The 71,564-nt window shown below is 43.6% G+C and overlaps 7 protein-coding genes across 7 annotated transcripts; 1 reads left to right on the top strand and 6 right to left on the bottom strand.

The window, feature by feature from the left end:
• Window positions 1-13,343: 13,343 nt before the first annotated feature.
• LOC134328241 (histone H3.v1-like) lies at window positions 13,344-14,804 on the bottom strand. The gene is made up of 4 exons (XM_063009324.1): window positions 14,669-14,804; window positions 14,342-14,563; window positions 13,505-14,235; window positions 13,344-13,432 (listed from the first exon to the last, which is right to left on the bottom strand). Exons 1-3 carry the CDS (start codon window positions 14,777-14,779, stop codon window positions 13,555-13,557), a joined length of 1,014 nt encoding a protein of 337 aa, XP_062865394.1. The 5' UTR covers window positions 14,780-14,804; the 3' UTR covers window positions 13,344-13,432; window positions 13,505-13,554.
• Window positions 14,805-25,603: 10,799 nt separating this feature from the next.
• LOC134328253 (histone H4) lies at window positions 25,604-25,918 on the top strand. Its single transcript, XM_063009339.1, has one exon. It carries the CDS (start codon window positions 25,607-25,609, stop codon window positions 25,916-25,918), a length of 312 nt encoding a protein of 103 aa, XP_062865409.1. The 5' UTR covers window positions 25,604-25,606.
• A 15,850-nt stretch (window positions 25,919-41,768) lies between these two features.
• LOC134328339 (histone H2B-like) lies at window positions 41,769-42,495 on the bottom strand. The gene is made up of 2 exons (XM_063009445.1): window positions 42,482-42,495; window positions 41,769-42,197 (listed from the first exon to the last, which is right to left on the bottom strand). The coding sequence occupies exons 1-2, from the start codon at window positions 42,493-42,495 to the stop codon at window positions 41,822-41,824; spliced, it is 390 nt and encodes a 129-aa protein (XP_062865515.1). The 3' UTR covers window positions 41,769-41,821.
• A 766-nt stretch (window positions 42,496-43,261) lies between these two features.
• LOC134328255 (histone H4-like) lies at window positions 43,262-43,558 on the bottom strand (the record flags this gene model as incomplete). Its single annotated transcript, XM_063009341.1, has 1 exon — window positions 43,262-43,558. A coding segment is annotated over one exon (297 nt), but the record flags the coding sequence as incomplete, so codon positions are not given.
• A 6,394-nt stretch (window positions 43,559-49,952) lies between these two features.
• Window positions 49,953-52,569, bottom strand: LOC134328248 (histone H3-like). Its single transcript, XM_063009334.1, has 2 exons — window positions 52,386-52,569; window positions 49,953-50,179 (listed from the first exon to the last, which is right to left on the bottom strand). The coding sequence occupies exons 1-2, from the start codon at window positions 52,567-52,569 to the stop codon at window positions 49,953-49,955; spliced, it is 411 nt and encodes a 136-aa protein (XP_062865404.1).
• A 689-nt stretch (window positions 52,570-53,258) lies between these two features.
• LOC134328250 (histone H2A-like) lies at window positions 53,259-53,671 on the bottom strand. Its single transcript, XM_063009335.1, has one exon. The coding sequence runs from the start codon at window positions 53,643-53,645 to the stop codon at window positions 53,259-53,261; it is 387 nt and encodes a 128-aa protein (XP_062865405.1). The 5' UTR covers window positions 53,646-53,671.
• A 558-nt stretch (window positions 53,672-54,229) lies between these two features.
• Window positions 54,230-63,517, bottom strand: LOC134328338 (histone H1-like). The gene is made up of 2 exons (XM_063009444.1): window positions 63,423-63,517; window positions 54,230-54,812 (listed from the first exon to the last, which is right to left on the bottom strand). Exons 1-2 carry the CDS (start codon window positions 63,515-63,517, stop codon window positions 54,230-54,232), a joined length of 678 nt encoding a protein of 225 aa, XP_062865514.1.
• Between the last annotated feature and the right edge of the window lie 8,047 nt (window positions 63,518-71,564).

The following is a 71,564-nucleotide window of genomic DNA, read 5'->3' as shown; positions in this document are numbered from 1 at the left end:
TCATTTAGGAAGATCATGACAAATTTCAAACTAAATGAAGCATAGGATGCACGTAATGTTTTTGTGATATAACAACATGTTTTCCATTAATAGGTAAAATATGACATTTTTAAAGAAAATTGTTAGAATAAATATAATTATTATCATTGGACATGGAATGTACCCCAAATTATAGAAAGACCCATGGACTGATTATTATTTGTATGTAAACATTTTTGAATAAACGTGCTCAACCAGGATAAAGAATATAAAAAGTGCTTAAGAGTTGCTGCAGAATTTGCTGCAGCAGATGTTGTGCTTAAAGAATACAGAAAAAAAGAGTACAGTTTTTTTCTCTCTTATCAACTATTTCTACTGCTTCTTTTTTAACTGTGGATGCTCGTTCACTCACAGCTGTTGAACTCATTTTGCCGCTAATATCCACTCATTTTGCCGCTAATATCCGTGCCTGTGGCGTATGTCATCACGCACTAACGTAATATACAGTGGGGCCAAAAAGTATTTAGTCAGCCACTGATTGTGCAGGTTCTCCTACTTAGAAAAATGAGAGAGGTCTGTAATTTTCATCATAGGTACACTTCAACTATGAGAGACAAAATGAGAAAAAAAAATCCAGGAAATCACATTGTAGGATTTTTAAAGAATTTATTTGTAAATTATGGTGGAAAATAAGTATTTGGTCAATAACAAAAGTTCAACTCAATACTTTGTAACATAACCTTTGTTGGCAATGACAGAGGTGAAACGTTTCCTGTAAGTCTTCACCAGGTTTGCACACACTGTAGCTGGTATTTTGGCCCATTCCTCCATGCAGATCTCCTCTAGAGCAGTGATGTTTTGGGGCTGTCGCTGGGCAACATGGACTCCACAAATTTTGTATGGGGTTGAGGTCTGGAGATTGGCTAGGCCACTCCAGGACCTTAAAATGCTTTTTACGGAGCCACTCCTTCGTTGCCCGAGCGGTGTGTTTGGGATCATTGTCATGCTGGAAGACCCAGCCACGTTCCATCTTCAATGCTCTCACTGATGAGGTTTTGGCTTAAAATCTCACGATACATGGCCCCGTACATTATTCTCTTAACACGGATCAGTCGTCCTGTCCCATTTGCAGAAAAACAGCCCCAAAGCATGATGTTTCCACCCCCATGCTTCACAGTAGGTATGGTGTTCTTGGGTTTTTCTTCTTCTTCCAAACACGACGAGTTGAGTTTTTACCAAAAAGTTCCATTTTGGTTTCATCTGACCACATGATATTCTCCCAATCCTCTTCTGGATCATCCATATGCTCTCTGGCAAACATCAGACGGGCCTGGACATGTACTGGCTTAAGCAGGGGGACACGCCTGGCACTGCAGGATTTGAGTCCCTCTTGGCATAGTGTGTATACTGATGGTAGCCTTTGTTACTTTGGTCCCAGCTCTCTGCAGGTCATTCATCAGGTCCCTCCGTGTAGTTCTGGGATTTTTGCTCACCATTCTCATGATCATTTTGACCCCACGGAATGAGATCTTGACCCCAAGGGAGATTATCAATGGTCTTGTATGTTTTCTATTTTCTTACAATTGTTCCCACAGTTGATTTATTCACACCAACCTGCTTGCCTATTGTAGATTTACTCCTCCCAGCCTGGTGCAGGTCTACAATTTCCTTCCTGGTGTCCTTCGACAGCTCTTTGGTCTTGGCCATGGTTGAGTTTGGAGTCTGACTGTTTGAGGCTGTGGACAGGTGTCTTTTATACAGATAACGAGGTCAAATAGGTGCCATTAATACCGGTAACGAGTGGAGGACAGAAGAGCTTCTTAAAGAAGAAGTTACAGGTCTGTGAGAGCCAGAAATCTTGTTTGTTTGTTATTGACCAAATACTTATTTTCCACCATAATTTATGAATAAATTCTTTAAAAATTCTACAATGTAATTTCCTGGATTTTTTTTTCTCATTTTGTCTCTCAGTTGGTGTACCTATGATGAAAATTACAGACCTCCCTCATCTTTCTAAATAGGAGAACTTGCACAATCAGTGGCTGACTAAATACTTTTTGACCCCACTGTATATCGATCGAATTTGTTTAAAAATCATATCACCGTTATTGAAACATTTTCTATCGCGATATATATCGATATCGAATTATTGTCCAGCACTAAAGATAATAATAGTTTACAGTTATAAAGGAAAATAATTTAGAAATAAACTAATTGAAATATTACATTATATACTGTGTTTATTGATTATGCACTAAAATAGTAATCATTGTGTTCTCTTTATTAGAACTGTTAGTCCCTGTATATCAGAAAAAACTCAAATCAAACTTGACAGAGAAATGTAAAAGAATCAGTGAAGGAATCTCCCAGCATGGAAGCTCAGCACTTCTGAATGAGATCTACACAGTGCTCTACATCACAGAGGGTTGGAGTGGACTCGTCAGTAATGAACATGAGGTCAAACAGATTGAAACGGCATCCAGGAGACCAGCAGTACAGGAGATTCCCAAATGCAGCGACCCCTTTAAAGACACGTCCATCAGAACTGTGCTGACTAAAGGAATCGCTGGAATTGGAAAAACAGTCTCAGTGCAGAAGTTAATTCTGGACTGGGCTGAAGGAAAGGCAAATCAGGACGTCATCTTCATATTTCCACTTCCTTTTAGAGAGCTGAACTTGATGAAGAAGGAAAATCTCAGTCTGATGGAACTTCATCAGTTTTTCCCAGAAGTGAAAGGTCTGCCATCATTAGATTGTGATGCTTATAAAGTTTAGTTCATCTTTGATGGTCTGGATGAGTGTCGACTTCCTCTAGATTTTCAAAATAATGAGCGATTGTGTAACATAACAAAGTCAGTAAAAATGGATGTGCTGCTGACAAACCTCATCAAGGGGAACCTGCTTCCCTCTGCTCACCTCTGGATCACCACTCGACCAAGAGCAGCCAATCAGATCCCTCCTGAGTGTGTAGACCAGGTAAACAGAGGTACGAGGGTTTAGTGACCCTCAGAAAGAGGAGTACTTCAGGAAGAGGATCAGTGATGAGAACCTGGCTAGTAAAATCATCACTCACATAAAGTCATCAAGAAGCCTCTACATCATGTCACATTCCAGTCTTCTGCTGGATCTCAGCCTCTGTTCTAGAGAGAATTCTGGATGGAGCAGAGGGGAAAGAGTTCCCCAAAACTCTGACTCAAATGTTCACTTACTTTCTGATCTTTCAGATAAAACAAAAGTATCATGGGAAATCTGAGCCCGATCCACACCAGACCAGTGAGACGATACTGGCACTGGGAAAACTGGCCTTCCAACAGCTGGAGAAAGGAAACCTGATCTTCTATGAGGAAGACCTGACAGAGTGTGGCATCAATGTCAAAAACACGTTAGTGTACTTGGGGGTGTGTACTCAAATTTTTAGAAAGGAGTTGGGGCTGCACCTGGGTCAGGTCTTCAGCTTTGTGCACCTGAGCGTTCAGGAGTTTCTGGCTGCTTTATATGTATTTCTCATCTTCATCAACAAAAACATGCCTGACTTTCTGAAGAATGCAGTGGACAAGGCCTTACAGAGTGAGAATGGACACCTGGATCTTTTCCTCCTCTTCCTACTGGGTCTCTCACTGGAGTCCAATCAGACTCTCTTACGAAGCCTACTGCCACAAACAGGAAGTAGCTCCTGAAGATCCTGCCAGCGGTGAAAGAATCAAATGTACGAAACTGAGAAGGTGCAAAACTACAGTGTTGCAGAGTATAAAATCTGATGTGAAATCATCAACCACAGAGCTCCAAAAATATTAGGACTAAATTATTAATGCAAGTTTAGTAATAAAGAGAGAAATACATTAATAATAAACAATCTTTTTAAATAGACATTCATGTTAGCATGAACAGGATGCTCAGGTAGTGCAGAGGTAAAGTACATTAAACCACACTTGCTGAGATCTTAGGATGTTAGCATGGAGAGAATTGATCTGACTGATGTGTATTCATGTTTTCAGGAGAATTAATTTTACTCTGATGAAAACACTAATAATTATTAGATAGTTTTGCTGTATGACAGTATCATGAATCAGACGTGAATAAACAGCTCAGTTTACATAAACATGATGTGTAAATTACATGTTTAGACTCGTGCACTAGTTTTATACAGAATGTAGAACTTCAGCTGAAAGCAGAAGTATTTGTCCCTCTAACCCTAACCCTAATGGGCCCCCCAGATTGCCGAAGTGTCATGGGTGCCGCGCACGAGATCCCCAAAGCGTCACCACTCCCTAAATGTCCCTTTCCCGACTTTGGCCCCCGGGGCCCCGCCGCTCACCCCCGACGGTCGGGGAGGCTCCGAACTCGGCCCTTCGACCCCCGGGGACTGCCCTAGCTGACGTGGCAGGTCGACACGGGGTTCCCAGAACCTGGACCTGTCCCTTCATGCTCCGTGACTCTGAAACCCAGGAGACGGTCCGTGGGCCTCACACACCCTCTGGAGATGTGCATACCTCGAAATTTACATGAGTAAGTGCTGAGTTGATGTGAGTGCTTGGAATAGACAAAAAAAGAAAGGGGGAAAAAACACAGAGACCCTAGGCGGAAGTGGCGTACCACCATCGCATAAGAAAAACCCTAGCAATACCATTCCTAATCTGATGGGACCCCATATTTACATTCACTTACACAAAGTGCCCACATCTACATCTGCCCCCATTGTACATGTGTTCTTAGGCATATGGGTATCTTCACCAGCTGATCTGTTTTTTTTAGGTCCTAGATTTTGTGGACCATCCCTAACCCTGGATGGTTCCAAGTTCCCCTATCCCCTATCGTCGGGGCTGGACGGCTGTGGGAAGGGACCCTATCGCGGAAATGTCACGAGATGACAGAGACGCGATCTTGGGTCGGGAGGGCTTCTCAGACTGTCCGTCTGGCTAAGTGTGCATGACGTGCAAGGTGGTGTGACACAGACTCACTCACTCACTCACTCACTCCCTTCCTTCTTTTGCCAACTGGACTTGCTTACTTACTCACTGAGTTCACTTCATCGAAGGAAAGGTGTACCGAAAGAGACACGAGACACGAGTTCGTCGGGAACACGTAAAAAACTTTTATTCACAACTATATACAGACAAACTGTGCACAAACTGTGTTCAGGCAAACCACACACACACAAACACACACACACAAACACACACACACACACACACACAACCTCCATGCAGGCTGACTAAATGTAAACTATATACAGTATAACCACATAAGAACTACACATAGGACAAAGACCGACCCCCAAAAACCCGGTACGTAAACACTTAAGGCGGACACCGGCAGACGGCACCGGCTAGCCCTAGAAAGTCATGCTGGGTTCCAGCACCTGCTCCTCCTCCAACTCCTCCTCCTCCTCGTGGTCCTCCTTCTCCTCCTCCTCCTCCTCCTGCACCGTGGCCTGTGACGTCGGCCCTATTGGTAGTAAAGAGAACCGATGGACTTGGACCATTGGCTTCTGTGATAGATTCAAAGCCCGCATGACTAGCTGGCTGACCCTGATGGGGGACCCACGTAGTCGTGTTCCGGGGACGGACCCCCTCCCAGGACGTGGTACACCTGCAAGGCCACAGAAACCAAAGCAAAAGAACATAGGTGAGACGAGGTGCGTGTGCCTCGGGCCAAGAGAGTCAGAGTCCGTCCTCTGTCTGTCTATCTGTCTGTCTGTCTCGGGGACGGACTCTCTCGGCCGAAGGCACGGACACGATGATCCTAACCCGAGGTGATGTCTTACCGATTGCGTGGCGGGTACGGCGGGGACGCGGGGTTCCTCTGTGTCAGAAGACGAGGAGGATTCCACGTGCACCCTCGTCTTTCTCTTACATTTTCTCCCGACCACGGGACTGTCGCCCTCGACGTCCGGACGCATGCACTCGGGTGCGGACGTGGCGGATCGCGGCGAGGCTCCTGCGGCACTTGAAGTGAACGCCGGGTGGCGTCCTAGGGTCCGTTCCAAATCCGGCGGTGCGGCTGCAGTGTGCCCGAGCGCCCTCCTCATCCTCCTCACCCTCCTCCTTCTCCGACGACGAGAAGGACGCTGACTCCTGCATCGCCTGCAGTTCCACGTCCTCCTCCTCCTCCTGCTGCTGCTCCTCCTTCGACGAGGAGGACGCTGACTCCTGCATCTCCTGCAGTTCCAGCTCCTCCTGCTGCTGCTGCTCCTCCTCCCCCTCCTCCTCCTGCTCCATCATCCGCCGCAAGTCAGTGGCCTCCTGTACCGTGTTCAGAGGTATGTTGAATTTTGAGGCCACGTCCTCCGAGTGGCACATGGCCCTGTGGACGGCATGCCTGACATGGGGGCTCAGGTTCTTGGTCTGAGGGGACACGAGACAGACGTGTTAGACGCGAGGACGGACGGACGTGCTAGCTAACCCTGACCGACTCGAGAGACGCCGAGGGCCGGACCTTACTCATGTGGTGTACTGTGGACGTCCGGAGATTCCGGAACGTGTATCGCCCTCCGAACCCCATGCGGGTCCACTTCCTCTGGAAATACTGGAGGAGCTTTTCGCACCTTCCGCCCGAGGAGGAGAAAAAAAAAGTAGGGTGACCCGCTACCCTGGAACCGAGGTCTCACTGCCAGCAGGTCCTCGAACCAGCGCAGCTCAGACAGCGTCAGGCTGAGCTGCGCGTGCCCATAGGTGAACGCAGACTTGTGTTCCTGCACCTAGGAGGACAGACGGACGTACAGAAGAGAGAAGAGACGGGTGTCAGCGTGAGCCCGGAGCTCACCCTACTTCTTTTTTGGCGCGGAGACCCCGGAGGCGCGCTCGCTCACTCACGTCTATGGTGACGTGCTCGCCCTCCGTCTGCGCGTCCAACACCTCGGAGACCATGGAGACGAAGTAGCCTGACATCAGGCCGAAGACTTTCCGAAGTTCGTCACGGGAGCCGTCCTTTAGAGACTCTGCGGGAAAAGAAAGAAAAGAGAACAGAGGGTGTCACGGCACGTACCGTACGACAGGGGGGTGTCACCTGGGCGCGATTACCCCCCGGCGACGGTCTAGGGCACGGAACTCACCGATCTTGGCGTCCAACAGCAGACGAACCTCCCGGCGGAAGTTGGTCTGGTCGGCCTTGGACACCAACGTATCTGTGGGCGAAGAGAGCAGTGAGGCGATCAGAGTGGGCACGCCGAGACACTCTGGCCTAACCCCTGACCCTAGATACTCACTGCACGCTGCCTTGCGGACCAGCTGGCGGTGGCAGGTGACGTCTCGCTGGATGTCGCGCAGCCTGCTCGTCACCTCCGCGTTCAGCCACCGGAAGTCTAGGCCGTTCAGCATGGTCGTTCTCCGTGGGACGTAGCTCAGGTATGCAAAGAATTTTTTCAGGCTCATCAGGTTCGATCTCACGGTGGTCGGCTTCAGCTTTTGCTGAAACAGCACCGTGACCCACCTGAAAGACGACAAGGAGAGCACGAGAAAGACACACGCACGCACACACACACACATGCGCGCTGGGGTCAGTTACGGAACGCGGGATGGACGGGACGAGCGTGACGAGTGTGGACTACTCACTCCCTCAATGCGCTTCGCTCCTTCAAAAATTTAAAATCTCCCTTGAGGAGTCGCCCCTCCCCGGCGAAGACCAGGAAGCGCCGGACGTGGCTGACCATGCCCTTCGCGTTCTCCATCCTCTTGGAGGTGGGGTTGGTCCCGGAGCAGGAGCCCAGGAACTCCTCCAGGACCTCTGTCGAGGCGATGGTAATGAAGAGAGAGAGAGAGATATGAGCCGACGCCATGCGCGTACGGGTAGGTCTGTCCGTGCGCGACGGGGCGACAGAGTACTCACCGTACATGGGGGAGTCCTTAGAGCTGAAGCTCTCCTTCCTACTGAATTTCTTCCTGACGCCTTTGCCGTGGCTCGTGCTGAGTAGCCTGTTGGCACGTGCCAGCTCGGCGCGCATCACCTGGCAGTCCTGCCTTGTGCACTCGCGCTGAGGCACCGACCAGAGGTTGGACTCAAACTCCTGCAACCTCCTGGCCCGAGCCACGCAGCGGGGGACGGTGCACTCTGGCCCCTCGTCGCCGGTGGACGGCTCTGCCCGGTCCGGACCCCGGCTTGGACCCGCCTCCGTGTCGGCGGGGGGCGCCGCCACCGGTACGTAACCCAGGCCCTCGTGACCGATGTCCAGGGTGCTCACCATAGGCACCGCTGGACGGCTCACACGGAGCTCGGCGAGCTTCAGCAGCACCAGCTTGAACTTGGCCTGGTTGACATAGTAGTCCAACTCGGAGAGCTGAAAGAAAGACAGAGAGACGGCACGTGAAGACGCTCCGGACCTCTCGCGAAGGACTCGCGTCGTCCGCGGGGAGAGTGCGTGGTTCGAGAGATCGTAAATGAGCAGAACTTACCTCCAGGTCCCCGTGAACCGAGGCGTTATGCCTGTCCAGAAAATTAACCACTGAGCTATCACTGGCCCTATAGAGAGAGAGAGAGAGACACACACATATTTCCACTCCCCTCTCCAAAAACAGTTCGGGAACTACTCAGGAATGTTCAAACAGACTCTTGGTGCTCTTGAAAATACACACGAGTGTCACTGATCCATTGACAGTCAGTGGTTGCTTCTCGCACAGCGAAGGACGTTTTTCAATTTTTCAATCGTTTCTAGACTCGCCATTCCGAACACAAGTCCATTCCTCGATGGACTATAGTCTATTGTGAACTCTGTGAAATGTTTAATTTGGGATATTTATTACATTGCACTTTCCCTATTGGGTTACGAACACATTCAGATTACGCGGGACCGAAGGTGATTGCGATGTTAACGCCAAAGTTGAAAAAACACTGTGCCCAGGCCTACGGTGTTTGTTTTAGGTGTTCGCATGTGCAAACAAACCTAAAAACTTATAAACACCAAATGAAATGACAAAACAACTAACTCATTCTTTCTTTCATAGCGATTCTATTCAAAATTCGTTTCGGGCACTACTCGCTCGTTAGGGCAGCGTGCTCGGGTTTTTAACATTTGCAACGGTGTGTGTGTGTGTGTGTATATTCTTGTTTTGCAACTGGAAATTGATATTAGACATACCTAGACACAACTTCACTTTGTACAGCAGCAGATCGCGTGATGATACTGAGAGTACATGTGCTCACCTATACACCTCCCCTCGGCTGAGCCAATGAACGAACTTGCTGTCAAGTCTCGTTTGGGGAGGAGAGCACATGAACGAGACTGTGAATTCGCTTTCAATAATACGTAGGTTCACTTGCAAACCAGTGTGCGCGATAACGGGGTGTCCGTTTGCTCCTACACGTACTACACACATCCCTGAATTGTTCTGCACCCAGACCCCCTGTCCAGCCGCTTCGCTGACCAGCCGCTTCGCTAACCTCGCTTTTTGCAGCGAGGTGTGTTCGGCACTTCGGGGCTCGCGCGCTCGAGTGTTCACTGTCGAACGGGGTGTCCGTTTTCACTTTTGCATGCGCTCCTACACGTACTACACACATCCCTGAATTGTTCTGCACCCAGACCCCCTGTCCAGCCGCTTCGCTGACCTCGCCTTTTGCAGCGAGGTGTGTTCGGCACTTCGGGGCTCGCGTGCGCGAGTGTTCACAGTCGAACGGGGTGTCCGTTTTCGCTTTGCATGCGCTCCTACACGTACTACACACATCCCTGAATTTTTCTGCACCCTGACCCCCTGTCCAGCAGCTTCGCTGACCTCGCACTCGGGGCTCGCGGGCGCTGCATGCGCGCTCGGGTGTGTAAAGTCGAACGGGGTGTCCATTTTCGCTTGGCATGCGCTCCTACACCAAGTACACACATCCCTGAATTATTCCGGCTGTGCTTCTGGCTTCGGTGCTCGTACCCAGGTGTGTTCGGCACTTCTTGGGCTGACTCGCGCGCGCTCGAGTCAAAGTACAAGTCTCTTATCAGAAATTGAATAGGACACGAGCAAACAGGCACGTGCACAGACATTTTTGGGGGCAGGTGTTCAAGCCAAAAAAGGCACCCATCGTGGTAACTGGTGGCGTGAGGCACGAGGGCGGTGTCGGGTGGTCGACGGGTCGAGTTCGGGGCTGGAAAGGGAAGGATTACCAAACTGTTTGTAGATTACCAAACTGTGATCCCAGCTTCCCATGTCGCTCCGAGCCCCAACAGAGCAAAGATAGAGTGCTGTGTTGGCCCTGGGCCAACCCTACATCACCAACAGGGCACGTGGATGTGTTATTTCTCACAGAAAAGTCAAGGGAGGCCAGTCGGACACCGAACCCTAAACACCACCCTCTGGGGTGCCCTGGGGCACCAGGGAGATGCCAGGTTGGCATAGAGTCCATTCTGGAGCTCTGGAGGGTTGTGATTACCAAAGTGGCATCAGATTACAAAAGCGTCCTCTGCTGACCCCGAGTGCTCAAGGGTTAGTTTTTGCATATTACCAAAGTGGCATCATAGTACCAAAGTTGCGTCTGGGGTCAGCCCGAATGCGGCCCAGGACACCGTGTAGGGTGGTGCGAGGTCCTGTCGAATTTTAGGGGGTTAGTGTTTGTCTATTACCAAAGTGGCATCATGGTACCAGAGTGGCATCAGCGGACCCCAAGTGCATGTCCTCTAGGGTCGGACCAGGGCTGTCTCTCACGGAAAGGTCCCCCGAACCCTAGACCGCCCTCCGGGGGTGGCCTGGGCGGTGTCAGTTTGGAGGAGAAGTGGACTTTGGAAAGCTGGGTTAGGGAATATGATGACCGAGTTGTCATCCGGATTACCAAGCCATCCTCCCACACCGTATGGTCGCAGGTTCCCGGCTTGAGAGAATTTTGGGAATGGCCGAGGTTTCCCGAGATACCCCACGTCGGCCTAGGACCCTGACCCAGAGGTTTCCGAGTACGACCGAGAGTCGGGGTCAGGTGGGCCTCGGGGATAGGTCAGGGATGAAGGTGGAGGTCAGCTGAGGGGTCAGGTTAGGGCTGGGACACCTAGGTTGGGGGGTTAGGCTGCGGGGGTAGAGGTCAGGTAAGGGCTCATGGCTGGGTAAGGGCTCATGGCTGGGTCAGGACTAAAGGTGAAGGCAAGTTTGGCCAACTTTTTGCCAAAGTGGCATTACATGCGACTCGCTTACCTGTGACTCACCCGAACCGTGGTGGAGATGGGTCTCGTCCGAGACTCTGGGCCAGGGGTCCTGACCTGACACAGAAAGACAGGGTGACACGACACACGCCACGTCGTTCGGGCACGGGCGGAACGGTGGTGCAAAGACAATAAGTAAGTAAGTAAGAAAGAAACAGAGAGACACGTCTTTCACAAACAATCGAACTTTAATAACACGAACACGTGACACTCTGCGTAAAATGATGAACTACTCACAACAAAATTAGGACAGACATGGACAAACATCGTGAACGACACCAGAACAACTGTTAAAAGCTGACCCTACATGACATCGAACGGGTCCCTGGCTAACCCTAACAAAAACATAACAACTCCAAACATTCCACCCCTAGAAGGTGGCGCTGGGCTCGAACGACACCTCCTCCGTCTATCTTAATCGTCAGCGGGCTCAGGGCGACCACAGTACATGTGGTACGGCGATCCTAAAGTACCAAGGACTGTGTATTCCTGTTGGGAAACAAAAAAGACACAGACAGTCAGGCGATGCCGACGTGGGACTCGGAAGTCACGCGACACGATCCGCGCGATCGTCTCACCTGTAGAGGAGTGCCCCGGGAGGGCGCAGTCGTCCCAGAGGGTTCGTTGGAACTCGAGTCTTGGGGCTCTATTATCCTGACCCGCTTTCGTGTAACCCTCCGCGACTCTTCCGGAGGGGACGCTTCCTCCGTTCGTGCACCGGGGTCCTCTCCGAAAGAGTCGGTGTCACTGGTCTCTGACAGTCCCAAGTCCTTACGTAGGCTGCGGCGGGGGGCGGGGCGGCGGCGGATGGCGGGGCTGTTCGTGCCGGGGGGGTCTTTGCTGCAGTGGGGGCGTACCTGCGGCGACTCCTCACCCTCCTGCAACCTACGCACTTGTGCGGCCTCCTGCACCGTATTCAGCGGGAGATAGAACTTCGAGGCCACCGCCTCAGAATGGCACATGGCCCTGTGAACCGCAAGTCTCTTTGTGGGGCTCAGGTTCTACGTCTGAGGACAGACAGACAGACAGACAGACAGACAGATTAATAGAAATGAAACTCTATGACGTGTTCACACACGTACGCTTTGCGACACCTAGACGACCGTGTACTCACGTGGTGCACCATAGAAGTGCGTAGGTTGCGGAAGGTGTAGACGCCGCCGAACCCCATCCGCGTCCACTCCGTCTGGAAAAATGCCAGGAGCTTTTCGCACCTCCCACCCGAGGCGGTGAAGAACAGATATGGGGAGTGGGACCCCGGGAACATGTGTCGCACCGCAATGAGCTCCTCCAGCCACCCCAGCTCCTCTTTGGTCAGGCTGAGCTGTGCGTGTCCATAAGTCGAGGCGGACTTGTGGTCTTGGACCTGTGGAATCGATCACAAAGTAGGAAGAAGATTGGGCGAGACTGACCGTGACACTCCACGGAAATGGCCGGTCGGCACCACGAGTAACCTGATGTGACACTCACGTTGATCGTCACCCGTTCGCCGTCCTCTTCGGCTTCCAAGACCTCATCGACTTTCATGTTCATCACGCCGGCCCGATGACCGGACATGGAAATGAAGTACCCCGCCAAAAGTCCGAACGCCTGATGCAGGTTCTAGATGGAACCGTCCTTCAGGGATCCTGCGGGAAAAACAAAAAGGAGACAGAGAGACTGGGATAGGTTTCGTTCTCGTCTCACGCTGGCGAGGTCGGACGAGACGGACAGAAATGATCTGCTGCACCTTCCCCCGGAAGGAGCGCTGATCCGCCTTCGAGACGATGTGCTCTGTGGGGAGAGAAAAGCAAGGGACCATTACGGGTAAGGCCGCGGTCTCCAAGGCAAAGAGACGTGAGCTCTAGGGCGTGGACACTCACTGGAGGCCTCCTTCCGCACCGCATGTCACATCGCGCTGGATGTCGCGTAAGCGACGCGCGACCTTCGCCCGGAGCCAGATAAAGTCCACCCCGTTGAGCTTGGTGGTGTTGCGTGGTACATACGATAGGAAGTCAAAAAACTTCTTGAGACTCATTAAATTGGTGGTGGAATTCATCTTGTCTTCAAACAAGACCCGGATCCAACTGACAGACAGACAGACAGACAGACACACACACACGAGAGCACAGGCGTGGGTCAGCGAGGGTCGCGCACGGAAACAGACGGACCGGAGCGATGACGTGTATGATACTCACTTTCTGATGTTCGCGTGTTCCCTGAGGAACACAAAGTTTCCTTTTAGCAGGCCGCCCTCGCCGGCGTGAATGAGGAACCTGTGTATGTGGCTCACGCACCCCTTGGCATTCTCCATCTTCTTCTTTGAGGGGTCCGTTCCGCATATAGAATCCAGGAACTCCTGGAGCAAGTTCTCTGTGAAGGAATCGAGAATGAGAACGACGCCTCGCGTATCACGGAAAAGCGTCGTGGTCGTAGTGCACTCACCGTAGACGGGAGGGTCTGTCTTTGAGAAGTTATCCCGCCGCGAGAACTTCTTACGCAACATAACCTTCGGGCTGTGGGAGACGAGCCTCTGCAGGCGGGCCAGCTCCAAAAGGGTGTCCTGGCAGTCGGACCGGGGGCACGCGCCCTGAGGAACCAGGTTCAGGCGTTCCTCCAGCTCCCTCAACCGGAGCGTGGCGGGGCAGGCGGGGTTCCTCGGCGTCCGAAGACGAGGAGGACTCCACGTAGACCCTGGTCTTTCTCGAGCACTTCCTCCCGGGCATCGGACTGTCGGGCTGAGGCTCCGGGGGCCTGGGCTTGTGGACGGGCGCCTGGGATCGCGCCTTGGATCGCGGCACTCTCTCGAGCTTGAGGAACTTCATCAGGAGGCTCCGCTGGCACTTTGAGTGAACGCCGGGTGGCGTCCTAGGGTCCACTCCGAATCCGGTGGTCCGGCTGCAGTGGGCCCGAGCACACTCGTCATCCTCCTCCTCCGACGCTAACCCCTGCATCTCCTGCAGTTCCACCTCCTCCTCATCCTGCTGCTGCTTCCGCCGCTGCTCCTCCTTCTCCTCCTGCTGCTGCTCCTCCTCATCCTCCTGCTCCATCAGCCGCTGCACGTTAGCGGCCTCCTGGACCGTGTTCAGAGGAACGTAGAACTTGGAAGCTACGTCCTCTGAATGGCACGTGGCCTGGTGGACGGCACGCCTGACGTGGGGGCTCAGGTTCTTGATCTGAGGGGACACAAGACAGACGTGTCAGATGCGAGGACGGACGTGCTCATGTACCGACGCGAGAGACGCGAACGTGCGGAGAGGCCGACGGCCGGACCGTACTCACGTGGTGAACCGTCGACGTCCGGAGATTCCGGAACGTGTAGCTCCCTCCGAACCCCATGCGAGTCCACTCGCTCTTGAAGTAGTGAAGGAGCTTCTTACACCGTCCGCCCGAGGAGGAGAAGAAGAAGTAGGGTGACCCGCTACCCTGGAACCTCTGCCTCACTGCCAGCAGGCCCTCGAACCAGCGCAGCTCAGACAACGTGAGGCACTTGTGCTCCTGCACCTAGGAGGACGGACAGACGAGAGAAGAGACAGGTGTCAGCGGGCGACCCCGGAGCCCGAACCTCACCCTTTGTCGCGGAGACCCCGACGCGGGAGACACACTCACGTCTATGGTGACGTGCTCGCCTTCCGTCTGTGCGTCCAAAACCTCCGACACCTTTAGGTTCTTTAACACCCTGGCCCGATGTCCGGACATGGATATAAAATATCCTGACATCAGGCCGGAGACTTTACGAAGCTCGGTCCAGGAGCCCTCCTTCAGAGACTCTGCGGAAAAAAAGAAAAGAGAACAGAGGGTCTCACGGGACGTACCGTACGACAGTGGTGTCACCTACCGGTAGGGCGCAACGACCCCGACGGTCGAGGGGACGGAACTCACTGATCTTGGCGGGCAACAGCTGACGCACCTCCCAGCGGAAGCTCGTTTGATTGGACTTGGACATCAGTGTCTCTGTGGGGAAAGAGAGGAGCGAGGCGATCAGTGTCGGCACGCCCTGGCGAGAGATACTCACTGGACGCGGCCTTGCGGACCAGCTGACGGTGGCAGGTGACGTCACGCTGTATATCACGCAGCCTGTTCGTCACCTCCGCGTTCAGCCACATGAAGTCCAGGCCGTTCAGCCTGGTCGTGCTCCGGGGGACGTAATTTAGGTGTTTAAAGAATTTCTTGAGGCTCATGAGGTTGGACCTCACTATTGTCAGCTTCAGCTTCTGCTGATATAACACCGTGACCCATCTGAAAGACAAGAAGGAGAGCACAAGAAAGACACACACACACGGTGGTGGACAGTGGCCTGGCTTACCGTCCGCTGGACAGCTGCAGAAGCAGCATCTTCTCAGTCGGATTGGCCACCAGGTGCAATTTCCGCAGGTGCTGCAGTAAATTGGAGTATGTACATGGGGCATTTTTGACTCCTGGGCGGCATCTGGAAGTGACGGGAGAGACTAAACACCACTAAACGACATCGATTTCAAGAAGTCGTCTAATACCTACACTCACGGGACTCTGCCACCGAGGAGCCCGTGCCCAGACGCGCCATCTGACCGAAGCGTTTGACCCTGGACCCAAAAGAAAAAAAATCTGGCAGTGTCAAGGGGAACGGATCGCCGAAATGACACCACGTAGTCGGCGGATCGTCCTAAGACCCGACTCTGCGACACAGAGTCATCTGGTAAAGTAGAAGGACTGACATATCAAACAGTTTTTCTGGGAAGCCCAACGTGTACCCCCCCACCGGCAAAGTCCGCGGAGTGAGTGAGCCTTTTCTGAATTGCACTTTGCGAAATTTCCTATCTTTCCACTCGAAATCTCAGCGGATCCTCTGCCAGAGCATAAGTCTGACACCTTGTGACCTCGACGGGCCTTCCGGACGCACCGACGCTCAGAGTGCTCGTGTCGACCCGGGACTCAACGTGGGTCGCCCCCCCCCGGGCCTGCCGCGCAACGTGTCAGAAGCCCCGCCCCCCGAGTGGGCGGGAACAGGAAGTAGCCTCGGGAAGGTCCTAGGGACGCAGGACCAGGACGGGAGCGCCACACGCGACGTGCCGAGTCGCCCTGACCGCTTTTTCATCCTGGACGCGATCTGGGTGTTGCGGATGACGACTAGGGGTTCGGGCCCCGACTCGCCGCCCGAAGGGCCCACGGTCACGGGTCTCCGACACGTCGCCCGTGGGTCGCGCCATGCCATCATCGGTGCCGACACGACGTCCTCGGGCCTATCTTCCAGACCGCATGGAAATTCTCTTAAGCCGAGTTCCACCGACCGTATAGTCACGCTCTCCCGGCTTGAGAGTCTTCAAGACTGTGGCTTTGGAGGCTTCTCACACTTTTTCCACATACGGTCGTATGGCAAAATACAAAGGCTGACACAACAGTTTGGCTGGGACTCGCGTACGCGTCGGGGGCCGTGTCTCGGCGACCTTTTGACCCATGGTCACGGAACTCAGACGTGTCGCTCGTGACGCGCCCCCGTACGCCCTTTCTGATTTCGGTGTCCCTACGACCTCCGCTTCCCTCTCGGGATCCCCGCCGGTCGTGCTCGGGCCTAGGCCTTCTCGCGTACGCCTAGGAGGCCGTATCGATGTGTCGCCCGTGACGTCCCCCCGTACGCCCTATCCGATTTTGGTGTCCCTACGACCTCCGCTTCCCTCGCGGGACCCCGAGACGTGGTTTTCGGGCCTAGGCCTACTCGCGTACGCGTTAGGGGCTGTATCTCGGAGGCCTTTCGACCTACGGTCACGGGGCTCGGATATGTCGCTCGTGGGTCGGTCCTGCATGTGCGGTGCGATTTTGGTGCCAGTACGACGTTCTTTTGAAAACTGCCTATTTCTTTACTTTTCCACATACGGTCCTATGGCAGATGTGTGAGCCCAGACAGAACCGAGTCCTATTTTTCAGCTTTAACACACAGAGTCCTCTTGCAAAGTAATAGGATCCACATATCGAACGGTTTGTCTGGGAACCCCGACTCCCCGGGGTGAAGTTTAAGAGACAGATCACCAAAGCGTCCCTGGGACTTCTTGGCTATCCCCCCTGGGGACCTGAGGGTCTCAGACTTCGATTTCGTGGTGAAACCGAACTGTCATTGCAACCCGGGGTGGAAATAGCACCGCCAAAGGTGCAGTGACCGCCAGAATGGACATGACGTTTTGGCCACTAAAATGAATGGGAAAGTTACAGTGTATCACAAAAGTGAGTACACCCCTCACATTTCTGCAGATATTTGAGTATATCTTTTCATGGGACAACACTGACAAAATGACACTTTGACACAATGAAAAGTAGTCTGTGTGCAGCTTATATAACAGTGTAAATTTATTCTTCCCTCAAAATAACTCAATATACAGCCATTAATGTCTAAACCACCGGCAACAAAAGTGAGTACACCCCTAAGAGACTACACCCCTAAATGTCCAAATTGAGCACTGCTTGTCATTTTCCCTCCAAAATGTCATGTGATTTGTTAGTGTTACTAGGTCTCAGGTGTGCATAGGGAGCAGGTGTGTTCAATTTAGTAGTACAGCTCTCACACTCTCTCATACTGGTCACTGAAAGTTCCAACATGGCACCTCATGGCAAATAACTCTCTGAGGATCTTAAAAGACGAATTGTTGCGCTACATGAAGATGGCCAAGGCTACAAGAAGATTGCCAACACCCTGAAACTGAGCTGCAGCACAGTGGCCAAGATCATCCAGCGTTTTAAAAGAGCAGGGTCCACTCAGAACAGACCTCGCGTTGGTCGTCCAAAGAAGCTGAGTGCACGTGCTCAGCGTCACATCCAACTGCTGTCTTTGAAAGATAGGCGCAGGAGTGCTGTCAGCATTGCTGCAGAGATTGAAAAGGTGGGGGGTCAGCCTGTCAGTGCTCAGACCATACGCCGCACACTACATCAAATTGGTCTGCATGGCTGTCACCCCAGAAGGAAGCCTCTTCTGAAAGCCCGCAAACAGTTTGCTGAAGACATGTCAACAAAGGACATGGATTACTGGAACCATGTCCTATGGTCTGATGAGACCAAGATTAACTTGTTTGGTTCAGATGGTCTCAAGCATGTGTGGCGGCAATCAGGTGAGGAGTACAAAGATAAGTGTGTCATGCCTACAGTCAAGCATGGTGGTGGGAATGCCATGGTCTGGGGCTGCATGAGTGCAGCAGGTGTTGGGGAGTTACATTTCATTGAGGGACACATGAACTCCAATATGTACTGTGAAATACTGAAGCAGAGCATGATCCCCTCCCTCCGGAAACTGGGTCGCAGGGCAGTGTTCCAGCATGATAATGACCCCAAACACACCTCTAAGACGACCACTGCTTTATTGAAGAGGCTGAGGGTAAAGGTGATGGACTGGCCAAGCATGTCTCCAGACCTAAACCCAATAGAACATCTTTGGGGCATCCTCAAGCGGAAGGTGGAGGAGCGCAAAGTCTCGAATATCCGCCAGCTCCGTGATGTCGTCATGGAGGAGTGGAAAAGCATTCCAGTGGCAACCTGTGAAGCTCTGGTAAACTCCATGCCCAGGAGAGTTAAGGCAGTTCTGGGAAATAATGGTGGCCACACAAAATATTGACACTTCAGGAACTTTCACTAAGGGGTGTACTCACTTTTGTTGCCGGTGGTTTAGACATTAATGGCTGTATATTGAGTTATTTTGAGGGAGGAATAAATTTACACTGTTATATAAGCTGCACACAGACTACTTTTCATTGTGTCAAAGTGTCATTTTGTCAGTGTTGTCCCATGAAAAGATATACTTAAATATCTGCAGAAATGTGAGGGGTGTACTCACTTTTGTGATACACTGTAGGTTTCTCAAATACAACGATGTCATTGCCAGATCGGCCCCCACGGACACCAAAACCGGTTACAGCGGACCCTGCCGGGCCCTAGTATTTTTGACAAATGTGACGGAGTCCCCACCCCCTCCCATTTGCCCCGCAGGGTGGTTGCAGTACCGGACTCCTACCACACCAGTAGCGTTGAGAAGGTCAAGTGCCCGGTTGACCCCCCTGACCACTTGGTACTAAATCCGATAACCCCTAACCGCAAAGTCCACCAGGTGTCCCCTTCACCGGAAAGTTACCAAGATGTCATGGGCCCCGCCCCAGGATGACCAAAGTGTCCCAGGGGTCTCCCGGGGCGCTTTGGGTCAAACGACTCGGAACGGGCCGAAACTCGCTCACCACCCCCCCTAACTTTTGACGCAGGCCACTACATGCCTAGAAAACCACATGACGGAGACCGGCTGGCTGAGCCGGATGCGGCGGTGAGGTCGCCTTTCCTATCGGAGTCCGTGACCTGAACGTGAAACCTGAAATGGGACCCTAACGTGTGGCGTGAGGTACGAGGGCGGTGTCGGGTGGGCGATGAGTCGAATTCGGGGCTGGAAAAGGAAGGATTACCAAACTGTGATCACAGCCTCCTCGGTCGTTTCGAGCCCCACAGAGCAAAGATAAAGTAAGGTGTTGGCCCTGGGCCAACCCTAGATCACCAACAGGGCCTGTATATTTGTTGTTTCTCACAGAAGAGTACAGGAAGGTCACTTAGACACCAGACCCGAAACACCACCCTCTAGGGTGGCCTAGGGCACGAGGGCGGTGCCAGGTTGGCAAAGAGTCAAGTCTGGAGCTTGGGAGTGAGGTGATTACCAAAGTGTCACTAGATTACCAAACTGTCATCTCATAACCCTAAGTCCACACAGAGCAAAGATAAAGTAAGGGCCCTGGGCCAACCCTATATCACCAAGAGGTTGGACCTCCATTGCCTGCGGCCTCACCTTCACGGGCGTGCCGGAGTACGTGTGGTCCGGGGAGCACAGCAATCCCAAGACACTGTGAACCTGCTTGGAAACAAAAAGACGCAGAGAGTTACACGATGCCGACGTCGGACTCGGACGTCACACGAGACGATCCACGCAATTGTCTCACCTGTCGAGGACTGCTCTGCGAGGGCACCGTCGACGCGGGGGGTTCGTCTGAACTGGAAGAATCTCGGGGTTCGACTATTCTGACCCGCTTGCGTTTGCCGGGCCGTGACTCTTCCTGAGGGAACCCTTTGTCTTGCCGTGCACCGGGGTCTTCTCTGGAAGAGTCGGTGTCGCTGTCCCTGGACTCTGCCAGGTCCTTGCGGAGGCTGCGGCAGTGTGGCGGGGCGGCTCGTGCTGGGGCGGACGCCGCTGCAGTGGGGGGCGTTCTTCCGGTTGCTCCTCACCCTCCTGCAACCTATGGACTTCAGCTGCCTCCTGCACTGTGTTCAATGGAAGGTAAAACTTTGAAGCCACCACCTCAGAGTGGCACATGGCCCGGTTGACTGCGCGCCTCCCGTGAGGGCTCAGGTTCTTCGTCTGAGGGGACACAACACAGAGGACGAGACATGTCAGATGCGACGACGGACATACGGACGAGAGAGACGTGGTTTTCTCGTGGGATCGACGGCCGGCCGGCCTGTACTCACGTGGTGCACCATGGAGGTCCGTAAGTTCCGGAAGGTGTAATTCCCTACGAATCCCATACGGGTCCACTCCCTCTGAAAGTAAGAGAGCAGCTTCTCGCATCGGCCGCCAGACGAACTGAAGAAAAAGAAGGGAGACTTGCTCCCGCGGAATAGGTGTCGCACGCTCTGCAGCCCCTTCGAACCATTCCAGCTCGGACTTGGTCAGGCTCAGCTGAGCGTGCCCATATGTGGAGGCCGACTTGTGATCTTGCACCTACACGATCGCAGAGAACGACAAGAGACGACAGTATTAGCGGGCATCCCCCGACAACCCCGACCCTCCCCGTGTCACGGAGACCCGAGCACGAGACAGACACACTCACGTCGATGGTGACGTGGTCGCCTTCCGACTGTGCGTCCATGACCTCAAATTTGTCATCACTCCGGCCCGATGGCCCGACATGGAGAGAAAATATCCGGCCATCATTCCAAACACCTGGTGGAGACTCTCCACCGACCCTTTCTTCAGAGACTCTGCGGAGAGAAGAGAGTTTAAAAGGACGTACCGTTCAACAGGAGTGTCACCTTCTCATCTGGCGCGACGACCCTGACGGTCGAGGGGACGACACTCACTGATCTTGGCGGGGAGGATCAAGTGTATCTCCCGACAGAAGTTGGACTGGTCGGTCTTGGACACGAGGGTTTCTGTGGGGAGAGACGAGCACAGGATCAGTGTCGGCACGGCCTCCGCGACGCTGGCGTGCAGGCTCGTGGCCACGTGATACTCACTGGAGGCGGCTTTGCGCACGAGCTGCCGGTGACAGGTGACATCCCGCTGGATGTCCTTCAGTCTATTGGTTAGCTCTGTGTTCAGCCATAGGAAATCCATCCTGTTCAGTCTCGTGGTCAGACGAGGGACATAAGTCAGGTGTTTGAAGAATTTCTTAAGACTCATCAAGTTTGTCTTGACCGTCGGCTTCAACTTCTGTTGCAACAAGACTGTGACCCACCTGAGAGACAAGTAGAGGAAAGCACGCGCGCGCACACGCACACACATACACATTAACGACGACCCACGATCGTGCACGGCGACAGACAGACAGACCAGTGACGTGTGTGTACGACTCATTCCCTCAACGAATTACGCCTCTTGAGAAAAGCAAAGTTTCCCTTCATAAGGTTCCCTTCTCCTGTGAAGATGAGAAAACGCCGGACGTGGCTCACCGCGCCTTTGGCATTCTCGATCTTCTTGTCCGATGGGTTAGTGCCCGAGCATGAGCTGAGAAACTATTCCAGGACCTTCTCTGTGAAGACGATCGGAATAGAGAGAGAGAGAGAGAGAGGAGACGACTCCTTCGCACAGATTTCCAGGGAAGGTACTCATCGTACACGGGAGAGTCCTGGACGCTGAAGTTTTCCTTTCGGGTAAACTTTTTCCTTGTACTCTTGTTCGGGCTGGTCGAGAGGAGCCTGGTGAGTCGAGCGACTTCGGAAACCGCTTGCCAGCACTCCTCCCTAGGGCACACGCACTGAGACACCGACCGTAGACGTGACTCCAGCTCCTCCAGCTTCCTGGCCTTGGCCACGCAGCGGGGGTCGGTACAGTCGGCGCTGGTGCCCGGCTGTCCCTCCCGGGGTTGGTACGGCTGCCCGGAGTGACCCACGTCCAAAGTGCTGACCATAGGCAATGTCCGGTGGCTCGCCCTGAGCTCAGCAAACTTTTCGAGCACGTATTTCACCTTTGCCTGGTTGGTGTAATAGTCGACCTCGGGCCGCTGAAAAACAGAAAAAGACAGAACAGAAAGACAATTTGGAGCTCGTCGTCCTCTCGTGACGAATTCCCCTCGTCTATGAGGAGATTCGGTCGTTCAAAAGATGTAACGTTACCTCCATGTTGGCGTGAACGATGGCGTTGTGCCTGTCCAGTCTCTTCACTTTGGTCAAAGTGCACCCAGGCACACGACACTTGAATCTGGCAATCACGCTTCATGTGGAAAAAAAAAATAACTGATGGGTGTACATACGTACACGTAAATGCATGCATGCATACATACATACATACATACATACGTGAATGCATGCATACCCACGTACACACACACAGACACACACACGTGAATGAGTACATACATACACAGATACGTACACACACACACACAAACACACACATCCCTGAACACAGATGTACATACAGACAGACACGTATGTACACGGACACGTACATGAATACGTGCAAACGGGACAGCAGATGTAGACAACTAGGTAACTCAGTCGACAGGTAACATGGTTGACAATCTCCCTATTTCAAACCACGGCTTTAGTGGTAGACCTCCCCTGGCTTACCGCCCACTCGCAATCTGGAGCAACAGCTTCTTTTCGGTGCTGTTCGCGACCTTATGGAACTTTTGCAGGTGCTGAGGCAGATTCGAATAAATCACCCCGCACATGGGGCAGCGCTGACCCCGCGGAGGCATCTTGACGTGACAACGAAACAGTTAAGAGAATTATCCAAAAGAGTTCAAGAACCCATTGAAAAAATCCTTCCACTCACCTCGAGAGATCGAACGCGTCAGACTGGTACTGCCAATGCTGCCGAGTTCACGTACGCAGTGGTCCTGAAACTACCCATAAGGGTCATAAATTCACGTGCCCCTCCCATTCGCCGGACCGATACATTAGCTTGACGTGGAAAATGGTGTGGGAAGGACACAGCATGCACATGGCTGTGAATGCTCTTTAACGCACGCTCCGGTTCTTAAACTTCACTCGTGAACCTCTGTGCCCGGTGCTACGGTGTTCGTGTTCTGTTTGCATGTGCCAAAAAATGTAAAACAGACGTCCACACCTTTCTAGTTAGGTTATCTCGCTGTCGTTTCTCTAACCCTAGGTGTTCTCAGGGCTTTTAAACTTTCCTGCGGTGTTTACTCTCGGTTCGCATGTGCAAAAAAAAAAAACTAATAAAAATGACATCCCTAGCTTTCTTTTCTCACAAAAACTCTGTCCAGTAGGTTACCTCGCTTTAGTTTTTTGTAACGAGGTGTTCTCGGCACCACAGGCTCGTCAAAGCAGCGTGCTTGGGTTATTAAACTTATCTACGGTGTTCATTCTCGGTTTGCATGAGCAAAAAAACCTAAAACAGACATCCATAGCTTTCTTTTCTCACCTAAAGTCTTTCTAGTAGTTTGACTCGCTGTAATTTCTGTAAAAAGGTGTGTCGAGCACTACGTGCTCATTCCAGCAGCATGCTTGGGTTTTTAAACTTCTTGGTCTTGGTTCGCATGTGCAAAAACATATGAAACAGACATCCATACCTTTATTTTCTCACATAAACTCTGTAAAGTAAGGTCTCTCCCTGTCGTTTCTGTAACGAGGTGTTCTCTGCACTACGAGCTCATTAAACCAGCGTGCTTGGGTTTTTAAACTTCACTATGGTGTGTATTCTTGGTTTGCATGTGCCAAAAATATTAAACAGACATCCATACCTTTCCTTTCACACGAAAACGCGTCGGACTGGTACTGCTGCTGCAAACTTCTCGTATGCAGTGGTGCTGAAACTACACGTGAGGTACACAAATTTACGTGCCCCTCCCATTCGCTGGACCAATCCATGAGCTTAAAGTGAAAGCTCGTGTGGGAAGGACACAACATGCACATGGCTGGGAATGCGCTTTTACGCATGCTTTGGTTCTTAACACAGCTAACACCGACACATAAAATGTCTTATTTCACTTATTTGGTTTTTATTGATACACAGCTAAGATCACTTTCACTTTAATCAAGATGTGTCTGACTTTGAAATATATTTATGAAACGTTATGCTTTAGCAGAATATGACTTATAACGTCCCATTTCTCACAATACAGTGAAATATACAAACACATTTTTAACACAGATGTCACTTATAAAGACTTGCATCAGTATTGTTCAGCACAGACAAATCCAAACACTGCTTTACACATTTTTATGTATTTATTTGTTTAATGTATTCATTGTTTATGTATTTATTTAGTTATTCACTCATTCATGACCCTAACACCCACTTTAACAAAACATCTCTGGCTCTAGCAGTGTGGCACATATCCAGGGCCAGCTGTAGCCTAGTGGTTAAGGTACTAGGTCAGTGACCAGAGGGTTGCTGGTTCAAGCCCCACCACTGCTAGGTTATCACTGTTGGGCCCTTGAGCAAGGCTCTTAACCCTCAATTGCTCAGACTGTATACTGTAATGTAAGTCGCTTTGGATAAAGGCGAATGCTGAAAATGTAAATATCCACCTATTTAACTTTTTTTTTAAACTCTCTCTCTCTCTCTCTCTCTCTCTCTCTCTCTCTCTCTCTCTCTCTCTCTCTCTCTCTCTCTCTCTCACACACACACACATCTGCAAAATCTATCAACAAACACTGGCGTTGTCCATTTATATATTACACATTCCAACACAATTTTACCTTCATGTTCTATTTACCTTACACCTCCTCCTACACTGCTGCAAATGTTTTAGATCTTTGTTTTTATCATAACGTGTCTCTAATGCTACTTTCACAAGCACTGAAAGGTTTCTAAAGCTATTTGTTAGTTTCAAATTCAATATTCACTACAACTGTACTGATTTGAATTAATATGAATTGTTGATCATACACTGCTGTATTCTCCCACACTGTCTTTCCGTATTCCTAATATGTTTTGTTATTTTTTTTTTGGCTACATTGTCATGTCTCTAATGGCTGTTTGTCCCACCTAATTGTACAATATTAAAAAATGCGACAAACATGGCGATTATATAACATTGTAATAGGGTTTATGGTTGTTTCTTTGTTTGTCTTTCTTTCTTTTGGAACAACATGTTTAGAAAAAAAATTCTTAACATTAAACATTAGTTACAGAAAAATATGTCATGTGGAATTCATCACATCGATTGTGGACCGATTTACTGTGGGGTAAAAACAGTGGAGGTACTAAGTTACGCGCTTTACATGAGGCCTACTCCGAGCAGCTGCGGTCACAGTGGGCGGTCGCTGCTTAACTCCGCCCCATTGTCTTCAACTAGGTCCGGTTGAGGGAAATAACAGGCTCGCTGTGAACGCTCGTCCTGCTTTATTTCAGCAAAAGCAGTAACGATGTCCGGAAGAGGAAAAGGCGGCAAAGGTCTTGGAAAAGGAGGCGCTAAGCGTCACCGCAAAGTTCTCCGTGATAACATCCAGGGTATTACTAAACCCGCCATCCGCCGTTTGGCTCGCCGTGGCGGTGTGAAGCGTATTTCCGGCTTGATCTACGAGGAGACCCGCGGTGTGCTCAAGGTTTTCCTTGAGAATGTCATCCGTGATGCCGTCACCTACACCGAGCACGCCAAGAGAAAGACCGTCACCGCAATGGACGTGGTGTACGCTCTGAAACGCCAGGGACGCACCCTGTACGGATTCGGGGGTTAAACGTTCAGACCTCCACGCTAACACAACGGCTCTTTTAAGAGCCACCCATCTTATCAAGTTAAGAGAATTTTCCTCTTTTTAAATATTAGATCTGAATATGTTATACACACTGTATCTAGCTAGTTTCCCATGTTTGTAATACTTGACTCTTTACCTTCTTTTATTTATTTATTAATATATTACTGTTTTTGGGCCCTGACTGCCACGGAGCGAGCGTTGCCCAGAGACACTTGCGGCCGCGGTGTTAATAACTGTTAGTTCTTTGTTGTACATGTTTATTGGGTTTGTTGTTTGGTGTTCTGTTTAACGATGTTAGTTTGTGCATAGTGTATTTGTTTATTTATATGTTGAATGTAAAACCTACCGTAACCGTGTAGCGCGGGGTTAGGGATAACATGGCTACAATAGCCGAAAGTAGATGGATGTGTTGTGACTCGTGTCTTAAACCTTGCAACTAATAGAGAGATAATCTTGTTGTCATAGCAACTCACGAGTTCGTGTAATCTTTGCAAACGCCAAAATAATAATAATAATTTTGGTTAAACACTAAGCAATGTGGCTCGATTCATAAGGTTTACCTGCACTGACTGAACAGATTCATAAACACACTACCGTACCTTTAACATTATAGTGCAGGTACAGGAAATAGCTTAATTCATCTCTTATTTCATGAGTGATTAATAATCGATTCCTACATGTAATACATGAAGTAATTAAAAAATACTCTTTACCTCCACTTGAGTAAAAGTACTAAAGTATTTACCTTCAAATGTACTTAAGTATGAAAGTAAAAGTAGCATGATTTATTATGGCTCTAATGTTTTATTATCATTTCTGTAAAAAGACTCTTAATTAATCAACTTTTAGGTGAAAAGACTCGAGTGTCATTCATTAATCTGACACTAATGTTTATTAAAATTATCATAAGAACAAAACACTGATTGGTGTGATCGCTTCACGCTTCCTTCATTTTGACAATGTTACGTTTTTATTCACACATAAACCAAAAGGAACCACAGATTGTTCAGAATGTAGTGGAGAGAAAAGTAAAACATTTCACTACCAAATGTGATGGAGTTAAAGTAAAAACTCACCCAACTAGTTACATTTACTTAGTTACTGTCCACCACTGCTAATGTATGCCTTAATGCAGGAGCAATATATTAATTATTTTAGTAATTAAGGTACAAGTGTCATCAGTTATTCATGAGATTCATACAGGTCATCAGGATGACCATCACAAATATTACCTCATGTCATGTTTGTGGTGCTTTAACTGAAAAGTGGTGCTTAAATATTTCTTATTTAATTTTATGATCTGTTGCGGATTAAATAACTAAAGATTTGTTATGAAATCACTGAAAATGTTTGCTAAGTAGTGGAAATGAATGTGGCTCTATGGGTTGAAAATGTACAACGGTTTTATTTAGACACAATGCCGCGCAGCTTGTACTGATGGCTTTCAGTCTCTACGTATCATTTGCAGATATTAAACTATCTGTTTTCTTGTGCCTCATGTGTGACAAATTGTCATTGGACTATATGTCCATGTTTAGTGATGATGCTGATGATGATAATGTCATAATAACAGAAGAAGAGCAAGAATTTAAAAAAATCACAGGATTGCTGGCCTAAAACAAGAACAAATACAACAACAGAGAAAAAAAAAACACTACTACTAATATAAAGTACTACTATATGTATGTAATATATATATATATATATAAATTATAAATAACCATACAACAATAAAAAAAAATCTTTCTCTCTATATCTGTTTTTTCTCTCTCTCTATTTTATTCCAAGAGCTTTATTAGCGTAAATGTTGTAGTACTTACAGTATTGCTAAAGCATTGAAAAGACAGAATATGAATGTATATACAGGGAAAAAAGGAAATATACGTAAATTAAAACAATAAAAAGTAATAAAATAAAAGACATGTATATATGGAACACTTTCTCTTTGTGGGTTAATTCAGACTGTTCCTCTGTTCGGGTGTATCAGTCCGTGTCTCTCAGACTGTTGCAGGCAGATACATACTGAGCTGCTACAGTGCTGCTCTCCTTCTCCTCTCCTAACATGATGCTCAGTTTCTGACTGCTGTTATTTATGTAGTATGTAGATTCAGATTCAAGTAGCTCTATAGGCATGACAGTAGAAAACAATATTGCCAAAGCAGTACAAACTATAAACATTAAAACTGAACAGAGAACACAAATAATAGACAATAAAAAATAATTTCTCTAATTTACATAAAGATATACAGAGGATATATAAATGTTCTTAATAAACATATATAGATGTGTGTGTGTGTACACAAATTTGTTACCAACTGTCTCTCAGGTGCACCATGGTGTAGCGCTGACACATACTGTGCCGTGAGTGTTTTCTGTGATTTTTCTAATTCTGTAAGTGTTTGGTGATTTGGGATTTGTTGTTTAAATCTGTCTGTGACATGTTCTTGTGTTGGTTTGAATTTTTGGCAGTGAAGAAGGAAGTGCATCTCTGTCTCCACCGTGAGATGTGGCTCCAGTTTGTACTTACTTTTTATTTCACGATAGTATTCTAGTCTACTGTGAGATTGGATTTGGTTCTCCCAGTGTTCTAGATCCCTGTTCTTACTGTTAGCTATGAGCTGTTGGACAGTGCTGTGATCTATGCTGAGGCCTGTTTGAGGGTCAATGAGTCTCAGGGCCAGCTGGCTGAGGGCACTTATTTCAGGGGTCAGTTCTTGGCTCTGTAGTGATTTAAATTGTAGTGACTCTTTGGGACTTGACTTTAGGTGTATCAAGAAATGTTGAGATCTTGTTTGTATGTTTATATTCGGCCTATTTCTTCCCTGCAGGTGATGGTTGGTGTTTTCCTTTGGACTTATAAAATCATTCTACAGAAATGAACATGCAGAGTTTCTGTTGGATGTTTGTCCCATTTAATAGAACTGTGAAAATTCAGTGGACCCCATACTTCACTCCTGTACAGTGCAATGGGCTGAATCACACTATCAATTAATTTACTCCATTGAGGTGGGAATGTCAATGTTGTAAAATCTCCTACTGATTGTGTACAGGCCTCTGCCAGCTTTTTCCTTTAGTGCATTCACTGCCATGCTGAAACTCCCTGATGCAGTAATGAGTACAGCCGTGGTCTAGTGGTTAGGGCAGTGTTTCTCAACCTTTTTTCAGTCACGGCACCCTTTGAAAGTACGCAAAATCTCAAGTCACCCCAGTCTAAAATGTATTTAAAAGTGTACACTCTGCAAGCCCTTGGACTGCTAACACACATGCGCGCACACCATAAGGTGTCATTTGGGATAAACGTGTAAACGTGACTTAATTTTACCAGGAAACCTGAGCCTGGGATGATGCACACAATCGCTCTATTCTGGCAGGGATGGATGAAAGGCAGAAACGGAGCTCCTGGTCCAGAGCCCTCAGTCGCTCCCTGTACTTGTTCTTGATGCGAGTTAGGCTCGAAAAGCTCAGTTCGCGCCATGAACGAATCAGATTTAACATAATTAAACAAGTTAATAGTTTATTTCTCAATTATTTGTCATTATACTAAGAGCACTGCTTCTTTTCTGCATTTTCTCTCTGTAGCTCGGTTACGGCTCTCTCAACTCAAAAGAAGCTTTATTGGCATGACAAATAAGTACATTTATTTGTATTGCCAAAGCAAGTTACAGAAAAATAATAAAAATAAAAATAAGAAAGAACAAATTTATACAAAACAGTTACATGTGCAAAAAAATATAAAACAGAATAAAATATTAATAAAAACAGTGCAAAATAATAATAAAAATAATTATATTTACAGTAATGATCAGTTTGCGTGTGTGTGTATCTCTCTCTCTGTGTTTGTGTGTGTGCGTCTCTCTCTCTGTGTTTGTGTGTGTGTCTCGTTCAGTGTGTGTTTGTGTGTGTCGCTCGCTCTGTGTGTGTGTGTCTTTATATATTAATAATTTAAATATTAAATTATTAATATTTTATTCTATTTTATATTTTTTGCACATGTAACTGTTTTGTATATTTTTGTTCTTTCTTATTTTTATTTTTATTGTTTCTCTGTAACTTGCTTTGGCAATACGAATGTCCTTATTTGTCATGCCAATAAAGTTTCTTTTGAGTTTGAGTGTCTCTCTCTCTCGCGCTGTGTGTGTGTGTGTGTGTGTGTGTGTGTGTGTGTGTGTGTGTCTCGCTCGCTTTGTTTTCTTCAGATTTACTTTTAGGGCCCAGTTCTGGCTGTACTTCTCCAACAGGTCTAGGTGCAGCTGCATAGAGTAGAAATTTTACTTCCCCGTCCTGCAGAGTGAGTCCGGGGGCTGCACACTAATTCATTTATGTAGATATTAAACAGTGTTGAATTCTGTGTTGTGTATGTTTGTCACCAGTTCTTACAACACTTTTGTTTCTTAGTAGTATCTGTGTGTTTCTCTGTAACTTGCTTTGGCAATACGAATGTCCTTATTTGTCATGCCAATAAAGTTTCTTTTGAGTTTGAGTGTCTCTCTCTCTCGCGCTGTGTGTGTGTGTGTGTGTGTGCTCGCTCCCCGCTCCCCGTTTTCGGATTAGAATTTCGATAATAAACAGCTCTTATTATGATTAATTCCCTCTACTGATGGAAGCGGAATGGGTGGATTACAGCCGAATTGCGCAGAAATAAAAAGATATACATATATAGCGGCTCCCAGAGGCGCGACTCGGTTCCTTTTGTTCATTTTAAAGAGCCGTTTAATAGAATCAAATCGTTCGCGAACGACTCATCAGTATCAGAATATTTTTGACGGCACCCCTGACGAAGCCAGACGGCACCCCGGTTGAGAAAGGCTGGGTTAGGGTACTGGACTAGTAATCAGAAGGTTGCTGGTTCAAGCCCCACCACTGCCAGGTTGCTGCTGTTGAGCCCTTGAGCAAGGCCCTTAACCCTCGATTGCTCAGATTGTATACTGTAGCTGTACTGTAAGTTGCTTTGGATAAACGCGTCTGCTAAATGCTAAAAATGTAAATGTAATGATGAGACCAAGGTAAGTGTATTGCATTGTGTGCTCCAGGGCAGTGCTGACCATGGTAAACTGGTGCCATGTGTTCCTGACATCTAGGTTTGTTTTTGGAAGACAATCATTTTTGTTTTCTTCAGATTTACTTTTAGGGCCCAGTTCTGGCTGTACTGCTCCAACAGGTCTAGGTGCAGCTGCATAGAGTAGAAATTTTACTTCCCCGTCCTGCAGAGTGAGTCCGGGGGCTGCACACTAATTCATTTATGTAGATATTAAACAGTGTTGAATTCTGTGTTGTGTATTGTGTATGTTTTGTTGTAATTAAGTAATTTCACAATGGAGGTCAAGCATGTGGAGTGCTGCCACCTGGTGACGCCCTGTATGTTTGTTTTCTGTGTAAGTTTCGTTTTCGTTCTGAATAAACACGTGAAACTTCAATAGGTTATGGGCCCAGTCATGTAGTTTAAAAACGGCTGTTTTACACGGTGTTTGTGTGATATAAACGGTGTTGTGGGATTCACAATGGAAGATAAGCTGTTTATAGAGAAGCTGAGTGGACCAGAGAACTAAGCAACATGGAAATTTCAAATGGAGCATCTATTGAAAGCTAAAGGACTGTGGGGCATGGTAATGGAAACGGACAACTTAGCAGCAGATGCTAATGCACAAGCTCGAGCTGAATTCACAAAACAGCAAGAAAAGGCATTTTCTGTGTTAGTGCTGAATGTAAGTACGCACCAGTTGTACCTGATTACAAGCTGTCAGACTCCTAAAGAAGCGTGGGACATGCTAAAAGGACATTTTGAGAGAGATACTCTTGCAAATAAGCTGTTTCTAAAGAAAAAATACTTCAGGTGTGAAATGAAGGAAGGAGAAACCATAACTGAGCATTTAAAACGAATGAAGGAGTTAACTGACAAGCTAGGTGCTATAGGTGCTGTAATTGAAGATGAAGACCAGATTGTAACACTGCTAGGTAGCCTGCCACCAAGCTATGCAACAATTGTGACTGCGTTAGAGACAAAGATGGACAATTTGACACTGCAGTTTGTGCAGCAAGCGTTAATAAATGAAGAGCAAAAACGAGTCCATTCTAACGGTAATGTCGGTAGCGCTGCATCGGGTGGTGCATCAGCTATGTCAACACAAGTTCGTGGAGATATGCAGGCTAATTCTAGGACAGTGGGAGTTGACAGATCTAAATGGAAATGTTATAAGCGTGGTAGGGAAGGACATTTAATGCGTAATTGTCGAAGTTTGAAAAATAAAAATCAAACCCACAAGGCTAAAAGCATGACATGTGAGGATGCTGAAGACTTGTCTGAGAGTGCATTTGTTGCTAAAGAGGCTAATCAGAATGATATGCCGCAGCAGGTCGAGTGGCTGATCGACTCTGGAGCATCAAAGCACATGACTTGTTGTAAAGAAATTCTTCAAGACTACCAGGAATTCTCCAAACCACAGTCAGTGAAACTGGGTGATGGCAGAGTGGTTGACGCCCAAGGACTTGGTAACGTCAAACTGAAAATGACTTTCAAAGTCAGTGATTTCAAAGATGTCACCATGTATGATGTGCTGTATGTTTCCAAGCTATCTGGGAATCTCTTCTCAGTAGGAGCTGCTGCCAGAAAAGGACATACAGTGCAGTTCAAGAAGTCTAGATGCTACATTTGTGGCAAAGATGGAGATCTTCGAGGAATGGGAACACAGAGATCTGATGGATTGTATCAGCTGGATGTCGAGGGACGTTCGCCCACCTGTCATGGTGCAGCAAGTGCATCAGTAGCAGCCAGTCTATGGCATCAACGACTGGGACACACCACCAAGATAAAGGATCTTAGGACTCTAGTAAGCGGAATGGACTTTTCTGCACAGAAAGAAGTTTCCTTTTGTGAAGCGTGTGTGGAGGGCAAGCTGTCTAGAAAGCCTTTTAAACCAGTGGGAGAAATCCGTTCCAGGCGTAAGCTACAGCTGATCCATAGTGACGTCTGTGGTCCCATGCAGACTGAATCCATAGGTGGATCAAAGTACTTTGTGACATTTATTGATGACTACTCAAGATGCTGCAAGGTATACTTCATGAAACAGAAAAGTGAAGTGTTTAGCAAGTTCAAAGAATTTGAAAAAACATTCTCCAATGAGTGTGGACAAAAAGTCACAAGACTGAGAACAGACAATGGTGGGGAATACACATCTAAAGAATTTCAAGAATACCTGAAAGCTCAAGGCATCCACCATGAAATGTCTGTACCCCATACACCTCAGCAAAATGGTGTAGCAGAAAGAAAAAATAGGACTTTAGTTGAAGCAGCTAGGAGTATGCTGTCTCATGCTAAGTTACCAAATACTTATTGGGCAGAGGCTGTAGCAACAGCAGCTTACATACAGAACAGGCTGCCCACATCTTTTCTGAAGCAAGAGACACCCTACCAGAGATGGTGTGGCAAAAAGCCAAATATAAGTCACATGAGAGTATTTGGCTGTGTAGCCTATGCTCATGTCCCAGACATAGAGAGAAGGAAGCTGGACAAGAAAGCTGTGAAGCTTCGTTTCGTGGGATATGCAAACAATGCCAAGGGCTATCGCCTGTTTGATGAGGAGAAAAAGAGAATTCTTCGCTACTTGAAGGGGACTTTGGACCTCGCTCTCAAGTATGAGCATTCAGAGTCTAAAATTTTAGTCGGGTTCTCAGATGCTGACTGGGCTGGAGATCAAGATGACCGTCGCTCTACAACCGGTAATGTCTTCTTATTGGGTGGAGGAGCAGTGAGTTGGGTAAGCAAGAAACAGTCAACGGTTGCACTGTCAACAGCTGAAGCTGAATACATCGCTCTCAGCCAAGCAGCACAGGAATGTACCTGGCTTACACGACTACTGAGTGATCTTGGAATGGATGCTACGTCTAGTGTGATTCTGGAGGACAACCAAGGAGCTATTGCCATCGCGAAAAATCCAGTTGATCATTCAAGGACAAAGCACATAGACATTCGTTACCACTACATTCGTGAATGTGTGCAGAATGGACAAATTCAACTACAATATTGTCCTACAGATGACATGAAGGCAGATATCTTGACCAAGCCATTAGCAAAGCAAAAGTTTGAGTATCTTAGGAAAGAGATTGGACTTTGCGCAGTGTAATTTTGATAAGGTGTACTGTTTACTAAGTTAAGAGAACTGTAAGAACTGTAAAGAAGGGGAAATCTTTCTAAGTTTAGTTAATAGGACTTATTGTTCCAAAAGTGTTCAGGTTTAACCATTCTAAGTGATAGAATTTGGTTTATTAAAAAAAAAAAAAAAAAAACTCTTAATTTCATTGTAAAATTAAGTGGGAGTGTTGTAATTAAGTAATTTCACAATGGAGGTCAAGAATGTGGAGTGCTGCCACCTGGTGACGCCCTGTATGTTTGTTTTCTGTGTAAGTTTCGTTTTCGTTCTGAATAAACACGTGAAACTTCAATATGTTTGTCACCAGTTCTTACAACACTTTTGTTTCTTAGTAGTATCTGTGTGTGTTTGAGTAAAATGTGTGTATATACACACACACACACACACACACACACACAAATACAGTGTATCACAAAAGTGAGTACACCCCTCACATTTCTGCAAATATTTCATTATATCTTTTCATGGGACAACACTATAGACATGAAACTTGGATATAACTTAGAGTAGTCAGTGTACAGCTTGTATAGCAGTGTAGATTTACTGTCTTCTGAAAATAACTCAACACACAGCCATTAATGTCTAAATAGCTGGCAACATAAGTGAGTACACCCCACAGTGAACATGTCCAAATTGTGCCCAAATGTGTCGTTGTCCCTCCCTGGTGTCATGTGTCAAGGTCCCAAGTGTAAATGGGGAGCAGGGCTGTTAAATTTGGTGTTTTGGGTACAATTCTCTCATACTGGCCACTGGATATTCAACATGGCACCTCATGGCAAAGAACTCTCTGAGGATGTGAGAAATAGAATTGTTGCTCTCCACAAAGATGGCCTGGGCTATAAGAAGATTGCTAACACCCTGAAACTGAGCTACAGCATGGTGGCCAAGGTCATACAGCGGTTTTCCAGGACAGGTTCCACTCGGAACAGGCTTCGCCAGGGTCGACCAAAGAAGTTGAGTCCACGTGTTCGGCGTCATATCCAGAGGTTGGCTTTAAAAAATAGACACATGAGTGCTGCCAGCATTGCTGCAGAGGTTGAAGACGTGGGAGGTCAGCCTGTCAGTGCTCAGACCATACGCCGCACACTGCATCAACTCGGTCTGCATGGTCGTCATCCCAGAAGGAAGCTGACGCACAAGAAGGCCCGCAAACAGTTTGCTGAAGACAAGCAGTCCAAGAACATGGATTACTGGAATGCCCTGTGGTCTGACGAGACCAAGACAAACTTGTTTGGCTCAGATGGTGTCCAGCATGTGTGGCGGCGCCCTGGTGAGAAGTACCAAGACAACTGTATCTTGCCTACAGTCAAGCATGGTGGTGGTAGCATCATGGTCTTGGGCTGCATGAGTGTTGCTGGCACTGGGGAGCTGCAGTTCATTGAGGGAAACATGAATTCCAACATGTACTGTGACATTCTGAAACAGAGCATGATCCCCTCCCTTCGAAAACTGGGCCTCATGGCAGTTTTCCAACAGGATAACGACCCCAAACACAACCTCCAAGATGACAACTGCCTTGCTGAGGAAGCTGAAGGTAAAGGTGATGGACTAAACCCAATTGAGCACCTGTGGCGCATCCTCAAGTGGAAGGTGGAGGAGTTCAAGGTGTCTAACATCCACCAGCTCCGTGATGTCATCATGGAGGAGTGGAAGAGGATTCCAGTAGCAACCTGTGCAGCTCTGGTGAATTCCATGCCCAGGAGGGTTAAGGCAGTGCTGGATAATAATGGTGGTCACACAAAATATTGACACTTTGGGCACAATTTGGACATGTTCACTGTGGGGTGTACTCACTTATGTTGCCAGCCATTTAGAGATTAATGGCTGTGTGTTGAGTTATTTTCAGAAGACAGTAAATCTACACTGCTATACAAGTTGTACACTGACTACTCTAAGTTATATCCAAGTTTTAGTTCTATAGTGTTGTCCCATGAAAAGATATAATAAAATATTTGCAGAAATGTGAGGGGTGTACTCACTTTTGTGATACACTGTACATACATAAAAGAAAAACACTTATACACACATTTTGTTCGTGTGTTGTCACATTTTGGCCACCAGATGGGAGCCACGCCACACTAATTGTCTATTGGTTCTCCATAACATTACATACATACATAAGTAACTAGTTACATTATAAGTTACTACTACTACTTACATCACCAATAATACTATTATTACGACAACAACTATAATTGAAAAAACAAATTGATTATTATGAGTAATTATGATTATTTACAGTTAATATTTTACAATATGTCTGTCCTAAGATGCCTGTAATTACCCTGTGTTGAGTACCTAAAATAGTATTTTATTATTGAAATTGATATTGATACATTATTCTGAATAATAATTGCTGATTCTTCTTCTTTTTTTTTTTTTTGCATTAGTAGCGTAATATTTTAACCCCCGCTGCAATTTACTGCAATTTTCTGTTCCCTCTTCTTTACTGGCATGTTTTTGTTCTGTTACTCTGTTTAGTGCGAAGTAAAACACAACTACCAAGCAGGACTAGGTCGAGTCCAGGGTGCTTAACTGTCATGTAGCAGAAATGGAAGAAAAAAAAAAACATAACAATTTAGAATAATAATGATGATAATAAGAAGAATATTTTAATACACTAACATTTATTTCAGTTATTCCTACATATTTGTGCTGTAAGATCTACAGAACATCCCCGTGTCAGCTTTAAGTTCACATATACTAACACATTTCTAAAACAACACATGGCTCCAACATTCACATTCTACTGATGTTTCTAACACTTACAAAAAAGATTCAAGTCTATTTTAGTTATTTATCTGATACATCTCTTTTATAAAGATGCACTTTTTAATGTTTAACTTAGAAATGGCTTTAACACAGCTAACACCGACACATACAATGTCTTATTTCACTTATTTGGCTTTTGTTGATACACAGCTAAGATCACTTTCACTTTAACCAAGATATGTCTGACTTTGAAATATGTTTATGAAACGTTATGCTTTAGCAGAATATGACTTATAACTTCCGATTTCTTACAATACAGTGAAATATACAAACACATTTTTAACACAGATGTCACTTATAAAGACTTTATAAGTCAGTATTGTTCAGCACAGAAGAATCTGAAAACTTATTTACTCAATTTTTATGTATTTATTTGTTTAATGTATTCATTGTTTATTTAGTTAATCACTCATTCATGACCCTAACACCCAATTTAACAAAACATTAATGACTCTAGCAGTCCAGGTAAGACATATCCATCTATTTTACTTACATTTTTTACTTTCTCTCTCTCTTTCTCTCTCTCTCTCTCACACCTGCAAAAGCTAGCAACAAACACAAGCGTTGTCCATTTATATATTACACATTCCTAAACACAATTTTACCCTACACCTCCTCCTACACCGCTGCAGGTGTTTTAGTATTTTTTTTTATCCTAACGTGTCTCTAATGCTACTTTCACAAGCACTGAAAGGTTTTTAAAGCTATTTGTTTGTTTTATTTCAATTTCACTACAAATTTACTGATTTGACCTAATATGAATTTTTTATCATACACTGCTCTATTCTCCCACTCTGTCTTATATCCTAGTATGGGTTATTTTTTGGGGTACATTGTCATGTCTCTAATGGCTATTCGTCCCACCTAATTGTACAATATTAAAAAATGTGACAAAAATGGCGATTATAGTACATTGTAATAGGGTTTAGGGTTGCATAGAAGCCCTGTTGAATTTCTTTTTTTAACATGTTTAAAACTGAAAAATTATTAAAATTAACTTTGATTACAGAAAAAAAAAATACATCAAATCGATTGTGGACCGATTTACTGAGGGAAAACTACAGTGGCCAAGAAGTGCAAAACAAATTAACATTTTAGAAAACAAATTTACAACAAAAACAAAAACTAATTTACTAGAGTTGAAACACTTAACAATGCCGAAACAAATTTACAAATGGTCGATCTGAAGGAAAGGCTAGGTATATATAAATCCATATATATATATATTGTTAGGATTGAAGTTTTGTTTAAGCTGACAGTGTAATGGTCAACTATTATCATTTAACAGCATTAAGTGGCTCCATTTATATGCATTCTGACATATATATATATTTGTTATATATATATATATATATATATATATATATATATATATATATATATATATATATATATATATATATACAAATGCAGAATGCATATAAATGGAGCCACTTAATGCTGTTTAATGATAATAGTTGACCATTACACTGTCAGCTTAAACAAAACTTCAATCCTAACAATATATATATGTACTTGAAATGTAGTTGTTGACAGTTACCATCTTTCAGCCAGTTATTTAAAATGAGCTGGTAAAACATGAACTGGTAAAAGTGAGGATCTTTACCTGTCCATAACCCTGCCACTGAAAACAGGCGCTCATAATATGAACCATTTCTAGATGCAACACCAGTGGTGTAACTGGGAGCTCATGGGCCCCAGTGCAAAAAAAAAAAAAAAATGTTGGGCCCCCTCAACAAATTGCATACACTGTAAAAAAATGAATCAGTGGCCCAGTAGATTTTTTACAAATGTTGTGTGTTAAATTTATTTAATGGAATTAAGTTCTTGAATTTATGGCTATTGTTTGAGTAAATTTTACTTATTAAAAAATGTTATAAAATCTACTTATTTCATTTGTGTGAATATAAAAATAATAAGTTATATAAATAAGTTGATTTCAATTTACAAGCACTTCGTCTGCGCGCGTGCGTTTTGTTTTTTTAAATACACCTTCTAACCCGCAACGGTTCTGAAGAGCCTCCACAACGGAATCCAGATTGCACAGTTTGTGAGCAAATTAACTAAGGTAAGTAATTCTGTTCTATTAATCTGTATAGTTACCACAGTTTATTACTGTAAACTTAGAATTAGTGTGTTAGAATGTGTCGGAATGCATGTCGTTATTACACTTACTTTAAATCAACAACATTATATGTGAGAGATGCTGTAATGAGTCTTGTAGTTTGATTTATTGCAACGTCTCACTTTTCTCATTTGAAAATAGGTTGAGCTGTTCTTCAGGCTTGCCATGTTAACTGAGGTAGTTAGGTGGTTCAGTTTTCAGCCTTTTTTTGTAACTTGGCAAACATCTTTTTTGGCTGAGGTAAGTTAGCTAGCTAATAAAAACTTTTCTCATTTTAATGCATTGAGGAAACAACTTTAACCCAGTGTTGAGAGCAAAGTTAAAACTCGATAACACACAGATGGTTAGCTGTATGAAGTTTTATCTGAAGCTGGAAAAAAGTTTTGCATTTTCTGCATTTATCTGTAAACATGCTAAGCTTGTTAGAGAAAACATAGTTAACTTAATTTAAACCTCATGTCAGGGTAGTTAACTTGGTTAACCACAACATAACGAGTCATTTTTTTGCAAACCTCAATTATCTTAATATTCAGTCATTTGTGAGACATATTTTAATTATTCCAATTTGGTGCATTTCATCCTAATAAGGATAAAACTATAAAAATGTAATTAAAATGAAACTTGTTAATGTGACAATTAGTCCAAAAATGTAATGTTTATTAACTGCATGTTTTGACAAGACAAATTAAAGTATTAACAAATTACTTTTGACCCTTTTCATACCATAATAATTGATGTTGCAGGAACCTGAAGGTTTAGAAGTGGACCAGCCCTCATTGGTAGTAGTTGTGATGATGAACATGAGAGCTTCTGCAGGTGACACACCAAAGGACATCATGATTATTATTGAGGGAGCGCATGTCATCACAGGACTAAAAGATAATGCTATGGCTCATGCTGCCTTCCTTGGCTTGACCTATCTGCTAAACCTCAGTTATCCCAGCCGGCAGACATTACAAAAGCATGGCTGTGGAAGAAGAGAGCCAAGTATTGGACTGGCCTACTAGAGAGAATGTGTGGAGAATTTTGTAAGAAGTGACTGACAACAACCGTGTACTGTTGCACACCTTAAGACAAGTTTTCAGGAACAATGGCACAAAATACACCAGAACACTTCATTGCTAGGTATTCAAGGTGCCAAAACATCTTTGTGTTGAGACGGAATGGCAACATTACAAAGTGGTAAATGCTTTACCATCCCAGCTTTTCTGGAAGGTGCTGCAGCCCTGAAATGCAAGAATGGATGTTTACTAACACATGAAATAAAGCTGACACAAACAGCTCAATAAAAATAGTTTGATTAAAAATTATCACGATTAAATTTTTTTTAATCGCGATTAAAAATGTAACGCCTTAATCGCGTTAATTACCGCGATTAACGACAGCCCTAGTAATAATATGAACTAATTCATGACACACATCAGAAAAACATCAACTTAACTTTTGTTGTGGTCATTTTGCAGGCTAGCGTGGAGAGCAGAAACGGAATGTAAACATGAAGTGCCGTCAGGGAGCTCAATCCCCCCAATCTCAATCCGCTCCCTACTCACTCCCCCTCTCCACTCCGCCTCTGTTTGCGCGTTCACGTGGAGGGTCCCTCTGTAGTGGAGTGTTAGTGAGGAGGGAGCGGATTGGGAAAGACCGCATGAGGTACCGTACGGTGCTCGAGTGGAAAACATCGATTTCATATCAGTTCACAATGCTCATAAATAAAATGATGAACACGAAAACGAAGGCTATTCTATCTATAATTTTAGTACGTTCTCGTTAGTTTTGTAAACGCCTAATACAGTTACAGTTAGTTATCGTTTTATTTTTATTTTAACAGCACCGGGTTTGTTTGGCGTCTCTCTCTACGGCTCAGTGTATTATAATATCTTTAAGAGTACAGTGATATTTTATTGTGTAATCTCCTAAACTCACCACATAGTGACAGTCGTGGACAACTCGTGAAAAACAGCAGGGCCCAAAAATAGTAATATTGTGGCGCCGGCGAGCAGGAAGGCGAGCGTCGGGACCTCGAGTGAGCTGCCCTTGGCAGATCTCTCAGTGGTTTAGGACGTACACTCATTCACACACACATACATTCATACAACAGACAAACATATAAGCTACCTATCCAGCTCTCACCGCAGCCACCCAGTCTGCTACACTGGGATACACGCTGACGGTAAGCCTGGATACCACGGCTCCTCCCACTGACGCTACATAGCCCCCTCCCCAAAGGTCAACCGTCCCGGAGACCTACTCACCAGCGACCACTGGGTGGCTCCATGTCCGGACCTCACCCCATTACACTGCCGAGCCGCTGTTTCAACACCCCTGCTGCACCTGGCTTTCCATGCCCTCGCAACAACCCCGGGGCCAGCGCACTCAGACAGATCGGGCATATTGGCCCACCGAACCACCAAAGCCACCCAGACATCACAATCCCACTTCTGACACCAATGTGGCGCCGGCGAGCAGGAAGGCGAGCGTCGGGACCTCGAGTGAGCTGCCCTTGGCAGATCTCTCAGTGGTTTAGGACGTACACTCATACATACACACATACATTCATACAACAGACAAACATATAAGCTACCTATCCAGCTCTCACCGCAGCCACCCAGTCTCCCACACTGGGATACACGCTGACGGTAAGCCTGGATACCACGGCTCCTCCCACTGACGCTACAATATATTAATAAATAAATAAAAAATCAAGTATTATAAACATGTGAGGCTATCTAGATAATGTGTATGACATATTCAGATATAATATTTAAAAAGAGGAAAATTCTCTTAACTTGATAAGATGGGTGGCTCTTAAAAGAACCGTTGGTTTGCCAGAGCGACTAAGGCGCTTTACTTGGAGCTGGTGTACTTGGTGACGGCCTTGGTACCCTCGGACACGGCGTGCTTGGCCAGCTCACCGGGAAGCAGCAGGCGCACGGCGGTCTGGATCTCCCTGGAGGTAATGGTGGAGCGCTTGTTGTAGTGAGCCAGACGAGAGGACTCACCAGCGATACGCTCGAAAATGTCGTTGACGAAGGAGTTCATGATGCCCATAGCCTTGGAGGAGATCCCGGTATCAGGGTGGACCTGTTTCAGGACCTTGTACACGTAGATAGCGTAGCTCTCCTTCCTGGACTTTCTGCGCTTCTTGCCTCCTTTGCCGGCGGTCTTGGGGACGGTTTTCTTGGAGCCCTTCTTGGGCGCGGCCTTAGGGTTTTTAAATAAACTTTATTGTACAAATTTATATCACATTACAAATATCATTTACATCATACACGTACAGTAATATTACATTAATTGATACATTTCATGTAATAATACAAATATTTACATTTTCTTTTAGAATTAATTAAACTCGATCACTATTTGTCTAAAGTCCATTAAAAAGGTCCCATGGAATTGTCATGCGTTTAGATTTCATTTTACATTTTTTCATGCATTTTAATTTGGCCATACATTGTTTAACTACATCTTCACAATCAATATACACATTTTCAGTTGTCATTTTACATCGAGTTTTCCATATTTGATTCACCACTACAGCATAGCTGGTTCAGGCATGATGCTGCTGTTTCCTCTAGAACAAACTGCAATTGAACGTAGACGCTCTACACGCCCGCTTTATTAACCCTGCATGCTGAGTAAGCCAAGTTGGAACACGTAACTCTGATTGGTCCAAAGTCCTGGGTTTCTATTGGACAGACAACATACCGTTCCACGCCCCCTTCTGCCCCATTCACTAGAATCTGTTCTTTGTTGTCTGTTCCCACTTAATCTGAGGTCGATACATGTTTTAAAACCGAATATAAAAGAATCAATAGCAATATTTTATTAAATGTTATAGATAGATAAGATTAGATAAACAGATATATCTTATTATTTTTTGTATTTTAAGCGAAGCATTTGGGCACAATGTTTTACTGTATTTTACACAAAGATCGTGTTAATGATTGTAGTGTAACCTACAGTATGGCTGTACATTGCTAGTATGTAAACACGCCGTATGAAGATCTGATAGTAAACGTAATACTAAAACTACTAATGATAACGCCAAGCTTTTAGGGCTACATCAGTGAATTGATTAAAAAAAATGCATCAGTGAATGTGTTATTTTTACTTGTAATGCTTTCAAGCTTTTAGGGGCTAAAAGAGTGATTTGCAAATCTACACATCAGTGAACGTACTACTACTACTACTAATAATAATAATAATAAAGCAGGACTTTCTCTTTTGTAGAAAATATGGGTGGCCCTTAAAAGAGCCGTTGTGTTAGCGTGGAGGTCTGAACGTTTAACCCCCGAATCCGTACAGGGTGCGTCCCTGGCGTTTCAGAGCGTACACCACGTCCATTGCGGTGACGGTCTTTCTCTTGGCGTGCTCGGTGTAGGTGACGGCATCACGGATGACGTTCTCAAGGAAAACCTTGAGCACACCGCGGGTCTCCTCGTAGATCAAGCCGGAAATACGCTTCACACCGCCACGGCGAGCCAAACGGCGGATGGCGGGTTTAGTAATACCCTGGATGTTATCACGGAGAACTTTGCGGTGACGCTTAGCGCCTCCTTTTCCAAGACCTTTGCCGCCCTTTCTTTTTTTTATTTAATATTTTATTTAAACTTCATCAGAGTACATGGAAATTACATTACATTATCAAGACAATCATTTACAATTTTAAAATCTTCCACAATTCAGAGTCCTTAAATAAAACATTCATTGTTCTTATTTTTTTCAGTTCAGTTCTTATATTTTTATAAACATTCTCTGCTGAAACAAATTGTTGGTCAATAGTCATTCTGCATCTTGTTTTCCATAATTTAGACTTCACAATACACAGTACTAACCACAAGAAGTCATGTTTATCTTTAGGCATGATTTCATCAAAAATACCGAAAGAGACGGACTTCATATGAATTTTAATCTCAAGACCTAAATTTTCCATTTTGCTCCATACTTCTTGGGAACGAGAACACTCTAGAAGAAAATGTTCTAAAGTTTCCTCTGTCTGGCATTTTGGCATAGGGCACATGTTTGTCTTCACAAAACAACTCCACTTCACTACAGATCTCACTGGAAGTCTCCTCACTGCTACCAACCATGTAATATCCCTTAACTTCTCAGATATTTTTTTACATAAGATATTATTTACACATTCTTTCTTTTCTTCCTCTCTAAGGCCTCTAAAATCCACTATATTACAATATTTCAAATCTACTATTAGCTTGTAAATCTTTTTATTAGAATCCTTAATCCAATCTATATTCAAAACATTAAATTTATTTATAAAATCACCATAAATTAATTTATAATAAGGAACTAAAGCTCTAGAGCGGCCTTTTTTCTGTTTCCAATTTGTGATGTTTCCAATCCAATCAGCTTGTCTGTAAATGCCATTTGCAATAATTTTACATACAAAAATTTTTGTTTTAATGGAAAGATCAATTGCTCCTAGACCACCCATTTTTTTCTGTTTATATAAAAGTTCACGCTTAGTTACTTCACGTGTTGAATTCCAAATAAAATTACAACATAATTTATTCATATTTTTAAGCCATTTATCTGTGGGAGGGAAAATACAGGATAAAAATATTATTTTTGATAAGATAAAGGTCTTAACCATATTTATTCTTGTTTTATAACTTAAATTACAATTTTTCCATTTACTAAATTCTTCTTTAATAATTTGTTCTTTTTCTTTCCAGTTATAATCTACACAGCCATTGTTATCAAAATATATACCTAGGACTTTAAGATGTTGAGTCTCAGATACATCAATTGGAAATTTTTTATTAATGTCTCCAATCCACTCACATTCTGATTTTAAAACATTCAGGGTGGCTCCTGACACTTTCTCATATAAGGAGAAATGTTCATAATTAATGTCTAAATCTTTTCTTGTTTTAATGAACACAGTAATATCATCAGCATATGCAGAAATTATAAATTGGTTGTCACCTAATCTAACTCCTTGTAGTCGTTTATCATTTCGAATTTTAGTAATTAATGGACTTAAGCCAAGAACATATAGGGCAGCACTGAGGGGACAACCTTGTTTAACACCTCTCATGACTTGAAAACATTCTGTCAAATTACCATTAACATTAATCTGCACATTAGATTTTATATACATACACTTAATCATGTCAATGAAATCATCAGAAAAATTATACATTTTCAAAACTTCCCATAAATATTCTCTTGATACAAAATCAAAGGCTTTCTTCTGGTCCAAAGTGACCATATAAAAACTTTCACCACTCTCAAACATCAATTCCCTCGAAATATTTAAATTATCCCACATTAGTCTTCCTTTGATAGCACAGGTTTGTTCTTTAATTATTATTGAATTTAATACATCTTCTAACCTATTCATTATTATTTTGGCGAAAATTTTGTAATCGATGTTCATTAAGGTTAAGTGTCTCCAATTATTAATATCATTTACATCTCCCTTCTTATACAATAAAGATAAAACACCATCATAAAAAGTGTCATGCATATAACCTCTTTTTACACCTAAATTAAACACCCGTGTTAATAAATTTGAAAAAACAAGAATATCAAAGTGATAAAATTCAGATGGCAAACCATCTTTACCAGGAGATTTTTTAAGATTCAGTTGTTTAATAGCAGACACCACTTCACATTCTTTAATACTTTCGCCTAAAGTCATAGTTTGTATTATGTTTAAAGTCTAAGAAGGATTTTAAAGATTTTTTATCAATTTCAATTTCCTTATACATATCTTCACACAAATCTTTAATAGTATTCATTATCTCTTTAGCATCTGTAACTACTGTACCATTTTTATCTTTGATAGAACTAATGTAAGCCTTTTGTCTTTTTTGGGAGTATAAATGAGTCACTTGAGATGAATTTAAAGTTTCATCAGAATTATATCCTATTTGAATTTGCAATTTTGTCAAGGACTCATTATTTAAGGTATCTATTTCTTTTCTTAAATCTGATAATTCATTATCTTCGTAGTCCGTTAAAAAACGTTTTTGTTTTAAATTAATATATTTTTTCATAATATAGTTATACCTTTTATTTTTTTTGCCGCCCTTTCCTCTGCCAGACATGTTTACTGCTCTCGTCGAGATGAAGCGAGTCAATGCAGGACGAGCGTTCACAGCGAGCTTGTTATTTCCCTCTACCGGACCTAGTTGAAGACAATGAGGCGGAGTTAAGCAGCGACCGCCCACTGTGACCGAGGCTGCTCGGAGTAGATCTCATGTAAAGCGCATAACTTAATACCTCCACTGTTTTTACCCCACAGTAAATCAGTCCACAATCGATGTGATGTATTCCACATGACATATTTTTCTGTAATTAATGTTTAATTTTAAAAATGTTTTTTCTAAACATGTTGTGCCAAAAGAAAGAAAGACAAACAAGGAAACAACCATAAACCTTATGCAACCCTAAGCCCTATTACAATGTACTATAATCGCCATGTTTGGCGCATTTTTTAATATTGTACAATTAGGTGGTACAGAGAGCCATTAGAGACATGACAATGTAGCCAAAAAAAACATATTAGGAATACGGAAAGACGGTGTGGGAGAATACAGCAGTGTATGATCAAATATTCTATGAGTTCAAATCAGTACAGTTGTAGTGAATATTGAATTTGAAACAAACACATAGCTTTAGAAACATTTCAGTGCTTGTGAAAGTAGCATTAGAGACACGTTATGATAAAACACCTTCAGTGGTGTAGGGTAAATAGAACATGAGGGTAAAATTGTGTTGTAATGTGTAATATATAAATGGACAACGCTTGTGTTTGTTGCTAGCTTTTGCAGAGAGAGAGAGAGAAGTCATTAAGTTCCAAAAGTTATAGAAATAAGATTTTGTGTATTGTTAATGTGAAAACCTACACTTTTTATGTCCACCTGTTTTCGTGAAAGTAAATTAAATAGTGAAATTATGTTGATGTTTTTATTCTGCCTCCTAATTTCATTGTCTGACAGTAAAAATAGGATTATTATTATTACATGTTGGGGATATCTTAATTAGGGTTAGAACTAGCTTGGGGTTATCCTAATTAGGGTTAAAAACCTGTTGGGGTTATAGTTTAGGTTAGAAATTACTTGGGGTTATTGTAGTTTGGGTTAGAAGGAGGTTGGGCTTAAATTGAGCTCAACAGATCATCTGTGCTGCTTTGGAACACGAGGCGCACCTGGAGCTGACGAACCACACCTGGGTCCTCATGCCTTCAGATCAGGTAGCAGCACAATGAGTGCCAGCCGGAGAACCTGCAAACGGCGACAAAGACCCGTCAGATATGGGAGTCGCCGCTGCGGGACTCAGAGGGCAAAGGTTAGGGTCACACGCGCACACGCGCACAGTGGCGGCTCAAACACATGAATTACCAAATTAGAAAAGGCATCATTGTGAATACGTTTCTTTTATTACCATTATTACAATAACCAGTCTTATGGTTAACATTCAATATTCTGCTCATTCCTTATGCCTTCATCCAGCGTGTTTACATTCTACCAATGTACAGCCATACTGTAGATTACACTACAATCAGTTAATACGATCTCTGTGTAAAATACAGACTGTGTACACCGTGCAACACCAACGCCACTAAATTCTCCTAACAATTTTTATATTACATAAAAATATACATACATAAAAGAAAACACACACATACACACATAAACACAGATTTAGTCCGTGTTTTCACATTTTGGCCACGAGATGGGAGCCACGATCCACTAATCGTATATTGGTTCTCCATAACATTATAATTACAGTTACTACTACTACTACCATCACCATTAATACTATTATTACAACAACTATAATAGAAATAAAAATCATTATTATGAGTAATTATGATTATTTACACTTAATATTTTACAGTATGTCTGTTCTAAAATGCCTGTAATTACCCTGTGTTGAGTACCTAGAATAGTATTTTATTATTGATATATTATTCTGAATAATAATTACTGATTATTAATCCTTTTTTTTGCATTAGTAGTGTAATATTTTAACCACCGCTGCAATTTACCGCTCCTTCTTCTTTACCGTCATGTTTGTGTTGTTACTCTACTACTCATAACTACTATATTACTCTTACTAACTCAATGCTCTATAGAACCCCATAAACATACACCACTATAAACATTATTAATCATGTGTTATAAGACACCACCTGCCAATCTTTAATCAGCTGTACTTATGTAACCTTGCTTATAATTGTTGTTTGTTTGTTTGTTTATTAGGATTTTAACGTCATGTTTTACACTTTTGGTTACATTCATGACAGGAACGATAGCCATTCATTACACAAGGTTTATCAGTTCACATTGTTGGACAATTTAGTATCTTCAATTCACCTCACTTGCATGTAAACCCACGGGGAGAACATGCAAACTCCACACAGAAAGGACCCGGACCGCCCCACCTGGGGTTCGAACCCAGGACCTTCTTGCTGTGAGGCGACAGTGCTACCCACTAAGCCACCGTGCCGCCCTTATAATTGTTGTAAGAACATGTAAAGTACATCTCTACACACACATAAACCAGGTTTTCCTAATATTTATAACTGATGAATATTACTAAATTACTAACTCGGAACACGCACACACAATGGAATAATAAATAAATAAAGTTATGAAAAGTGCCCATTTCAGTGGAAGCATGTACAGGGGTTGGACAATGAAACTGAAACACCTGTCATTTTAGTGTGGGAGGTTTCATGGCTAAATTGGACCAGTCTGGTGGCCAATCTTCATTAATTGCACATTGCACCAGTAAGAGCAGAGTGTGAAGGTTCAATTAGCAGGGTAAGAGCACAGTTTTGCTCAAAATATTGCAATGCACACAACATTATGGGTGACATACCAGAGTTCAAAAGAGGACAAATTGTTGGTGCACGTCTTGCTGGCGCATCTGTGACCAAGACAGCAAGTCTTTGTGATGTATCAAGAGCCACGGTATCCAGGGTAATGTCAGCATACCACCAAGAAGGACAAACCACATCCAACAGGATTAACTGTGGACGCAAGAGGAAGCTGTCTGAAAGGGATGTTCGGGTGCTAACCCGGATTGTATCCAAAAAACATAACATAACATGCCCAAATCACGGCAGAATTAAATGTGCACCTCAACTCTCCTGTTTCCACCAGAACTGTCCGTCGGGAGCTCCACAGGGTCAATATACACGGCCGGGCTGCTATAGCCAAACCTTTGGTCACTCGTGCCAATGCCAAACGTCGGTTTCAATGGTGCAAGGAGCGCAAATCTTGGGCTGTGGACAATGTGAAACATGTATTGTTCTCTGATGAGTCCACCTTTACTGTTTTCCCCACATCCGGGAGAGTTACGGTGTGGAGAAGCCCCAAAGAAGCGTACCACCCAGACTGTTGCATGCCCAGAGTGAAGCATGGGGGTGGATCAGTGATGGTTTGGGCTGCCATATCATGGCATTCCCTTGGCCCAATACTTGTGCTTGATGGGTGCGTCACTGCCAAGGACTACCGAACCATTCTGGAGGACCATGTGCATCCAATGGTTCAAACATTGTATCCTGAAGGCGGTGCCGTGTATCAGGATGACAATGCACCAATACACACAGCAAGACTGGTGAAAGATTGGTTTGATGAACATGAAAGTGAAGTTGAACATCTCCCATGGCCTGCACAGTCACCAGATCTAAATATTATTGAGCCACTTTGGGGTGTTTTGGAGAAGCGAGTCAGGAAACGTTTTCCTCCACCAGCATCACGTAGTGACCTGGCCACTATCCTGCAAGAAGAATGGCTTAAAATCCCTCTGACCACTGTGCAGGACTTGTATATGTCATTTCCAAGACGAATTGACGCTGTATTGGCCGCAAAAGGAGGCCCTACTCCATACTAATAAATTATTGTGGTCTAAAACCAGGTGTTTCAGTTTCATTGTCCAACCCCTGTAAGTGGCTCTTAAAAGAGCCTTTGGGGATAACTGGATGGAGTGGGTTCGTTTAAGCACGCGCTCCGCGAATACGGCGGGCCAGCTGGATGTCCTTAGGCATGATGGTCACCCTCTTGGCATGGATGGCGCACAGGTTAGTGTCCTCGAACAGGCCGACCAGGTAAGCCTCACTGGCCTCCTGCAGAGCCATGACGGCAGAACTCTGGAAGCGCAGATCGGTCTTAAAGTCCTGAGCGATCTCTCTAACCAGGCGCTGGAAGGGCAGCTTGCGGATGAAAAATAGAAGTAGACATTACAAAAGTGCGGTCCTTTTTGAGTACATGCACAAAAGATACTGTTTATTGTTCAGAAGACCTAGGAAGACCTATATCATGTGATGAAACTCTTATTGCCATTAAACAACTAAATAAAGGTAAATCTCCCGGCACAGATGGCATACCCACCGAATTCTATCAGTTATTTAAACAAGATGTGGGGGAATTATTGGCATCCGCTTTTAATGATGGAATAAATAACTGCAAAATGCATGAATCTTTTTATCAAAGTGTAATTAACTTAATTTTTAAAAAAGGAGATTCACATGATTTTGATAATTGGCGACAAATTACAATAATGAACGTAGATTATAAAATATTTGCTAAGATTTTAATGAATAGAATAAATGAACATTTAGACAATTTGATAGAATTGGAACAGACATGTGCAATAAAAGGCAGATATATGTGGGACAACTTGAATTCTTTAAGAGAGATAATGACAAATAAAAACATTAACGATTATTTTATTATTGCTCTTGACCAAAAGAAGGCTTTTGATTTAATATCTAGAGAATATCTTTGGTTGGTGTTGGAACACTATGGGTTTCCTCCTGAATTTATACATATGGTTAAGCTATTATATAAAACATCTGTGACACAAGTAAAAGTAAACAGTGTTTTGACAGATTCCTTCTTAGTGGAACGGGGAGTTAAACAAGGCTGCCCCTTAAGTGCAGCCCTTTATGTACTAGCTATTAGCCCTCTTCTAAATAAAATCAAGCATGACCCAAGAATACAAGGTATAAAACTTTCTAAGAACAACATAATTAAAATCTCAGCTTATGCTGATGATATAACAGTCTTTATTAAAAACCAATTTGAATACAATATATTAAAAGACTATTTTAATGAATATGAAATAATAGCAGGTGCAAAACTTAACCAAATGAAAACAGAAGGTATTTGGATAGGAGGAAATACACAACCCTATCTAGAAGTTAATATAAAAGAAGAAATAAAAGTACTGGGTATATATGTATCTAAAGACAGAGCACGTGAACTAAACTGGGAAAAGAAAGAAGAGTCAGTGAAACATGAACTGGACAAATTCAAAGGCTCTAACTATAAAACTCGCATAAATATTATTAAAACCTTTATTTTATCTAAATTATTATTTCTTGCTACTGTTTTTCCACCAGATGAAAAATGTATTAATCGCCTGAACAAATTGTGTATTAAATTTATATGGAATACAAATAGGGAGGTAACAAAACGAACCCTTTTGTTTAAACCAAAGTTACAAGGAGGGTTAGGAGCAATCGACTTAGGCATTAAATTAAAAATTGCATTTTGTAAAAACATAGCACAAGCAATGGAAAGGAAGGCTAAGTGGATACTAAAGGAATCTGAATGGTTGAAACAAAAAGGAAAGAAAAGAAAAGATGTATTTTATTATAAACTTATTTATGGTGATTTCACATTTAAGCATACAAACTTAAATATTGACTGGATTAACTTATCAAATAAAGAAATTTATAAATTAATTAATACATTTTATCATGGAGAAACCTTACAGTATAGACAGACAGATTTAAATGAAAGTAAGATAATAATAAAGAACATACTCTCTAAAAATATTTCTGAAAATATAAGACACAATGTGGCTAATAATAAATTATAGATTACCTGTTAGAACAATTGTGAAATGGAGTTGTTATGTCACCACCACTAAATGTCCTATACATGGTTGTCTGGAAGAAGAAACAATTGAACATCTTTTGTTGAACTGTACAAGAACCACCAACATTTGGAATAAAGTAAAAACATTAAATTTGGATTTTGATATAAATATGAGAACAATAATGTATGGTATTTTTGATAATGTACATACAAATATTGAAGAATTTTACTGGCTAATTATTTGTGTGGTGAATACAAAGATTTGGAAAACAAGATGCAAAATAATTATAGACCAAATTAATATAAGTGCTGACATTGTTTGTAAACAGATTGTTTGTCACTTAAGACGGTTGCGAACTGAAGATCTTAAAGCTAAGAAAAAATTTCCATGGTCGATACTTAAGTTGTAAAAATTTGTATGTAATAGATTTTATGTTTTGTATGTGTTATTGCTGTGTTCTTTATCTGGTTCGGATTGTAATGTAATGATAATAACTTTGTTCTGAAAATCATGTCTTAATAAAGATCATATTTAAAAAGGATGAGCAGCTCAGTGGACTTCTGATAACGGCGGATTTCACGCAGAGCCACGGTACCTGGCCTGTAACGGTGAGGTTTCTTCACACCGCCAGTAGCCGGGGCGCTCTTGCGGGCAGCCTTAGTGGCGAGCTGCTTCCTCGGCGCCTTACCACCGGTGGATTTACGAGCGGTCTGCTTGGTTCTTGCCATCGCGTCTGGAACTCTGCACTTCACCAACTGTAGGACAGAATGTGTCAGCCCGCCCAGCACGGTCTATTTAAGCACCAGAGCCGCTCTGCGCTCATTGGGCGTCTTGATGACGCTCTTTTCTCATTGGACGAACGTGCTTACGTCAAATGTCGCTGACTGGTCGGCGTTCTGCCACTGCCTCGTTTCAAAATACATAATATTTACTCTACGCTGTTGGCGGGATTTATAATGCTTTCCTTTGTTTCTTTGTGCTTTTAAAACACAGCCTACAATCGCATTTAAAGTATATACATTTAAAAAATATATAATATTGATTATTTCGTTCATTTTGCTTATTATTAGTTATTGTTAGCATTATTATTATTTTTGTTCCATGTGTATTACACAAACACGTTTGTTGCACCACTTTTAATTGTCTGTATTGTTGGTTTTGCTTCTTCAAGTGATATAAAACTTCACTTATGTATACATATAATGTATGTATATAGATACATATGTAAAGATAGAGAAAAAATAAATCGTACATATTGATTTGTTAATTTTACCATGACATAAATCATGTGTTTTATGCCATGTGAGTCTATGAAACGATATTACATTTATTTACACACTATCTGGGGAAATTGCACTTTTTCTGTGGAAATGGGTGGCTCTTAAAAGAGCCTTTTGGTTAGAACACGAGAGCGACTTTACTTGGTCTTGGCTGCTTTCTCGGTCTTCTTGGGTAACAGAACAGCCTGGATGTTAGGCAGCACACCGCCCTGAGCGATGGTTACACCTCCAAGCAGTCTGTTCAACTCCTCGTCGTTACGCACGGCCAACTGCAGATGACGAGGGATGATACGAGACTTCTTGTTATCTCTGGCGGCGTTACCAGCCAACTCGAGGATCTCAGCGGTCAGATACTCCAGCACGGCAGCCAAGTAGACAGGAGCACCAGCTCCCACACGCTCGGCGTAATTTCCCTTACGTAGCAATCTGTGAACACGGCCCACGGGGAACTGAAGGCCGGCACGGGATGAGCGAGTCTTGGCCTTAGCCCTAGCCTTACCACCGGTCTTTCCGCGTCCACTCATTTTGATGATCAGGTGTGTTCGTCGAACAAAACTGGAATAAACTCAGAGAGAGCTCGAAACGGTATGATATAGGCAAACTGGCCTCTCTCCTATTGGCTAAGAGCGAAGGTACAGCTGAGCCAATCCTAAACGCGCCGTCATGTCCCAAGGGAAACACATACTGCCCCCCCTCTCTTCTCCTCCGTTCTCCCGCCCGTGTAATGTATGATACAGAAAAGCTTCTCTTAAGCAACAATTACATTATATTATGTCACAATAACATTTACACTAATAATTACATTTTGTAAGGTGCTCATATACGTGAGTGCACATACATATACACATTTATACGGACAGTTTTATGGGGATGTGTGACAAAAGCATTATTACACATAAAACAGGACCAGTCATACTTAGTTTTTTGAACTCCTCGCTTATTACACTCTCCATAAAATATGTATGAATGGATGTATGAGTAGTTGTAGGTTTGCATGCATGCTTATATGTATGTATGTGTTTAGGAAACGCGACTCTTTAAGGGAGAATATAGGTGGCTCTTAAAAGAGCCGTTTTAAGGAAACAAAAATAATAAAACATAAACATGTTTACTTCTTCTTGGGGGCAGCTTTTTTAACCTTGGCCGCTTTGGGCTTAGCGGTCTTGGGTTTGGCTGCCTTGGCTTTTTTAGGACTCTTGGCTGCCTTCTTGGGGGTCGCCGGCTTCTTAGCCTTCTTGGTGGCTTTCTTAGCTGCAGCAGCGGGTTTCTTGGCCTTCTTAGGGGACTTCTTAGCGGCGGGCTTCTTGGCTGTTACCTTCTTGGGTTTCTTTGCGGCCTTTTTCACTTTAGGAGCGGCGGCTTTTTTGGCCGCGGGCTTCTTCTCCTCGGTCTGCTTCTTGTTGAGCTTGAAAGAGCCTGAGGCGCCGGTGCCCTTGGTCTGCACCAGGGTGCCCTTGGTCACCAGGCTTTTGACGGCGAGTTTGACGCGGGAATTGTTCTTCTCCACGTCGTATCCACCTGCAGACAGAGCTTTCTTCAGGGCGGCCAGGGACACGCCGCTCCTCTCCTTGGAAGCGGAAACAGCTTTGACGATCAGCTCGCCGACGCTGGGACCCGCTTTCTTGGGTTTGGCCGCGGTCTTCTTTTTAGGAGCCTTGGCGGGGGCCGAGCTGGCCGGTGCTGGAGCTTCTTCTACCATCGTTGTTGGAGCTAAAACGGCGCTAAGAAAGAGCGAGTGAAGCGCTGTGCTCTGTTGTACAGAGATTCCTCCCTCTTACGAGAGGGGGCGGGGCTTTATAGCACACATGAGAACTGTGTAGACTCAACTCGACCAGCGCAGCGTCTGTGTGCTTCCGTGACACATGCGCACTTGTGTTTTCTCATGGCAAATAATGATTAAAATACAAGTCCTGATATAAAATGCGAGGTAATAAAGTGCACGTCGGCCGAACATAAGCTCTCTCGTTCATGTAAAAGCCCGCAAAGGGAACCTAACGATGCTCTGTTTCCTTGTGTTTTGCTAAAACAGCACACCGCTCCTGATGCGTAAAGCGACGCAGCGCACATTTCACATCTTATTACACGGAAAAATATGCTGAGGAAACCCGATCTTCTTGTAGACACAGGCTGAAAAGTGCAAACAAAGCCTTAGTGTTTTCCACATGTATTTATAAGCGGATGTGAGCTTCCTTTTCTACTAGAAAAATAGGCTGTTTAGTGCGAAGTAAAACACAGCTACCAAGCAGGACTAGGTCGAGTCCAGGGTGCTTAACTGTCATGTAGCTGAAAGAACAAATGGAAGAAAAAATAAATAATAAACATAACAATTTAGAATAATGATGATGATAATAAGAATAATATTTAATGTTAACCATAATACTGGTAATAGTACTAATGGCAAAAAAAACAACCGTATTCACAATGATGCTTTTTCTAATTTGGAAATTCATGAGTTTCAGCCACAACAATAAGTCATAAGCGACTTCTAAAGCAAAATCCACAAACACATAAAGAAAAGCTCGACTTCAAGAAACTCCTGTGGCCTGACCGAAGCCCCACTGCACAGCTGAGGAATTCAGGTTTTCCGTAATATCGATCAAGGCCCTCCTGAAATCAACATCAGTTTGAAGCCATACAAAAGCCTTTTTGACAGAATGGGTCCAAATTCCGACAGATACAGTTTCAAGTCTTATGAGAAGCGTGTGTGTGTGTGTGAGTGAGTGTGTGTGTGAGTGAGTGTTTGAGTGTGTGTGTGTGTGTGTGTGTGTGTGTGTGTGAGTGTGTGAGTGTGTATGTGTGAGTGTTTGTGTGTGTGTGTTTGTGAGTGAGTGTGTGTGTGTGAGTGAGTGTGTGTGAGTTAGTGTGAGTGAGTGAGTGTTTGTGTGTGTGTTTGTGTGTGAGAGTGTGTGTGTGAATGTGTGTGTGTGTGTGTGTGTGAGTGAGTGTGTGTGAGTGAGTGTGAGTGTGTGTGTGAGTGAGTGAGTGAGTGTGTGTGAGTGTTTGTGTGTTTGTGTGTGTTTGTGAGTGAGTGTGTGTGTGAGAGTGAGTGTGTGTGTGAGTGAGTGAGTGTGTGTGAGTGAGTGTGTGTGTGAGTGTGTGTGTGAGTGTGTGTGTGAGTGAGTGAGTGTGTGTGAATATAAACGTACACTCAGAACCAAAAAAGCTCAGTACACCCAAAAACAACTAACAATTATTGAACAATCAATCAACACACATCAATTCTGGGACAATTGGAACAAATTAAAACATAGAGAACAGGAAGAATTGGCCATTCAGGATGGGGATATCTGGACAACCCATTTCCAATCACTCTTTAAAAATGTAGAATTAGATTCAAATCCTGAACAAAATCAAATTATTAGTAAGTTAGAGGAACTGGAACGGGCTGTTAAAAACCACCAGAATCCTCTAGACTCTCTCATTACTGAGCAGGAACTTAAAGACAACATTAAAAAACTAAAAACAAAGAAATCATCAGGACCTGACGGGATCCTGAATGAAATGATCAAACACAGCAGCTCCAAATTTCACCTGGCGATGTTAAAAGTCTTTAACCTGGTTCTGAGTGTCGGTTCCTTCCCTGATATCTGGAATCAAGGTCTCATAACACCCATTTACAAAAGTGGAGATAAATTCGACCCTAATAATTACCGGGGCATCTGTGTGAGCAGTAACCTGGGGAAGTTATTCTGTAGTATAATTAACTCACGATTATTACACTTCCTTACCCAACACAACGTCCTGAGTAAAAGTCAGATTGGTTTTCTACCAAATTACCGCACTACCGATCATATTTACACCCTACACACCCTGATCGAAAAATATGTAGTTCAAAATAACTCTAAAATATTTGCATGTTTTATTGATTTTAAAAAAGCTTTTGATTCCATTTGGCATGAAGGATTATTCTATAAAATGTTAGAGAGTGGTGTAGGGGGTAAAACATATGATCTTATTAAATCCATGTACACAGAAAACCAGTGTGGAATAAGAATTGGCAGTAAGAGAACACATCTCATCTCTCAGGAGCGTGGAGTGAGACAGGGCTGCTGTTTAAGTCCAACTCTATTTAACATCTATATTAATGAATTGGCCTCCATGTTAGAGCACTCAGCCACGCCCGGTCTCACTCTACACGACTCCGAGATTAAACTCCTGCTGTATGCAGATGATCTGGTCCTGCTGTCCCCCAGCGCTCAGGGTCTCCAGCACAAACTGGACCTGCTGCAGCAATACTGTCAGACCTGGGCCCTGACCGTCAACCTCAAAAAGACCAAAATTATGACCTTCCAGAAAAGAGCCAGATCTCAGGGAACCAAACACACATATAAAATAGGACAGCACGAAATTGAGCACACTAAAGATTATACTTACCTCGGACTGAACATCAGTTCCACAGGAAACTTTAATCCGGCAGTAAATGAACTGAGAGAAAAAGCTCGCAGGGCCTTCTACGCCATAAAACGTCAAACATTCGTGGAAATTCCAGTTCGAATCTGGCTTAAAATTTTTGAATCAATAATTGAACCGATTGCTCTATATGGCAGTGAAGTTTGGGGTTCGCTTACACACCATCAATTCCATAATTGGGACAAACATCCATTAGAGACCCTGCACACAGAGTTCTGTAAAAGCATCCTAAAGGTGCACAGACACACAACGAACAATGCGTGCAGGGCAGAATTAGGCCGATTTCCACTAATTATAAACATACAGAGAAGAGCAATCAACTTCTGGAAACATCTAAATGAGAGCGACCCCCAAACTTATCATTATAAAGCCCTGAAACACCAAGAGCTGAGCAAACATACCAGTCCCCTCATCCAACTGGTCCTGAGTCACTACACCCATACACCACTAACACACACAGACACTCTAATAACACACACAGATACACCACTAACACACACCGACACACTAATAACACACACTAACACAATAAAGACTCAGGAACAAGAGAAATCTGTAAACCCAATTAGAATAAACCCAATTACACAAAAACTCAGAACTAAATATCTGAATTATTGGGAAACTGAAACTAAAACTCAAAGTAAAATGCAGTGTTATTTGGCCCTAAACAGACACTACAGTGCAGCAGATTATCTGAGCGCAGTATCCGACCCTAAATTAAGAAACACCCTGACGAGGTACAGACTGAGCGCACACAACCTGGCCGTGGAGACGGGGCGACACACCCGGTCCTGGCTGCCCCGGGAGGAGAGGTTGTGTCAGCACTGCACTCTCAGTACAGTAGAGACGGAGCTGCACTTCCTCACCCGGTGTACCAAGTACCACCACATCCGCTCCCAATTCTTCCCTAAATTTAATAACATCATCCCCAACTTTACCTCCCTCCCAGACCCCGACAAACTGCCCCACCTACTGGGGGAGCACAGAGAGAGCTGCACACTAGCAGCACTCTATACTCACACCTGTCACCAGGTGAGGGACAGTGGGTGACCATGTCTCATACACACACACACACACACACACACACGCACAAACTGATTGTTTTACTACCTCATTATTGTAAATATTATACTTTTTATCGTTATTATTTTGCACTGTTTTTATTAATATTTTATTCTATTCTATATTTTTTGCACATGTAACTATTCTGTATATTTTTGTTCTTTCTTATTTTTATTGTTATATTTCTCTGTAACTTGCTTTGGCAATACGAATGTCATTATTTGTCATGCCAATAAAGCTTCTTTTGAGTTTGAGTTTGAGTGTGTGAGTGAGTGTGTGTGTGAGTGAGTGTTTGAGTGTGTGTGTGTGTGTGTGAGTGTGTGTGTGTGAGAGTGAGTGTGTGTGTGTGTGTGTGTGTGTGTGTGAGTGAGTGAGTGTGTGTGAGTGAGTGTGTGTGTGTGTGTGTGTGTGAGAGTGAGTGTGTGTGTGTGAGTGTGTGTGTGTGAGTGAGTGAGTGTGTGTGTGTGTGTGAGTGCGTGTGTGTGAGAGTGTGTGTGTGTGTGTGTGTGAGTGTGTGTGTGTGTGTGTTCTGGTCTTTATATATTTGTGAGGACCAACCCCTGACAGAACACCAGCATTGTGAGGTCATTCTTCGTTGTGAGGACATTTTGCCTGGTCCGCACAATGAAAATTCTAGAATAGGCTCCTATGACCCTAATGAGTCACGTGTAGAAGTTTCAGCAAATGTCCTCAGTAAGATAGTAAACTCAGAAATAGTGCTCCCCTATAGCTCGGACACCGGTACTGCAGCTAAAATTTTATTTAATGGCTGACCTGGCAAACTAATTTTCTGATTGGCCAAGACAGGAAAATTTTCTGATTGGCTGTTTCAGTCACATGACACCATGTCTGCTTTTGTACAGGAAGAAAATCCGTTTTAAACTAGTATTCATACTGGAATAAACAGTATATTTGTTTGTGTGTGTTATTATTATTATTATTATTATTAATAATATTATTAATAAAAATTATTAGTATTGTTATTATTATTGTATTTTTATTATTTTTAATTATTATTTTTAATTATTATTGTTATTGTTATTTTTGTTATTATTATTATTATTATTATTATTATTATTAATATTATTAGTCTTTATTGATTTAGTAATGGTGATTCTGCAGTAAATTTGCACAAGAGCTATCAGTCGGTCAGGTGCCACCATGACCCCGACCATAATAAAGTGCTGGTAAAATATAAAAAATAAATGAAATTAATTAAGTTATTAATTTTTGTTTATTTTTATTATTTAGTATTCATATTTTGTTGTATTCTTATCAGGGTCACGTTGGGTCTGGTTTTCTCATAATCACTGGGCATAATACACAAACACACTCCCGACAAGACGCCAATCCATGGCAGTGCCTTGGCCTCCCCCCGGCCCTCAGACACCACCCATGTTGTCTGTATGTAGCCTGACAATGTAATTACAGAGTCAAGTCAAGTCAATTTTATTTATATAGTGCTTTTTACAATAGACATTGTCTCAAAGCAACTTTACAAAATCCAGGACCAACAGATACAAAAACCGCTGTTGAGCAAGCCGAGGGCGACTGTGGCAGGAAAAACTCCCTTAAAATTACTCAGCAGGGCCCTCCATCTTTCTTGGGTGGTCTGGAGGATACTTTAAACAAATAGGATTTACACAAATCATACAAACACAAACGCGCTTAGTTCTGACACCAGTAGCACAGGTTTCCTAGTAACAGACTTCGGGAACAAGCAGGGATTTATGTTAGGAAACACAAGCGCTATTTTAATATAAACAAAATAAAACAGTATAAATCTAGATACTCTATATTAATTACAAGCGCAGGATTAACTTTTAAGTTTGGAGCTTGAACAGTGTAGAACTTATTAATTTAAATGTTTTTAAATAAACATCAACCTCTATTTTTTCTTTTAAAATTATTTTAATTTAATTATAAAGAGGATATGATCTCAGTCTTTTACCGATCCCTAAAGAGTTCTCTCTTCTCCCTGAAGTATTTTTACTAATCATCAAATCATCTGTTTTAAAGAAGAAAAACTCATCATTCTATAAATAAAAGACATTTAAACATGTACATATATGTAAATAACATTATAACAGTAATACTTCCTCTAATTAGTGCCTTAATGTCTCGATAGCAATCTATTACGTGCCTTTTGCCGGACGCTGTGCGTGGGGCCCCCCGTATTTTGGGCCTCAGATCGCCTCTGCTTTCGGTACGCAGGGTCCCCGGCCCGAGGCCGGCAGGGGCCCGCAACCCGTACGGCTCTGCCACCCCAGAATAGTAATTCTGGATTGCAAATGGGATGACATGTATTACTACAGTATATTGCAAGTAGGACTTATGTCGCAACTGGAATGAGATCCTATATCATTACAGTATATTGCAAGTAAGATTCAGAATATATTGCAAATGGGATAAGTCTATTTATGATTATATAAGCAAATTTTGACAAACACACACACACACACACATATATATATATATATATATATTAGGGCTGTCAAACGATTAAAATTTTTAATCGCGATTAATCTCAGAATTTCATATAGTTAATCGCGATTAATCACATTTTTTTTTTTTTTTTTTAAAGAAAACAAGGATTTTTAAGTGAAATGTTACAGTTAAAATGGTGAACACATTTTATGCTAAATGTACTGATGTTAAAAACTGCTGGGACAAGAGAAAACTGTAATTCACTCACATACTAGGCAGAAATACTATCCAGCAGAGACCCCTGACTTCGTATATATGTCAGATTGTAGGTTAGAATTTCTCCAAATATTGTAGATCAGCGGTGCTTTAGGTGGGATAAGGTGTAGTTATTGTAACAGACTTTTCTGTGCTTGTATCGTGACATTTGATGGACGTTTCTACACGAAGTGAGTGTGTTTTGACCCCTTGGGGCTTCCATAGTTCATGGACTAGCATGCTTGGCTAACGCGATGACTCCAGCTGTCCGGTCCCGTAACAGAAAAAGTAATAAAAGTTTTCTGCTCCCGACAACTTGTGAATATACTGTGTATTTATTTATTTATTAAGCGAGTGCATCACTACACGCTTGGTTACATTATGATAACAAACCGCAAATGAAAAACGCTGGTAAGTCTCAACATGAACTACGGATGACTCGCAGGCCAAACAGAATTTGCGTTAACGGCACTATTTTTTTTTAATCGCGTTAAATTGAGATTGCATTAATGCGTTATTATCGCGTTAACTTCGACAGCCCTAATATATATATATATATATATATATATATATATATCAGTGGCGATTTCTGTAAGACTGCAAGGGAAGCTCAGCTTCCCCTAAAATGTCAAAAATTAAATGGTCAAATATGTACAGCTGTGTTAACATTTCATTGACTACAAATGCGTTAGAACACGTTCATCTTGAAGACGAGTTCGTTCAGAATCAGCTACTTATCACAAATCGACTCGATTTTGTTAACTCATACATTCCCGGAGCTTCAATGCATTTACCCGCAGACGCTGAGCGTCTCTTTGCTTCTATGGGGCTGCATGGGCGGGACTTCGAAACTCGCCGGTCATTGGATAAATGCCACGATTTTGTCCCGCCCCCGGACGCTGAGCGTCTCTGGGGGTGAATGAGCTGTGGGCGGGTCTGGACGCTGAGCTTCTGCAAGATGATTGGAGGATCAGTCGAAAGGCTGAATCCCGTTTTGATTGACAGCTGTCGCTGGGAGCTTCAGTACCATCGCAGATTTTGCGAGTGAAGTCGGAAGACAAACTGCAACCCATTTCAGGCCATTTTCTTGAAAACTAACAAAGGGGAGAATTTATACATTTATATATAAATAAATTGACAAATTTTATGATGTAAGCCGACAATGAGCTTCCCCTCTTTGAAAGACCAGCAGCCGCCACTATATTTTTTACCTATGCGATATATTGGAAATGGGAATGTCAGATCTCAGGTATGGAGCGAGGTAGGACTTCCAAATCTGCGTTCCTCTCTAAGTCTCCACCTCCCCAACCTATGGTGCAAGTTTGAAAAAGATCAGAGAAACAAAGAAAAAAATTGGACCAAAAAATCTCTAAGGGTTTTGGTCATATTATACTGGTTTTGGACCAAATAAAAATTAAAATAAACTTATCCCATTTCCAGTATAATAAAGGCATGACAAATATACAGCTTTTGGACAGTGAAAAGTCATCCCATTTGCAATATATTGAATACTTGAGTGGGGTCCCATAAGCAGCATACAGTAGTGAAGGCCCAAATGCTTATTTTCTCCCCGTTTTTTATAAATTTTTTTACTAAATTAACATGTTTATCGGGCACTTTGTTGGACAAATTTGGTACCCATGCACTCGGGACGACTCCTAGATTATGATTCAATCAAGTCCCGGTGTCAGTGTTTGACTGTTTATTCCCGCCAAGCCTATGAGGCCTTTGTTAGCAACCGAATGCTAATGACACTCGTTTTTCATACTTCGCGGTGGTCAACATGCAAGATACACATATCAATAGATTTGTCTCGATGAGTAGATGCTGTTTGACACCAGCAGCTTGAGCTAACGTTTTTATAACGTTTAGCTACTAAATTAACATGTTTATTGGGCACTTAGGTAGACAAATCTGGTATGGTTACACTCGGGAAAACTCGTAGTTTGTAATGCAAACAAGTTTTGTTGTCCTAGAGGTTCTGGAACCTTTAGAAATGGTTCAAAGTCAGGCAAAAGAAACACAGGAAGGCCTTAAAAATGTTCAAGTGGACCTAGGGCTTCCAGATTTTTCACACTGCTTCTAGAGGTGTCCACAGCCCACACATTCGAGTTTTGAGTCGATCGGACCTTTCAAAGCAGTGTTACATAGAGCGTGTAAGAATCTGAATGGGAATAAATTGGGATTTGGACGTGTCCAAACAGGGTAGCAAGGTCCGATGGGTCCGAAATTTTGGCGACATTGTCGACATAGGCTCCAGATAAACATACTCAAATTTGGAAGCGTTCGGGCATTCCGAAGTATTTTTTATTGGGGCAACGATTCGAGCAAAATCCATGCAGACTTGCACCTTGGCCTTATGCCTTTCTCAGTGAAGGAGGAGAAATACTGAAAGGCCTTAAAAATCTTCATGTGGACCTAGAGCTTTCAGATTTTTCAGACTACTTCTAGAGGTGTTGACTGCCCACATAGTTGAGTTTTAAGTCAAACGGCCCAAGTGGTGTCCAAAAAGTTATTATGGGATTTGAATGGGAATATATTGGAATTGGAACGTGTCCAAACAGGCTCTAGAAAGGTCAGACGAGTCCGAAATTTCGGCCACATTGTCATCAGAGGCTCTAGATAAACATACTCAAATTTGAAACCGTTCAGGCATTCCAAAGTATTTTTTATCTGGACAACGATTCGAGCAAAATCCATGCAGACTTGCCATGTTTTCTTAAGGTCAGCTCTTAGAATTTCAAGTACTAAACTTTACTAAAGCCCCTGGGAGAACTGCAAATCCTTTTTAGGTGCTGGGTCAACCACGAAAGGTACTTCAGACAAAGATGACACTCAATGATACCCATTTTCAAAGGCTGCTTCTCAGATTAAAACTGAACACACATATAAAAAGAGTTGTTGCATCCGAAAAGATGTATTTACAAACACACGACAATCTTCTTCTTCTCCTGGGCCTTTGTCCCGCTCGGTTGCGGGGTCAGCTCTTCGGTGGATCATGATCCGCACATTGATTTGGCACAGTTTTTACGCCGGATGCCCTTCCTGGCACGACCCTCCCTATTTTATCCGGGCTTGGGACCGGCACTACAATGCACTGGTTTGTGCATCTAGCGGCTAGGTATCTATAGGACAATTCAGTGTTTCCAATTAGCCTGGTGGCATGTCTTTGGACTGTGGGAGGAAACCGGAGCACCCAGAGGAAACCCACGCGGACACGGGGAGAACATGCAAACTCTGCACAGAAAGGACCCGGACCGCCCCACCTTGGGATTGAACCCAGGACCTTCTTGTTGTGAGGCGACAGTGCTACCCACTAAGCCACCGTGCCGCCCTACAAACACATGACAATAATTAGCCAAAAATGCAACACGGGTCATTCACATGCATATGTCCATGTTTTTCCACTGCCCCTTTTTATATCAGCCATTTCTAGCATGTTCTTTTGTCAAAGCATCTATGTTACACCCAATTCTGATGAGGCCGGACTGACCCATGGGTCCAAGCCCTTTCACATCCTGATGGAAGTACCCTTATTTGACTGACTGAAAAGCTGACCAAGTGAAACTCTTTAGTCATTTTGAGTGACTTGATCACTATTCATCAACTCTTCAGAGCTGTGATCCAAGAGCTTGCCAATGCATCACAGCCACCCGATAGATATCTAGCATGGTAAATATCTGTACCTATCAGTGGGTGGTGAATAATCATCAAACCAACCTAGGATGGTAAATGTACAGTATTCACACATCAGGGTATTTAATGTTTTTTTTAAATAAATGAGCAGAAAAATGTCCACTGAGGAGGACATTGGTCTAGTGATCAACTGGATTAAGTTGGCTGTTTTTTTGGTTGTAAACAGCCAACTCCCTGCTTTCTGACATTTTTCATCTTCTGCTTTGAATATCCTTGCAGCTCCAGTTGAATTATGGGATAGATTATCGATTAACGTGCTTGGTTCTCATACTTTAAAATGTTTGACGATGCAGTTCCACATCTGGGGATTTTTTGTATGTACTGTTTAATTAATACTACTGCTTTCATTTACTGTTATGTATACATATACAACAGTAATAATCAAATTACATTGACATTTATGGCATTTGGCAGACGCTCTTATCCAGAGCGACTTACATTTATGCAATTTTTTTACATTTATGCAGGACTGGGTGTGGGGGAGGGGCAAGAACATAGGCTTTCCAAGTAAACTTCAGGATCAGGTTTTCTCTTTTCAAATTGAATGACAGAGCACAAATATTCAAATCACACTATAAAGATGTCCTACATGTTATATAAATACATAATACGCAGTGGTTTGGGCACAGCTCAGAATTCCATGTTTTGTTATTGGTTTAAACGTCTTAATGTCTCTTCTATGGGATAGAAATTTGAACAATATTTTTTCTGTATGTAACTAAAAGAAAAAAAACACATTGTGTTTTTTTCCCTAGTACTTACATTCAGCAAGTAAAAAGTAATCATGCATTAAAATGTGCAGCACTTTGTTTCCTGTAGAGAATGTGTAAACTTATTTTTCTTTTTTTATTTTACTTACTTTTACAAAATCAGTAAAACATGGAATTTTATCAGAAGTATCCATTTGTTCTATACATGTAGTTCATGCTAAATTATTTAGCACCATATGTTGTTATCTACTGTATCTGATGTAAAAGCATCAGTAAAAATAAATAGCATTAAATATAGTGTAGTGTTGTGGTAAGACATTTTATACTGCGTTCATGTCACACTGGTTTGTGCATCTTCAGATCCAGAGCATAACAGGTCCAGAGTCAGGGTGGGGGAGGGGATAGAGAGAGAGCAATTAAGCACCTGTGAACTACTAATGCTACGTTCAAGACACAGTTCAAGACACACTGAAATTGTTTATTAACTTGATCTGTATGAATATAGTATTTTATTTTGAAACGGAGAACTGCTAGGCCCTCTTTTGTTTTAGTAATTATTTTGAAGTCATACAACAATTTGAGCTCCTTCTGAGTTAATTAAGCCATCCCCTGACCTGATAATTGACATTATTAAAAAGAATGTTGTATTTTCTTTAATGTACAGATTTCTACAACACATTAAAGCGTTTAATAAAATGTCTCTGAAGCTGTGTTTGGGTAATGATTTTATGGGAGAGTGATTAACTTCATGAGAAGTAAATTGGCACTGAAACATTTGATAAAACACCCCGCCATCATAAACGCACGTGTGCAGTTCTGCACTTTCTCTGTGCACCTTGAACGCATCATTATAATCATGCTCGGTGCGCGCGAGACACGGAGGTTTCAGAGGCTGCGCGAGCATCATCAGCGCTGTGTGGAGCGGCACGAGCTGGAGTCCCGAGAGAGGAACAGACTGGAGCACGAGGAAAGTGTGAAGCTGCTGCAGGTAAGACCTGTTTTACTCTTCTATTCAACTGTAAACTCAGGCTGTACTCAGAGCTTTAATCCGTCCAACACACAACACATACTGATGCTTTCACCTCGTTTTTCACCTGCATGACTTGGTATTGTTAGGATTTTCGGAACATAAAAAACGTAAATTTAATATGGGAAGTTTTCCGGCATTCACCCACGTGGTCTTTTGTTCAAAATGGCGCCGGCCATGTCCCCTTTGTTCAAAATGGCGCCGGCCATGCTCCCTTCCTGACTCCTACCGAGGGGGGGGAGGCGGAGCCCTGGGCTTTTTAGCACATTTCATTGGCTCCACCAGCAGTAAAGGAGGAGGAGCCTAGCTTAGTTTAAAAAACCGGCGCACTCAGACGCACGCTCTCTTTTTTGGCTGGCAATCATCTGGATTGCAGGAGAAAGGAGCGCCGATCGGCTTAGCTCTGACTTATATTCACAGATCATTTTGTACACTTAATAAAGTGTTTTGAAGAGTACTTTCTGGAATTATCCGACTGCTTCTTCAGGGCCTCTCAACCAAAAGATTCGTCGTAACAGTATTTAAACAAATGAGGGTTTAAATGTAGATAAAACACACTCAGGTGTGAATGTAATCATGTGTTTTAGCAGTTTGAGTCTACAGTCAGTGATGGTTTTGTACTGGATACCTTTAAATTCAGGTGTTCCTAAAATTTAGATTCCCGCGTGTAACTAAGTGGGGTGGGGGAAGGTAAAGTGCACCATGAGCTCTGTGATAACACGCACTTACAGTATATATACGTATATATATATATATATATATATATATATATATATATATAAATATTGTACCATAAATATCTGTTTTGTGGATTGTTTTTCTGATTTTTTCCAGTAAAAAGTCAGTACAATCCAGAGTTTGTGTTTCACTTTCTGCTACTCTGGTATTTCACAAAAGGTTATTTTTTTTAGATACTGACCCCATCAATACCCCTATACCATCAAAAGGGGTCGTAACGTTATAGTAAAACGAGATCTTGTAACCTATGTTAAAAAATTATTCTTGTGTTGCCGCCCTCTGGTGGCACTTTTGGAGAATTGTAAAAAGTAATATGATATGTTAAAATTCCAAGATTTGACCAATTCTTCCCTGTCTCAGGTCCGCAATCTTGGTGTCATTCTAGACTCCACTCTCTCTTTTGAATTTCATAAAAAATGTTGCTAAAACTGCGTATTTTTACCTTAAGAACATCTCTAGACTGTGCTCCTTTCTTTCATTCTCTTCAACTGAAACTCTTGTAATGGACTATTGTAATACTGTTCTTTATGGGCTCCTTGTCTCCGGGCTGAAGAGGCTACAGCATGTACAAAATTCATCCGCGAGGGTCCTAACACATACAAGATCACGTGATCACATAACTCCTTCACTTAAACAGCTCCACTGGCTACCCATCCAATACCACATTCAACATAAGGTTCTTTTGTTGGTTTTTATAGCCTTTCATGGCCAAGCACCTACATATCTCACTGATTTACTTCATCCATACTAACCTACTCGTTCACTTCGGTCATCAGATGAAAACGTACTTGTTGTTCCCCCTTTCAGGCTTTGTTCTATGTGACAGGGCTTTTAGTATATCTGGTCCCAAACTCTGGAACTCCATTACTGAGAAACTCCGAGCATGTACTTTGTTTTGGCTGAGCGGGAGTCATCTCTTCCCCTCCTGCGCCACCAACCAGACAAACCGCCAAAGTTTTTTTTGTCGTGTTGTGTATCTTCTCTGGTAGTTAAAAGTTTAACTTAGTTATGTAATATTTTAATTATTATTTTAATCAAACCTAAAAGCAGAGTAGGGGGTAAAGCTATTACCTACGGTAGCTGGTGAATGCACCCCGAGTTCCCAGCGAAGTAGGTCTTACAGAGCAAGGCAAACAAGGGCCTTAAGTGGCAGGAGGACCAATTAGGGCTGATCACCCGCAGCTGTCGAGCTGGCTATTTAAGCCAGCTCTGCACAGCAGCAGGTGTCGCACCTTTTGTTCGTTTCTTGGTATTCAAGTGGTCGCTCGTCCACGGTGGTCCTTAGGTTGAATGGTATCCCCTGGTGGCATAGCCATCAGGGTGTGTAGATCGTAAGGTCGAGGTAATAGTTTTTTACCCTAGGAATTAGCGTGGTGCGACACCGTGCAGCCCTCGCGCTGCTGTTTATTTAGCGGTTAGCATTAGCGGCGCTGCTACATTCCCAGTCAGCTGGCTGGGTGCAGTCTCCGCGTAGCATTGACTATTTGATCCGTCATTAGGATTCAGTAACCGGCAGGTGGCGACACCGTTAAGCGTTCGGACCGTTCGCCGGCATCCCCGGTTCGAATCCGCACCTTGTATGACGAGACTAATTTTGTGTCTTCTCCTTTTCAGATCGGCACACTTCCTCAGCGGTGTTCCCTCGTGAAGTCGCCGCTGATCGCGAACACCACTAGATTCCGCTGGGCTGGAACTAGTGTACTTCAGGAGACTTTAGCTCCCGCACGCTTATGCGGTAGCGCCTTATTCGCTCCGCCCTCCTCTCTTACCCACGCTAAGAATAGCGCGGAGACAACGCGCCCGTCTCGCACCGAGGAGACCAGGGTTCGCGTCCTCACTTGTTATTTATTTCTCTGTGGTGTTTTTCTTTGCCTGCAGTTTCAGCGGCACCATCGGACTTCCCGATTGGTTTTTATTTTCTTGTTTTTCCTCTGTTTGTGTTTATTTTTATTATAAATAAAATATTATTTAAGTTATTTATTCCGCCTTTGAGTCCTCCTTCTCCCACGTGACAAAAGCCCTGTTTTTTTTTTTTCATGACGTTTTCTCCTGGTAACAGTAGAGAGAGAGGCAGGAAAAACATTGTATATTGATTAGTTTAGTACGGTGGCCGAGAAGTGCAAAACAAATTAACATTTTAGAAAACAAAATTACAAAAAAACTAATTTACAAGAGCTGAAACACTTTTACCAATGCCGAGACAAATTTACAAACGGCCGATCTGACGGAAATGGTAAGTACAATACACAGGAAGTTACCTGCTGGCAATCAAATTGTTTCTCGGGGGTAAAGTGAACGGAGTTTGTGATGGTAACGCTAAACAATGTTTTGTCTATTTTGTGGAAATAATTTTATCCAGTTGACCCACTTTTGTTTTTCTTGTAGGAAGATTGTTTGTGCAGACGTTTAGACATGGCCTGTGCATCTCTATCTACCGTCCGCTTCTCTAAACATCTAAGGAATTCACACAAGAAAAACAAAAGCTGCCAACTGGCTGAAATAATTAACACAAAATAGACAGAACATTGTTTATTAGGGATGGAACATTTGATACCGAGGCTTTGAAGCTTGTTTCACTTTTGTAACACTGGACTCAGTTTATTGGGGATTGTATTAAACCAGCAGGAATGTGCGGGACTGATTCAAAGCTTTGGTGCTTTTATCTCACTGACTATATAAGAGACAGTCAAACAGTGGCGGCTCCTGCCAAATCTCTCAGGGGGGGCAATTGTTGCGATGATGGCCAAGGTGACCTGTTGAAGGGGTAAATTAATGCTTAAATAATTAACATCTTAAGTCATCTGTCAGTTTGCCCTCACAAATAACTTTGAACATGGAGAGAGACCAGCTTTACCATTAATCATAAAATTAAGTAAAGCCTTCACACTAGCAATTTAATTCAGTCTTCATCAGCATTTTATTTTAGGTGCTAGCTGCTCCAACTAGAGTCCAACAGAACTGTGCAACCCAAAATCTAACGGGTCATACACAGTTTTATTTAGGCTGTTTAACATTTATTATTTTCATTCTTTATAATAATAAATCAAAACCATATTTTAGGTAAAACAACATGCATAAAGAACATCATGTAACATTTTTTCTCAATAGTGTAAACAACGTTTTTACATGATCCATCACACAGACATGCAGCCCTGTTCTGGACTGCGTTGCTTAGGGGGGCAGTGAGAAATGTACTGACCCTGTTACTTTACTTTCGCCCTGCACACGGCGTTACTAAGACTAAAAGTGAACACTACTTACAATAATAACCGAACCCCTTTTAATTCCCGCTGTAGCAGCTGTTTTCTTCTGTTTCATACATATCACCCCGTCTCAGTCTAATCTGCAGCGTTTCTCTCCCATTGATAAAAATGCGGAACATCATCTTTAGTTTCCAAATAAGGAACGATTACGTGTGACGCAGGCACGTATGTGCGAGCCCCTCCGGAGATACGAAAAAAAAGAGCTTTAACGAGAGTCTATGAGAGCATTCTGGGGCGATTCTGCCCCTGCAGTCAAACTAGGGTTACCAACCACCCCGTAAAATACAGAATCGTTCTTTATTTGGAGACAAAACGCCACGTTCAGTATTGAAATGATACAGGACAAGCTTCGTTCCGTATTTTTATCAATGGGAGACAAAGCGATATGTATTAACAGAAGGATACTGCTGCTATCGTGGGAATTAGAAAGTGTTCTTAGTAACGGTGTGTGCGCGCAGGTTTATCAGCATAACAACCTGTTTAATACACCGCTGTATGAGTAGCGCAGTGGGCAGAGTGCCTTGTTTTGTCTAAAATATGGTTCTGACTTATTATTATAAAGAATTAAAATAATATATGTTAAACACCCTAAATAAAACATTTTGATAATGTTCTCATGACGGTGTAAGACACGTTATATTTTTTTATAGGTGCAACCCTAACCACCCCCCTCCTTCCCCACTCAGGTATTTTCAGCACAATCAGGAAAAGCTTCAAAAGCTTTAATGAGGCTTCATCTGCACATCACTATTGTTTAGTGTTACCATCACAAACTCATCCCTGCATCAGTTCACTTCATCCCTGCAAAACAGTTTGACTGGCAGCAGGTAAGCAACAAGCACTTCCTGTGTATTG

The sequence above is a fragment of the Trichomycterus rosablanca genome, chromosome 15, assembly GCF_030014385.1.
Source record: "Trichomycterus rosablanca isolate fTriRos1 chromosome 15, fTriRos1.hap1, whole genome shotgun sequence".
In the NCBI taxonomy this organism is placed as follows: domain Eukaryota; kingdom Metazoa; phylum Chordata; class Actinopteri; order Siluriformes; family Trichomycteridae; genus Trichomycterus; species Trichomycterus rosablanca.
The sequence above is the reverse complement of the archived record's forward strand: the minus strand, read 5'-3'. Positions and strand labels throughout refer to the sequence as shown.

What these genes read in the sequence shown, in the direction of transcription:
- LOC134328241 (XM_063009324.1), bottom strand. Translation starts at nt 14,779, where the DNA reads ATGTCAGGATATTTTATATCCATGTCCGGACATCGGGCCAGGGTGTTA. An exon ending in GCGAGCACGTCACCATAGAC is followed by an intron (nt 14,564 to 14,668) that starts GTGAGTGTGTCT and finishes CCGTCCTCCTAG; the next exon opens with GTGCAGGAGCACAAGTGCCT. An exon ending in GGACGTCGACGGTTCACCAC is followed by an intron (nt 14,236 to 14,341) that starts GTGAGTACGGTC and finishes GTGTCCCCTCAG; the next exon opens with ATCAAGAACCTGAGCCCCCA.
- LOC134328253 (XM_063009339.1), top strand. Translation starts at nt 25,607, where the DNA reads ATGTCCGGAAGAGGAAAAGGCGGCAAAGGTCTTGGAAAAGGAGGCGCT.
- LOC134328248 (XM_063009334.1), bottom strand. Translation starts at nt 52,569, where the DNA reads ATGGCAAGAACCAAGCAGACCGCTCGTAAATCCACCGGTGGTAAGGCG. An exon ending in TCAGAAGTCCACTGAGCTGC is followed by an intron (nt 50,180 to 52,385) that starts TCATCCTTTTTA and finishes TACTTCTATTTT; the next exon opens with TCATCCGCAAGCTGCCCTTC.
- LOC134328250 (XM_063009335.1), bottom strand. Translation starts at nt 53,645, where the DNA reads ATGAGTGGACGCGGAAAGACCGGTGGTAAGGCTAGGGCTAAGGCCAAG.
- LOC134328338 (XM_063009444.1), bottom strand. Translation starts at nt 63,517, where the DNA reads ATGTCGCCAAAATTTCGGACCCATCGGACCTTGCTACCCTGTTTGGAC. An exon ending in CAGATTCTTACACGCTCTAT is followed by an intron (nt 54,813 to 63,422) that starts GTAACACTGCTT and finishes AACGATGGTAGA; the next exon opens with AGAAGCTCCAGCACCGGCCA.